The following is a 63,762-nucleotide window of genomic DNA, read 5'->3' as shown; positions in this document are numbered from 1 at the left end:
CCCAAACATCCAAGCGAAATCAAGGGGAATCGTGAGGGGAACAGGCAGCTCACGGTCATCGGGCCAGTGGGCGATGCGCCCTGACCTGGACGGCGGCGGGCGCGTGATCCATGGAGTTGTCCGACCGAGGACCTTGGCGACCACGGCGAGGTCATCTCCGACAACGAATTCGACAGGCCTCATGGCGGCGGAGGGGCATGGGCCGTGGGCGGTGGAACGGTGGTGGTGATGGTCGGCGGCGCCGCAGATGGAGGAGAAGGAACTGGAAGCGTGGGCCTGCCTGGGCCTGGTGGTGTTGTTGGGCTTTGAGTTGAGAACTTTCTAGAGGCGGCCCAAGGCTAATTTTATGTTGTCTAAATCTAGCTCTAACACGCGTTGTAGCGCCTAATAATCTGCATAAGATTCAAGCTGAAGTGGTGAACAATATCTAGTCTTCTGTAAAACATATTTTTATTGTCTCTAGTATTTGTTTTAGCGCACTTTATGACCATAAACGGGCAGACAATAGAGACGTGACAACTGCTAGAGTCGAGGACTACGTGGTTTTTACGTCAAATCGAGATAGCATTTCATTTCCCGTATTCGTCGATAATCCAAAATCTATATAAGTTTAACCATTTTTTATTAGTGTCGGACTTAGGATTTTGCCGAAGGATATGCCACACCAAAACTTTTACATACAATTCGGTAAACTCCATTTAATAATTCGATAAATAATTATAAAATTTGCTCTGCAATTAGGCATACAGGTAGGGATGAAAACGGTACGGATATTTTTCGACCGTATTCGAAACCGAATCCGTTTAGAGGGGTTGAGATCTGTCCATATCCGAGTCCGGATATCCAACATCCGATACCGCATCCGTATCCAAATACTCAAATCGCATATTTATGATGTCGATATCCAATCGTATCCTATCCGATATAATTGACACTATCCGTATTCGAATCCGAATCCGGACAGAAATATGAAAACAAATGTAATATCAGTGATATCCGTCCGTATCCGATCCGTTTTCATCCCTACATACAGGTACTAAATACCATATAAAGTCTGAAATTCAATAATTCAATTCAAAATTTGCACAAATTGCAATATAAATAGTACAAACACTATTTTAATGAATAGTTTAAAAGATACATAAAAGACTCTTACAAAACTACTTTGTCCAGCGTATGCTTACAACATTATTCAGCAAGCACGTCCTGCTCCACGACTAGAACCATCCAAAGTTGTTAATATCCTGATCTATATCCTAAATTCTTATGATACCATAACACTACTGGTCGAATATCAATCCTACGATTTATCCCGAATTGGACATACTATCCTACTTCCTCAGTTTCAAATTATAAATCGCTTTGATTTTTTTGGTATTTCAATTTTGCTATGTATGTAGACATATATTATATCTAGATTTTTTTAAGCACAACCTTGGCACGGCCTTCCTGGTGTATAGCAAAATAAATATACTAAAAAAGTCAAAGCGATTAAAACGGAGGGAGTACGTAAAATTCCATGGTATCTGAAAAGATCAAGATGCCCAGGAGGGGGTGAATTTGGCTAATTCTAAATTTCTTTGCAATAATTAAACCCTACGGTTAGCCCACTTCACCCATTGTGCCTAGAAAGTGTTTCTAATGTTCTACCGCACAAAAAGTCTTACAACCTAAGTTTCAATCCTACTCTAGCATGGCAATTCTATGAATGTAAAGACAAGAATTGAATTGCTCAAAGTAAATGCTCAAAGTAAAGAGAGAAGGAGGAACACGGCGATGTTTTGCCGAGGTATCGGAGAGTCGCCACTCCCCACTAGTCCTCGTTGAAGCACCCGCGCAAGGGTGTAGCTCTCCTTTGATTCGCGCAAGGATCAAGTGCTCTCTACGGGTTGATTCTTTGACACTCCGTCGCGGTGAATCACCCACAACCGCTCACAACTTGAGTTGGGTCATCCACAAGCTCCGCTAAATGATCACCAAGCTCCCAATCACCACCAAGCCATCTAGGTGATGGCGATCACCAAGAGTAACAAGCACGAACTCTCACTTGACCACGACAAGCCTAATGAGAAGGGTGGATGCATACTTTGCTACTCTTGCTTTCACTAATGAGGAATCTCTCTTGGATTTTCAAATTTCAATCACCTCACTAGGACCTTGCTCTTCTTGGCACTCTCAAGGGTGTTTCTCAGCTGTTGGAATGAGCAAAAGTAATCCCTTGAGTGAATAGAGGAAGTATTTATAAGCCTAATGAGAAGTGAATAGGGGAACAGGCAGCTCACGGTCATCGGGCCCGTGGGCGATGCGCCCTGACCTGGATGGCGGTGGGCGCGTGATCCATGGAGTTGTCCGACCGAGGACCTTGGCGACCACGGCGAGGTCATCTCCGACGGCGAATTCGACAGGCCTCATGGCGGCGGAGGGCGTGGGCCGTGGGCGGTGGAACAGTGGTGGTGATGGTCGGCGGCGCCGCAGATGGAGGAGAAGGAACTGGAAGCGTGGGCCTGCCTGGGCCTGGTGGTGTTGTTGGGCTTTGAGTTGAGAACTTTCTAGAGGCGGCCCAAGGCTAATTTTATGTTGTCCAAATCTAGCTCTCACACGCGTTGTAGCGCCTAATAATCTGCATACTCCATCCTCCCTTCTCTACAACAATAGATCCATAGAGACGAGTGATGACAAAAGTTCCCCAACACACGAACCCACAAATTATACTCTTCGCTGCAGGATAAACACCATTAACTGATGAAGTGATGAAGAAATTACTTGGCGGATGCTGACGATATGGGGAGCCATTCGAAACAGCATCGATTCCGAAATCCGGGTGCGGCACCACGACAAGAATTCGTTTCCCTTGAGGAGCTCCAACTGGAAGCGCGGGTGCGGCGCCAGGCAGCAGGGTGAGCACGATTGGTGCGCGGGCGGCGGCCGGCCAGGCTGACGAAAGTGTATCAGACTGTCTCCAACGGCGTGACCCAAACGCAAAATGCGTCCTACACAGTGTTTTGGGTAGCCAAAACCATCCTCCAACGGAAGACCGAAACCACATACGCATTCTGGGTGCTCGCCGTCTTTGAAGAGAGACGACGCAAACATGTAGTGGTGGGCCCGTCGGAGCCGCAGTGGCGCAACACCCTACCCCGCGCTGTGGCCCACCTCGGCCACGCCATCCTCCTCACCTCCGCCATCTCCCTCTTCTGCACGGGATCGAGCGCGGGCGCGTTGACCTGCTCTGGGCGACAGCCCTGCCCCGGCGCAGCGGCCAGCCTCCACCTCGGCGCGGCGGCCCACCACCACCTCCGCGCGTTGCCCTGCTCTGGTGCGGTCAGGAGGAGGCGGGGGTGCGCGGATCTGGGCCCCGCCACCGCTCACCCTGGCCGGCGAGGCGAGCTGGCCCCAGAGCGGCTGCCCAGCCCTGGCGCGTCGAGCCCGCCCCGGTGTGGCGTCCTGCCTCCCCGCCACCGCGAGCCTCCTCGGCGCGATAGGGAGGCGCGGGATCTGCGGCCGACGACGAGCGAGGAAGAGAGAGAGAGGGCAAGGGGAGATCGGGAGGAAGAGGGAGGGAAGGGAAGAGAAGTGACGAGGGGAGAGAGAGGAGAGGAGATATTTTTATCGGTGTACAGTGATTTAGGTCGTCCGTTGGAGAAGATAAATTTTGGGTGCGGATCTTTTTACTGTACAGCACCCAAATAAGAGAAATGGGTGTTGTGTTTAGGTTGTATTATTGGAGACAGTCTGTACAACAGAACTGCAACGGTCCAAATCGTGAACAAGATCCACAGCCGAAATCCGTATTCGGGATCAGGAGACGTATCTAGCTCCATATCTTTCCACGTTCTCCCCGGGAAGGCGGTTTCTCAACGTCTCCGCTAGAGGGGCGCCATTTCCAATCAGAGTCACATTCAGACTGACAGAGATGCTCCCCCGCCATCGCCATGTCCGCCGCCTCCTCCTCCATCCCAAACCCCTACCTCTCTCCACCAGCGCAGCCACCACGGCCTCCTCACCTCCCGACCCCGCTCCCTCCTCCTCCGACACCACCATCCCCACCGCTCCCGTCCCCGGCCTCGACCCGGCCTTGCTCGCCCCGGACGACGCCATCGCGTTGCTTCCGTCCGTCGCGGACACCGAGGGCTCCGCGGCGGCGCTGGCGCTCTTCCGCCGCCTGTCCGCCCGCCCGGACCTCTGCCACCTGATGCGGCTCTACGCGACGGCCGCCACCTTATTCGTCGCGCGGGGGAACCTGCCGATGGCGCACGAGGCGGCGCGCGCGATGGTGGCCGCGTTCGCGGAGCGCGGGCGCCTGCGGGAGGCCGCGGACATGCTGCTCGAGCTGCGGAGCCACGGGCTCCCGCTCGCCGTCGAGACGGCCAACTGGGTGCTCCGCGTCGGGCTGCGGCGCCACCACCCGGGCGGCTGCTTCGCGCACGCGCGCCAGGCGTTCGACGGAATGGGCGTGCGCCCCGACGCACGCAGCTTCCGGGCGCTCGTCCTCGGGTGCTGCCGGGAGGGTCGGTTCGAGGAGGCCGACGCCCTGCTGGCGGCGATGTGGCGGGAGGGGTTCTCCCTGGACAGCGCCACGTGCACGGTCGTCGTGCGCGCGTTCTGCCGGCAGGGACGGTTCAGGGACGTGCCTGGGCTGTTCGGGAGGATGGCGGAGATGGGCACGCTGCCGAACGTGGTGAACTACACCGCGTGGATCTATGGTCTGTGCAAAAGAGGCTATGTCAAGCAGGCGTTCCATGTGCTGGAGGAGATGGTGGGGAAGGGGTTGAAGCCGAACGTGTACACACATACGTCGCTCATCGATGGGTTGTGTAAGATTGGGTGGACGGAGCGGGCGTTCCGGCTGTTCTTGAAGCTTGTTAAGAGTAGCTCGTACAAGCCGAACGTGCACACGTACACTGTGATGATTGGAGGGTACTGCAAAGAGGGGAATATTGCTCGAGCTGAGATGCTGTTGGGGAGGATGGTTGAGCAGGGACTGGCCCCAAACACAAACACATACACTACGCTGATCGATGGGCACTGCAGAGGAGGCAGCTTCGACCGTGCCTTTGAGCTGATGAATAAGATGAAACTGGAAGGCTTCCTGCCCAATATTTACACATATAATTCCATTATTGGGGAATTTTGCAAGAAGGGAAGGATTCAAGAGGCTTACAAGGTGCTCCGGATGGCCACTAGTCAGGGGCTGCATCCTGATAAGGTGACATACACTATGCTGATAACTGAACATTGCAAACAGGGCCACATAACTTATGCTCTTGATTTGTTCAACCAGATGGCAGGAAACAGTTGCCATCCTGATATAGACACATATACCACCATCATTGCTATGTATTGTCAGCAGAGGCAAATGGAACAAAGTCAGCAGCTCTTTGACAAATGTCTTTCGGTAGGGTTAGTGCCAACCAAGCAAACTTATACCTCGATGATTGCAGGATACTGTAGAGTTGGCAAATCGACCTCGGCTCTCAAGGTCTTTGAGAGGATGGTTCAACATGGATGCCTTCCTGACTCTATAACTTATGGGGCACTAATAAGTGGGTTATGCAAGGAATCAAGACTAGAGGAAGCAAGGGCGTTATTTGAGACCATGCTTGATAAACATTTATTGCCATGCGATGTGACTTGTGTCACTTTAGCTTATGAATATTGCAGGAGGGATAAGACAACCATTGTTGTATCATTCTTGGATAGACTGGACAAACGGCAACAGGCTCATACAGCAGATGCACTAGTGAGAAAGCTCAGTACTGTTGGCAATTTGGATGCTGCTAGTCTTTTCCTTAAAAATGTTCTCGACAAGCATTATGCTGTTGACCATGCAACTTATACAAGCATCATCAATTCATGCTATGAAAGCAATAGATATGCTCTAGCTTCTGAAATATCTGAAAAGATCTCAAAGCGGATTTCTGGCTTTAAGAAAAAGGATGTTGCAGTTATTGCTTGATTTGCAAGAGCAATCCGAATTTCTCCCACTCATGCAGCATAGAAATTTGACAGTAGCGTTCGATGTTCCTGTTTAGCACAGCTTCTATGCCTATCAATGGCTGTAAATGGTATGCCTTTCTTATTTGGTGCCATGAACTATAATATAAAGTTTTTTCAGTATTACTTTGTCTATTTTTTTTTTGCTCTTGCATTCTCGATGATCTTATAAAATACCCATGTCAAGGTTAAGATGACCAGATATTGATTAATGGATTGGATAAGAGCTGCTTGAGGATTTGTATGGGGTCTGCTTTTGCATAAACCATGTGAATAGAAAGAAAGTAAGTTGTTCATATGGGCACATAAATTGTGATATCCTCAGGATCATAGTAGTATTTCAGTTGAGCCTTATTTTAATTTGTTTGATGCAACTCTTGTGAATCTTTATGTTTCTACAGGGTAACAGGTCTTTCTTAAATACTCTGAAGATATCGATGTTATATGACCTGCATCCTGTATGATGGAGTTAAGGTTAGTTTACCCACGGTACCTTGTTCTGAAATATGTATTTGATATTACAATAATTGAAACTTTGTACATGCAGATGCTTCTTATCTATGTTCTACTCCCTTGATCCTATAAAAGATGCAATTCTAGGTGTGGTTAAGTCGACCTGTCTTAACTTTGACAAGTTTATAGAAAATAATACCGACATTGATGACTTCAAATAGGTATACTATGAAAATATATTCAATGATGAATTGAATGATACATATTTAATATGTTAAATATTAGTATCTTTGTATATAAATGTGGTCAAACTTAAGAAGGTTTGACTGGGCACTATTCTAGAATTGCATCCTTTCTGGGATGGCGGTAGTACTTTCTAACTTAACTGTTGTTATTTGAACCTCGTTGATGGTGTCTGTCTTTAATAGTTCTAACTCCTAACTTCTAAGTTGATTCTTCATCCCTAGTTAGATAAATCTCTGTGATTGCTGGTATTTCAGTGAACCGTTGCTGTCTACACAAATACAGTCATTTTTTATTGTGGGATTTCTCCACATTTGTTAATTCTTAATTGAAGTTGTCTTAGGTTTTAGCTCTTTTTATGGGTCCTTACTGAATATGTTTGATTCTAAGCTCCACATGATTATTTTCTGAAACCTCCATATGATCATCATTTGTTTGTTGAATTTTATACTTACATACTTAGTCCAAGGAAAGTTACTGTATGGTGTCAATCTGGATAAGGTTCCATTCCATTGGTCCTTCCATACTTACCAGTGATGGGTCTATTCCATTGTTATAAGATAACTGCTATACAGCACACTGTGAGTAAAAGTTCTTTATATTATTGCTGAAGTTTTTGGCTTTTTAAGCTAAATTTTGTTTTTTTTCAAGGCTTTTAAGTTTTACACACACACAACAGAGAATTTCAGAGTTATGCACTAATACAGAATGCAATTCAAATGTAGAACAGTCTATAGTCTTAATATATACATGGTCTGAGCTAGGTGTGGTCCTATCGTTGTATTCACAGCATACAGATGGAGTTACTTGTGCAAAGCTATTACATCAGGACCTTATAGACTGTTCCTAATAGTCAACATTTGTAGTGCGTACTCCTGAAGTTTCCTTGTGGACTTTCTACTTAAGGAACAAGTGAAAATCATGTCACTTTCTTATGACAGCTCATCTGCCAGTTGAGAGCTCAATGGCTTCCTGGATGTTTGGAGACTCAGACTCTTCACTGTATTTGAATAGTTTGCCCTGTTGCCTTATCTCATACTGTTGTCATCGTTTGAGCTCAGCCAGCTGCCATTCCTCCCACAGCTCTGCTGGGACAATCTCTCCTTCCGGCATCTGCACGACCTCTGACATTGTAGGGCGTTGATTAGGTTCCATGTGGGTGCAGAGAAGTGCTATCTGGGTAACCTTCTCCAGCTCTTCAAGGTTGTAGACGCCACCTAGATTGCGATCTACTAGGTCGAGTAGTCGCCCTTCTTCCATCCATAGCTTGACCTTCACATTCGCAGTCATTTGAATCAACTCGTGAATTTAAATATTGTTTCCTTAAGAGGGGACAACTATGTGAACATGTGAACCAATGTTTGACCAGAAAATGTAAGATGATTGCATGGTTATACCTAGTTGCTACTGATACTAGATTTCAGATTACTACGGTTTGCAATATTTTGCTTAGACCTCAGCATGCGTCTCAGTTTTTCTTAACCTCTCAGTAACACTATGCACCTGATATGTACTGATTTACTCGTACCAATAGGATCATGTAATTATCTTACCTGATCAATGAGCATGATCTGGAGTAAAATGGGGGCAGTAATAAATTCTGGAGTAAATGGCCATTAATTCATCATCCACTACAGTGCCAACCACTAGGTATTTATAGGACATACCCGGGGGCTTGGTGAAATTACACCTTGCCTTTGCCGGTACGTCCAGGCACCTCCCTATGAGGACACGAGGGCACAACGGACATTCCCCGTGCTCCCCCCAACTACTCTCTTGACGCCATTGGGGATTCCGTTCCCGGGGACCACTGCTTTTCATCATCTGTCTCATGGCGACGAAGCTGGCTCCGCAGCGGCCGCCCTTCCCCCGAATGGCCTCCCGGGCGATGTTCAACCTGCAAAGACATAGGTTTACCTTTGCTCAGGGAGTTAGCGAGGCGTCCTCGCCCATGGCATCCATGGTCGAGCAAGTTAGCAAGGGTTCCGCCGGGGGCAGCGTCCAGGCCACGACGGGTGGTTTAGGACCGAGAAGGCAGCTGCAAAGAGGAACATTGCAGCACACTGTCCGACGCCGCCCTGACCGAGACCGTCGGACAAAGGTCCATGGTCTGGTAAGACTTGAACGCGTCGCGGCTTAGGTTTAGCTGTCGGACGACCCCAGGGCCCGACGCCCTTCTCGGTCCCATGCTCACGCAGGAGCATCTCTAGCTCGATGCCAACGTTCAACAGCATCGAGATGCCAGTCTTCACCCTGCCCCCAATCTCTGCCAGGTCACTCCGGACCCCGTCAATCCGTGGGGACTGAGGCACCTCCTCCTCCTCCTATCAACTGGCGGTGGCGCGAGGAAGGAGGTAACGCCCCAGAACCGGCTGGTGAGGGACTCGGTCAGCTCCGAGATATCGCCCTTAACGCCGCAGACTGACGACCCAAAGTTGATTGGAGCGGGATCGCGGGAGGAGATGGAGCGTGATTGGAGGGATGGATCGCGACCAGGCGGGCGCCGGGGAAGCGAGCGATGCGGGGGGCGAGCGCTCGCTTGGGATCGCACGCGGCAGACCGACGACCCGAAGGCAATTGTCGCACCAAAAAATGCTTACTCTTTAGTCTTTTTAGTTGTGAGAAAAGAGAGATTTTTTTTTGAAGTTTGAGATGCACACATTTGAAACCAAGGTCCAAGGAACCGAGGGGCCGTCGTGATCCATATGCACCGCGGCCGCTTGGTACAAGTGGCCATGGGCCATGAATTTGACCTGTAACTGTAAGATGGCTGGGGGGGGGGGGGGGGGGGGACAGGTTGAGGGCTCGGTTCTCGGATGAGGGTAAGGACAGGGCAGTGTTCCAAGGGCGTCCCCCAACATCTAGTCATCACCAAGAACATTCAGCCACCAATTGGCTCGAGGGCACCACTTGTGTGAGATTTGGTGTTTTGGAGGGTTGTTTGGGACAACAGTCATTTTACATGAATTTTGTTTGCCTCCCATTCACTCCCCCTTTGGATCGACTTGCTCAGTCCTTCAATAAGTTCATAGCAACAAAATAAGTTCATAGCAACAAAAACAAGATACCAGTGATGGTAGAAAGCAGAAATTTTTTTCCTTGAAGCAAAATTGATTTTTGAGCCCAATGGAGTTATATGCCCTAGAAGCAAAGGCATAGCTAATACACTTGAGATGTGTCGGTATATTGGGCCCTAGGTACCCTCGCCACCAGGAGATAAAGCCCTACAGGGTGGTCTGAGCCTACTAAGGAAGAGGCCAAGCCGAATAGGGTGCATCAACTAGTTGGAGAGGAAGATATCGACTAGATAGCCATGGAAGCCAAGTAATTTACGTTGATCTGATAGAATTTCCTTGTAACAAACTAGGAAATTATAGATTGATAGCTTCAGCATTCATTGCTAGGAACCCTAGACTAACACATCAACATTCTTGTAAACCCCGAGCATATGATATACAAGGAGCATTCCGCATTGAACGTTGGGTACCTCATACCGAAGTCAGTATACATTTGTGTCTCGTGTGTTATATCCTTCTGATTCATGTGCACAGATTGCTAATCTACTAGTCGGATGACAAACTCTACGACAAGATAATCACCATGATGAGTCAATTTTGGTTCATAACGTGTTTATTTAGTACACAAGCTTTAGTAAAAACAGGGGGTATATGTTGACAACCAAAATTGTCAGAAGAGGCTAATCCCAAGATGTATAGCCGAAACTGACTTAGCTAATTTCCTCAACCGGCTAAGCTTCTTTTGGTAACTTATAAGAATGCATAAGTTTAGCCTGTTTCCCAAACCGGCAAAGTCGGTTCTGTAAACATCTCTAATTTGTGAAAATGAACTGCACCCTTGTGTTCCTCTCATCAAGATGATCGAAAAACATATATAGAACATCCAATTTGGTGCTCGGATGAAGAAATTATGCGCTCAGGAAGATTTCACCCTCACAAACCAGTTAAGCCGGTTTTGCCGGCCAGTATGAGATTGCGTTGTATTTTGATGCTTTTTGGAAGGGATCTCGACTCCTCGTGGGATAAGACCACCCCTCCTTATAAATATAAGGGGATCATGGCCAATTGAGGAGGCCAACACATAATCGAAAAAAACAATCTAATTTCTCCAGCAAACATTGAATCAGTTGGCATCTTTCCGGTGAAGATTTCCAGTAACATGATACCGAAGCTGAATACATCACTCTTCCTTGAGGCTTTACCCATGGAGCCATATTCTGGTGACCAGCAATAGTATCACCGTAGGTTAGCCACAACAGCATCATTACACATTATCAATAATAATTAACAGTGTAACTGTGCAAGTGAAATTAGTGCGATGCCTGGTGCCATGTATCCTATTGTTCCAGGCATGCTTGCTGAAATCATGGAGCTCTCCTCACCTAGGAGCAGTTTTGCAATGTCATTTCTTCGTCAAATAGCACATTGCTAGGCTTCAAGTCACAGTGTAGGACTACCTCATAGTGCTCATGGTGCAGATACTCCATTGCCATCGACACATCTAGCATGATGTCTAATCTCTTAAGGAACCCAAGGTGTGGCGTGCCTTCACTGTGCAGGTGTGCCTGCAAGCTACCATTAGCCACTCAAGTACCAGTGCTCTAAAGTCTAGGTTGGAACAGGTGTTAATAATTCTTATCAAGTTGCGGTGCCGAGCCATGCGCAATACTTGGCATTCAGCATCGAAACTCCTCACAGCCTGCTGAAGCTGCATATTCAGAACTTTTATTGCAACACCCAAATTGTCACCAGTTGGGCCATGTAAACTTTACCAAAGCTTCCAGATCCCACCAAATTTTCCTCACTGAAATTACCAGTAGCACGCACAATATCATGGTAGGAGATTATATCATGGCCAATAGCATCAACCATCCTGGCAGAACCCATTACCTCCCTCTGCTTTGATTTTTTCTTTGTGATCATCAGGTATAAGCAAATAGCTATAAGACATAGTGCCACAGTTGCAGTTGCAGGGAGTATGAACTTTAGGATGTGTGAAAGAGCTGAGTAAGAATTTCCTGGACAAGGTGAAAATCCTAAACGAGAATCACCACACAGCCCAGAGTTGCCCATCAAAGACTGCAGAGTAATGTTTGTGAAAACACCACCCTCTGGTATCTGACCTTGCAGATTATTGTATGAGAGGTTAAGGTTTTTGAGGTAGGTAAGATTTGCTAAGTACCTTGGAATGTCACCAGACAAATGGTTCCAGGACAGGTCAAGTGTGTCTATACTTGATAGCATCTTAAAAGAGTCAGGAATTGAGCCATTGAACATGTTATATGACAGATTCAAGTAGGTCATTTGAAGAGGTCCTGATGAATTGGGAAGGCTAGCAAACAAGTGATTAGAAGAGATATCCATTAAGTCAATGTCTACCAAATTGCTAATATCAGATGGCAACACACCAGTTAAGTAGTTGTGGGATAGGTTAAGTTCGATAAGTTGGTTGAATTGGAATATGATTGGTGGTATAGTTGAAGATAATTGGTTACTAGACACATAAAAGTACTCTAACCCGCTAAGGTTGCCAATGCCGTCTGGAATAGAACCAGAAAGCTTATTTTGGTCAAGAAAAAATCGTTCTAGGTTCCCTAGCATTGCAATTTGTGTTGGGATTGGTCCAGTGATCTTGTTAATGCCAAGGTCAAGGAACTGGAGATTCCCCAGTGTTGTAATTGATTCTGGGATTATCCCACTAAGCTGGTTATGTGAAAGATATATGGAGTTGAGACCACTAAGATTGGATATAGTAGCAGGAAGGCTTCCTGTTAACTTGTTTTCATATGCTATGAGAATCGTTAGTTGTATAGAGAGGTTACCGATGTAGTATGGAAGATTGCTAGTGAAATAACAATTAGATATGTCAATGAACTGGAGTTGTTTACAGTTAGAAAGAGTGGTGAAAAAGTCAAGCTCACCTTCAAGGAGGTTCCATCCAAGACTGAGAATGTTAAGAGATCTGATGTTGCCAATTGTTAACGGTACTGTTCCGCTTAATAGATTATCATGGAATACTAAAAAAGATAATTTTGATAAGTTGCCAACTGAAGCAGGGATAAAACCAGTCAATTGATTTCTTGATAGATGTATCCTTGAGAGCTCTTTCATTTCCCCCAACTCTGATGGAATCTCTACAGTTAGATTACAATATGCCAATTCCATTTCGATCAGTGTGGTAAGGTTGCAGAGCACAGGTGGAATCGTCCCAATAAGAGGATTAGAAGCCAATGAAAGAATGGCAAGGTTTGGCAACTTGGCCAACCATGGTGGCACAACATCTACAAAGGAATTATAAGAGAGAGAAAGTTGTTGGAGGTAGGGGGATGTTATGAGTCCATATGGGATTGGACCAGTGAAATTATTGTCATAGAGGGACAGGAATCGCAACAGGGGGAGACTAAAGCTTTTATTGCTAGGAATTGATCCAGTAAGATTGTTGCCACCAAGATCTAAATCTTGTATTCTGGACATGTTGAAGATGGATGGTGCTACTGGTCCTGATAACTGGTTTCGGCTCAATACAAGGTATTCAAGCATGCGCAATGAGCCAATAACACTGGGTATCGGTCCTGATAGACTGTTGTTCCCAAAGTTTATGTAAATTAAGCGGGTAGTGTTGTTAAACATGTTCTTTGGCACTGGACCAATTAACAGATTGTGCAGCAAATCTATCAGCCTAAGATTAGACAAATTTCCCAGCTCTGGTGGGATATGCCCAGAAAGCTTGTTGTACCTTAAACTAAGAACTTCGAGTCCAGTGAGATTTCCTATAGTAGATGGCACAGTGCTTGAAAGGCTATTATGGCCAAGAGAAAGAACTTTTAGACGTTGCAATCTACCGAGATCACCTGGGATGGAACCGGTGAGGCTTGTGTTTGTAAGGTTAAGGACAGAAACAAAAGAGAGATTACCAAGATGAGGAGAAATCTCTCCTTTAAGGGGAAGGTTGGGCAGTGCCAAGGCAGCGACACGCTGCCGACGCCGACTGCATGAGACACCAATCCAGTGGCAGAACGAGGAGTCTGAAGTCCAATTGCTGCCAAGGATACCGAGAGGATCTGCTACCTGCGCTTTGAAAGCAAGCAGAGCAGCAGAGTCACTGGCATAGCTATGGCCCGACGAGGAACCTGCTGCAGGTTCCGCTGGTAATAAGGCAGCCAGTAGAAGGATAGGAATGCAAGGAAACGCCATCTTTTAGTTCTGTATATTAAGAGCAGAGGATATTATACATATATATATAGAACACAGATAATAAAGTAAAAGAAAAGTTCTAAAATATCCAAAAGATGTTGACGTATCTTAGCTAATGGTCTAACTGTCAAATCAATTGTGCTTCAAAGTCAAGGAACTTCTGGCCATGTTTGAAGTCAGGTTACTTCAACGATTGCAACGTAACGGATGAATGAGGTTGAAGATCTTGACTTGGCCCTTGTTTAGTTCCACCCCAATTTCCAAAAATTTGCTACAGTACTTGTCACATCGAATGTTTGCGGTCCGTGCATAGAGCATTAAATGTAGACGAAAAGAAAAACTAATTCCACAGTTTGGTGAGAAATTGCGAGACGAACGTTTTGAGCCTAATTAGTCCATGTTTGAACACTATTTGCCAAATAAAAATGAATATGCTACAGTAGCCCCAAAATCCAAATTCCTATAATTAAACGCAGCCTTGGTGTCTTGGACAATTTTCTGTACCTTAGTGTGGAAATAGAATAGAACGGTTGCTGTTTCTGAATAGCTTGTGGAATTTTGAGGCACAGGAGATGTGTCAGGCTTAAGCACGCCAAAATTTACAGCTGTGCAAATGCGACTCGAATTGAAGGTTACCGAGCAAGTGGATTGCAGAGAGCTCCGTTAGGACAATATCTGCCAACCTATTGTAATAAGTCAGCTGTCATCAATGCGACAATATAGAAGACTAGAATTTTAATTTTAGTATTACTAATTCTCCACGATAAATGCGCTAGAAAAAAATAAATCCTATAAATTCTTAAAACATCTGGCAATTTCATTTAGGGGCTATTTGACTTGGAATTTTGATATTCCACGACTTTCTAAAGTTCACATATAAGATGGAAATTGATTTTGTAGATCACCATGCTATGTTTTCTAATCTCCAACTTATAGCACGTTCTTCAACTCGTTTTCTTATAGTAGAAATATAACATATAAGTATCTCTCTTGTATGGCTAACAATAATAATATACAAATATATTCTATATAAAACTATATTAGCTCAATTAATTTATGTCTAAATTATAATTATTAGAATAAATTCAATTCTAAGGATTCAAACAGGCCCTTAGTAGAATCTAATTGTCATTGTCAATAATAGCTATGAATCTATTCTGCTTAAAAAGTATACACCTTTACCATTATAAAAAATACATCGTAACCACTGCTTTAAAAAAAACTAGCTTAACCATCGTCAAAGCACCGAAGGTGCAGGCACGCCTTCGCCCCTGCCAGAGCCCCATGCAGCCGAGCGGGAGCTCACTGGACTAGCCAAGCCAGTGGCTACCTTCTCCCAATCTCTCTTGGGCCCCCAGGGCCAATTTGCTTCGTCATTGCTAGGCCTCTACTCTACCCCACTTAGAGCATCTCCAACAGATGTGGTAAAATAAATAGCCAAAGTACATAGTTTAGCTCTTTTGTAAAATATAGAAGCCCTCAAAAAAGAAGAGTTTTTCAATAGACTTGCTATTTCTCATCTTGTATATTAAAAAATTGCCACGTCACCAACTACCATGGACCTATTCCACCTGCCGATTGAATTTTTCTACGATCTATTCCTTTGGAGTCATCCGCAGCAACGCCCTGGTAGCGGCTGTGCTCCTTCGCGTCAATAGAAAATCGTCGTGTTCTGGGCTCCTGGCGGCGACATTGCGCGTGCGTCACCAGCACAAGACGTTGATCCTGGTGGCGACGGGCTGCTGCTACCCTATACGTGTTCAGGTAGGTCATCGTGTATCCTTGATATGATTTTTCTTTAGGTCACGTTATCAAATCAGTAGATCGACACACATCTTCTTTCTTTAATCCTAGTTAGGTGTTCAAGCAGATTCCTAGGACCCTCCTAATCAAAGGTTCATAATGGAATTTGAAGATGTAGTTCACGAGCTGATGGATTCTTCGTCGTCATCGTCGGGCGACCGTTGAAATCAGACGTCTCATGTTGAACACAGGATGACACGTGGCCGTCATCGGGCGACCGGACGCTGAGCCCTGCGTCTGGTCAGTAGGACCGGAGCGTCCGGTCACCCGATCAGTGCCTAGTGAAGGGGTACAACGGCTCTATTTCGTGGGGGGCTTCTATTTAAGCCCCATGGCCGGCTCAAGCTCATCATCTTGCCCATTTTTCATTAACATAGCAAACTTGTGAGCTTAGCAAAAGCTCTCCCACTCATCTCCATCATTGATCCATCATCTTTGTGAGATTAGGAGATGATCCAAGTGCATTGCTTGAGTGATTGCATCTAGAGGCACTTGGTATTCCTGTTGCGCAGCGGATTTCGCTTGTTACTCTTGGTGGTTGCCACCACCTAGACGGCTTGGTGCAGTGGTGGAGGATCGGTACGAGTTGGTGATTGTTCATGGCCATCTTCGATGATTGTGAGGGGAGTTGTACCTTCTCCGGCAGAGTGCCGAAAGGTAACTCTAGTAAATTGCTCGTGTTATTGAGTTACCTCACTTATGGGTAGGTTCTTGCGGTGTCCAATTGTGTGGATGAGGTTTGTGCAACATCTCTTAGCCGCCGAACCACCAAGTGTTGGTCGACACAACGGGGACGTAGCGTGTTGGCAAGCACGTGTGAAAGGATCTAACAATGCCTAGAGGGGGGTGAATAAGCGTATCTAAAAATTTACTGCAAATGCTAAGTTCAAATCTGTCAGCCACTGTCGGAAGTCCCGACGTTTGGGTCGGAACTCCCGACGTTGTCAGAAGTTCCGACGCAAACGTCAGCAGTTCCGACGCCTACGTGAACTACAAAAGCAGTGCCAAATTTAACTTTGCGGATAAAAAAAACTTACAACCTCACTTCCTAGTGGTTTGGTGAAAGATGTTGGGTCACTCCCTTGACGCCGTAATGCCTCCAAACCTTAGATCGAGTCCAAACCCTAAAATGGAGATTTTGGAGACAAGGAGACAAACACATACAAGTAATCTCAAGCAATCACAACAACAACAAGCACGCGGGACATAAGGATTTATCCTGAGGTTCGGCAACCCCACAAAGGAGCTCCTACGTCCTCGTTGTTGAGGTGACCACTAAGGTCGGAGTCTTTTCCACCTCCTTGCCTCTCTCAAAGCGACCACAAAGGTCACTTGAGCTTTCCACTAAGAAATCGAAGGGTGATACAAACTTCCCAAGGCTCTTCCACAAGATGGAAGCTCTAGGGCAACGCCTAGCCAGCTAGGGGCAAAGCCCCAAGAGTAATAGACGCAAAATCAACCGGCTTGACGAAGAAATCAAGTGCTCAAGCTTTCCAAAGTGATGCTCTCACTTAATCCACTCTCCTTTCACTCAAAACCTAAGGGAATCGAAGATTAGAGCAGGGGAGGAAGGAGAGGGGTGCTTGTGTTGCTTGGGAGTTGTTCAGCACGAAGTGAGTCAACTGTGAAAATGAGTCCATAATGGTTAGAAGTGAAGAGAGGAGTATTTATACTCCAAGTGAAAATCCAACCGTTCAGATCTACGTCGGAAGTCCCGACGCAGATCCCGGGAGTTCCGACTACAACAGAAAACACTGTTCACAACGAGTTAGAAGTCCACGGGTGAAAGTTAGTGTCGGAACTCCCGGCAAACGTCGGGACTTCCGACGATCGGAACTTCCGACGATCGTCAGGACTTCCGACGAGCACAGTTAATCAAACAGCCAGCACTGCTGAGGCCGGGACTCCCGGCTTAGGTCAGGTCAGTGTCGGAACTCCCGGCGAACGTCGGGACTTCCGACGGTCGAAACTCCCAGCGAACATCGGGACTTCCGACGTGCACAGACAGCGAGCAGTCAGAAGCGCAGGTGCCGGGACCCCTGGCTTAGGTCGGGACTTCCGACTGTCGGGAGTTCCGACTTACGTCGGGACTTCCGACACCGAAAGTCACAGAAAATTATTCTATGTGCTCGTGAAGTGCTAGAGTGACACACTTTTGATTTTATTTAAATGTTTGAGCACTCTATCTTCCTCAGACCAACTAAACTTGCATCCCTCTTTATAGTGTGGCGGATCCTAAACTCAAAAACAAAATTAAAACCTTTGGAGATCGTTTTGAATTCGTCCGCCTTTACAACTTCAAGAATTGAGGGATACCATTTCATCTTTATCAACTCTTTGAATCTTTCATGGGACTAATAGCTGCAACATATCTTATTAAGATCACATTAGTCCCTAATTTGGATGTCATCAATACACCAAAACCCACATAGGGGGCAAATGTACTTTCAATCTCCCCCTTTTTGGTAATTGATGACAACCAACTTAGGCTTTTATAGGAATGAAAGAATTTAAAGCTTTTTGAACCCCAAAATTTATGGAGAGCTCCCCCTTGATGTATGCATAAATTTGAATTTCAATTGGACTCATGTATACATGCTTTGCATACACCAAGACAAAAGCTCCCCCTAAATTTTGTAATCCGTGGGGTGCAACAAGTATGTGTGAACAAATAAGTATCGGTGAAAAGAGATGCAATATGACATGTTATTTCACACAACAAGTAAAAAGAAGTATGATGGCCAAGATTTCACAGTAGAAACTTGAAGTAACATATGGCCATACAAAAAAACATTCATCATGACAAGTAGAGATAAGCACAAGCAAATACGATAGATTAAAACATAACTCATCCTACAATCATCCATCGCACACATATAAATAGATAGTTGTTCATCACACGATTGCCACCACACGACATAGTTCATACACGCTAGAGGTTTTAAAGTTCCAAAACATAAAGACCAACTAACTTATTACAATAAATCAAAGCCTAACACTCCCCCTTTGTCAACAAGTGCCAAAAGGGGTAGGCCGCATGAGAAACCAACTACTCATCATCGGAGTCATCATCATCGCCTTGGTCACTTTCCTCACCATCGTCGTCTTCTTCATCATCTTCTTCCTCTTGATATTCCTCATCGTCTTCAGTTGCTTTCCCTTTGCCATGTGGGCGAGAAGAAGCATCATCGTCGTATGCCGCACAAGCCTCATCATATAAAGCCAACGGATCACGAGGAGGCACAAATGGCGGCGGAGGAGAAGATACAATTCCTGCTTGCTGTTCCAATCGATATAGCCTCTCTTGCATGTCGTGCTCACGCTGAGCACTAGCACAACACTGTCCAAACATGTAGGTCAGTAGAAACTTGAACTTGCTGGGCTTCTTTCCGGAGGAGGACGAAGAGAGGGGCTCATCACTGGATGAGCGAGCAGCAGCAGCAGCAGTGGTGGCAGCACCACGGCGAGAGCGAGAAGCCGATGGACCTTTCCCTTTAGCTTGGGCTGCCCCAGCTTGTTCTTTGAGTTCTCTAGCGGCAACGATAGAGGTTTTGTTGGATATCTTGAGGATCTTATGCTCAGAGTCATAGGGAAAACGGATGCCAGACACATGCTCTATGATATGCATGATGTACGGTGCATAGGGCAGGTGCTTCACCGGATCCTCAGAAGCATCATGAATCTTATACCAGATATAGCGGCTGATGGAGAACTTCTCAAACTCATCTCCAAAACGCTGAAGCACCTTCTGTGAATCATCACGAAGAAAGGTGGAGTCACCTACCTTCGGATACAATATCTGTCTCAGGATGTTGTTCAGAACATAATAATATGGCTTCAGAAATGTGGTCTGTCCATCAGCTCTGTGGCCCTCAAGATACATGTGTTGATATTCCTCCAAAGCAAGATCCTCATACTCAGTCAACTCATTGGCATTCCGGTCGCTGTGACCTAAACCTAGAAGGCGAGAGAAATTGACGAAGTCCACCTTATAGTGCTTGCCTTCAGTGGTCCAGTGAATAATGTCCACAGCACCGGTCTGGTCTCTCTCATGATGATAAGAAGCATAAAACTGACAAATGAGCTCGTTGTTCCAATTCTTCCAAAACTGTAGCAGGTAGTACAGCCCCATTGATTTTATATCCCGAACCATCTGCTCTAGCTCGGGTTCCTTGTACTTGCCAAGAGAATATGCATCAATGCACTTCATCTGAAGGACCGGTGGCTCCTTCTTCTTCAAAAACTTCCGATAAAGAATGGAATCATAGAAATCATAATGGAAGGGGTGCCAGAAACGATACTCAAGGCGAAGATCTTTCTCATCCTCTGCATACAGGTTCCTTGCTCTGTTGTACCGGATGTCCTTGACTCGGTGACGATAATCCACTGGAAGGGGAGGCGTCCATCCACCAGCCGGATTCGGAGCCATGGAGGGCTCCCACATGACCGGCGACACATCGGTGAATGGAACAAGCTGAAATGTCCCCGGCGGACCACGAGTCGGGGTGTGAAGCGGTGGAACAGCAATGGTGCGTCCAGCACGATCCAGCGCTTCCTCTTCTTCATCAACCATCGGCTCAGCCCCAACAGGAGCAGGAGCAGGAGGAGGGGCAGCAGGAGGAGGAGGAGCGGCAGCCGATGTCCCCTGGTCACCACGGCCACGGCCACGGGAAACACCAGCACCACCACGCGAGTAAGACGCCTTGGTGCGGCCAGGCGGCTTGGGAACAGCGGCACAATCTTGAGTCTTCTTTGAACACTTTTCCCGATGGCGCGAGGGACTACTACCACCTTCCATGACTGCGTAGAACACAAAATGGAACTAAGAAACAATACAAGGAGAGGTGAACGAACATCGAGAAGTGAAGAAACAGGAATGGAGTGGTCACCATAGGGTCGGTAGTCCCGGCCAAAGTCGAGACTTCCGATAGCCGGGAGTTCCGGCGTTCGTCGGGACTTCCGACGGTCGGAACCCCCGACGGTCACCGGGACTTCCGGCGCACATGGTGACCATCCCATTCATGGGGCTTCAAATCACGACACACATCCAAACAAGGGAGATAGAGGAGTAGAGAGGAAGAAAGAATAGAGGCAAAACAAAAGGTACATTGGATTTAGGGTTAGAACACCATGGTAGTACCTTAAAACGAGAACGGAGGAGATGAAAAGAAACGAATCGTAGTCATCGACGAACAAATCCACGGGCACAATCACCTCCACCAATGGAATCTCCTCCACCAACGACAAGAACACCCCAATCAAAAGAAAACGAGGGCACGGGCGGTGGAAGGGAGGGAGGGAGGGAGGGAGGGCGGTCGGCACTACTGGCAAGACCTCCGGCGGCGGTGGAGGAAGGAAGGAGGCTGGAGGATGAGGTAGGGCGGCGGAGGGAGGGGAGGGCGCGATGGGGCAGAGGCGGCGACGGCGTTGAGAGGAGGGAGGAAAACCAAACTGTAGTAAAAAAATAGGACGGGGCCGGTTAAAAGGGAGTTGGGTAACGGATCGGCGCAGTCAGATCTGCGTCGGAACTCCCGGCGTACGTTGGGACTTCCGGCGGTCGGGACTTCCGGCGCGAGCCGGGACTCCCGGCCGTCGGGACTTCCGACGAATGTCGGGACTTCCGACGCAGGGAAACAGAAAAACACCTTAACCTGCACTCGCTCTGCCATGTGGGGCAACAATATGATGGACACACATATTTTCACAGGTGACTAGATTTCATTCATCCAATACAAAACAATAGTCACTCATGAAAATTACAAAGTAGTTTTTGAAAGTGGCACACAATGTTTTCACAATCCTTTTCTCCTAACTAGATCAAACAAAATTTGTGTGCAAGGGATCAAGCCACGTTACGAGAATCAATGATATTTAGTTCACTCCTCAAAGCACAAAATCTTGACTCATCTAGGGGCTTTGTGAAGATATCGGCTAATTGTTTTTTGGTGCTCACATGATGAATGGCGATATCTCCTTTGGCTTCGTGGTCTCTCAAAAAATGATGCCGGATGTCTATGTGCTTTGTTCGAGAGTGGTTTACGGGGTTGTTTGCCAACTTAATGGCACTCTCGTTGTCACACAAAAGTGGAATCTTGGTTAACTCACACCCAAAGTCCTTTAGTGTTTGCTTCATCCAAAGTAGTTGGGCACAGCAAGCGCTGGCCGCCACATACTCGGCTTCGGCGGTGGACAAAGCAACGGAATTTTGCTTCTTAGAGCTCCAAGACACCAAGGAACGACCAATAAATTGGCAAGTTCTGGTAGTACTCTTTCGAGTTACTTTGCAACCGGCATAATCCGAATCGGAATAGCCAAGTAACTCAAAAGTGGAGCCCTTATGATACCACAAGCCAAGATTAGGAGTGTGCACTAAATACCGAAAAATTCTCTTAACGGCCAGCAAATGACATTCTTTCGGATTAGCTTGAAATCTTGCACACATGCACACGCTAAGCATAATATCGGGCCTAGATGCACAAAGGTAAAGGAGTGATCCAATCATGGAGCGATATACCTTTTGATCGATGTCCTTTCCTCCTTGATCAAGATCAAGATGTCCATTGGTTGGCATAGGTGTCTTGATGGGCTTGGCCTTGTCCAAGTTAAACTTGTTCAACATGTCATTGGTGTACTTGGTTTGACTTATGAACGTGCCATCCTTGAGTTGCTTGATTTGAAATCCAAGAAAGAACTTCAACTCACCCATCATGGACATCTCAAACCTATTTGTCATAATCCTACTAAATTTCTCACAAAAAGCCACATTAGTACTACCAAATATTATGTCATCGACATATATTTGGCAAACAAAGATATCATTATTGACTTTGCGAGTAAACAAAGTAGCATCGGCCTTTCCTATCTCAAAACCTTGTTTGAGTAGGAAATCCTTTAAACAATCATACCAAGCTCTAGGGGCTTGTTTGAGCCCATAGAGCGCCTTGTCGAGCTTGTAGACGTGGTTTGGATACTTGGGGTCTTCAAAGCCCGGTGGTTGCTCCACATACACCAACTCGGATAGGGGGCCATTGAGAAATGCACTCTTCACGTCCATTTGATATAACTTGAAATCATGATGGGCGGCATAGGCAAGTAGAATACGAATTGATTCTAGCCTAGCCACCGGTGCATAGGTCTCCCCAAAATCCAAACCTTCAATTTGAGTGAATCCTTGAGCCACCAACCTTGCCTTGTTCCTTGTTACCACGCCATGCTCATCTTGCTTGTTGCAGAAAACCCACTTGGTTCCAATCACATTTTGCTTGGGTCTTTCCATCAAGGACTAGACTTCATTCTGAGTGAAGTTATTTAACTCCTCTTGCATGGCTATCATCCAATCCGGATCATCAAGTGCCTCTTCCACCCTACGAGGTTCCAAAGGAGAAACAAACGAGTAATATTCACAAAAACTTGCTAAACGGGAACGTGTAGTTACCCCTCGTCGAATGCTCCCCAATATGTTATCAACGGGATGATCCCGTTGAATGGATTGATGCACTCTAGGATGTGGCACTTGAGTTGATCTTTGGATAGGGCCATCATCACCATCATCATCACAGTCATGATTGATTGGAAGATCACAATCATGAGCTTGCAGAGGGTTGACTTCACTTCTTTCTTCATTGTTGAGTTGTGGTTGAGCTCGCTCATTGTTGACACCATCTTCATGAGATTGACCTTGTGCTTCATTTGATCTCCCATCTTGATTGTTTCTTGTTGCGGAGGCTTCACCATGTTCATTTGATGAAACACGATGAATGGTTGGATCAAGATCATTACGCACAACATGGTCTTCATCTTCGTCTTCAACGGGCTTCACTTCACCAATAGCAAGCTTCTTGATTGCTTCATGTGGGGCTTCCTCATTACCTACATTCTTAACATTGACTTGCTCCTTTTGAGAGCCATCGGTTTCATCAAAAGCCACGTCTACCGCAATTTCAATCAAACCGGTGGTTTTATTGAAAACACGATATCCATGTTCGTTAGTACCATAACCAAGCATGAAACCTTCATCAACCTTTGGTGCAAACTTAGAACTTTTGGATTTCTTGTTAAGTATGAAACACTTGGATCCAAAAACTCTAAAGTAGTGCACCTTAGGCTTTTTACCGGTTAGAAGTTCGTAGGCGGTCTTCTCTCTTATCTTGTGAAGATATAAGCGGTTGATGGCATAACATGCCGTGTTGACCGCTTCCGCCCAATAATTAGTTGGGGTCTTGTACTCATCCAACATTGCTCTTGCGGCTTCTATGAGCGTTCGGTTCTTCCTCTCCACAACACCATTTTGTTGTGGAGTGTATGGAACCGAAAACTCATGCTTGACTCCTTCTACATCAAAAAACTCTTCAATGTTGGTGTTCTTGAACTCCGTCCCGTTGTCACTTCTAACTCTCTTGATTTTGACATCAAACTCATTTTGGGCTCTTTTAGCAAACTTCTTGAAGATTCCTTGGACTTCGCTCTTTTCACGCAAAAAGAATACCCAAGTGAAACGAGAATAATCATCAACAATTACAAAGCCATATTTGTTACCACCAATGCTTATATAAGCGACGGGTCCAAATATGTCCATGTGAAGCAACTCCAATGGCCTTTCGGTTGTCACAACATTCTTGACGGGATGTTTAGCTCCAACTTGTTTTCCCGCTTGGCATGCGCTACAAATTCTATCTTTCTCAAAAGACACATTTGTTAGTCCAAGGATGTGTTCGCCTTTTTGAAGTTTGGCCAAGTTCCTCATCCCAACATGGGCAAGTCGGCGATGCCATAACCAACTCATGCTAGATTTTGCCATTAAACAAGTCTCGGGATTTACTCTATTTGATGTGAAATCAACTAGATAGAGTTTCCCCTTTAAATGACCCGTAAATGCAATAGAGGAATCCTCCCTTCTATAGACTTCCACACCCTTATCCGTAAAGAGACAATTGTAACCCATCTCACAAAGTTGTGAAACCGACAACAAATTGTATCTCAATGAATTCACAAGTAAGACATTGGAAATGGAATTATCATTTGATATTGCAATTTTACCCAAACCGAGTACTTCACCTTTTCCATTGTCACCAAACATAATATTTCCACTTTGATCATGACTTGGTTGAAATGATGTGAACATGTCCTTCTCTCCGGTCATATGATTGGTGCATCCACTATCCAACACCCAACTTGTTCCACCAGAGGAATATTCCTACAAAAACAAATTATGCTTTTGTTTTAGGTACCTAAAAAGATTTGGGTCCTAAGGGGTTAGTCACATAAAACTTGAGCACCCAAACACTCCTCATAATTTCCTTTCTCTTTTGGGCACCAACATACTTAACCACAATCTTGCCATCCTTGCCCCAACAACACATATAGTCACTAGCATAGCACCGTGGAAGTGGTGCTTGTGGCTTGAGGACATCGGATTGCTTTGTCTTGATTGTCTTGGTATTTGTAGGTTGAATCTTTGGAATGTATACCTTGTTGTTGGCCTTGCATATAAGCTCATCAAGAGCAACGCCCTTGTTGAACTTCACACAAGGCACACCATTTATTATATTCCTTCCATTTGCCTTTCCATCATACCTATTGTAGCCAATGCCTTCCTTGATTGATGGGTGCCTTGATAACTTGTATATAGTCTTGTTAGATTGCTCTTGACACTTACACCCATTCTTCAATATCATCTCCAACCTATGAATCTCCTTGTTTTTCTTCTCTAACTCAACAAGGTTAGTTGCATATGCATTTACATCAATTTTATAGCATCTTTTACAACCATCACTAGTGGAGACATTAGAGACTTCGGTTGCCTTAGGAGAAGTTGAAGTGCTAGCCCAAAGAGTACTATAGTTTAGCTCAAGATTTTGATATTTTTCTTTCAAGCTTGTGAGGCTTTCTTGAGTTATACTCTTTTCATTCTTAAGGCTAGCTATTTGATCATTAACCGAGAAATGTTCCTTAGTCAATTTCCCAATTGAGTCATTGGCTAAAGACAATTCAACGGTTAACTTCTCAACCTTCATCTTTTCCTCGGCGATAGATGCTTCAAGTGTAAGGTTTTTCTCTCTCTCTTGAGTAATTATATCTCCTTGCAACTCTAAGCATCTATCCCTCTTCTCTAATTTCTTCATTAGCATTTTTATTTTAGTGAATGTCTTTTTACCAAATTTCTTTATCATGGTTGCTTCAATTTCTTCTATGTTATCATCACAACTATCATACTCATCACTAGAGGAAACGGATGTAGTATGTACCTTCTCTCCTTTTGCCATGAGACAAGTTGGAGTGTAGTAGTCGTTGTCGATGAGGTTGGAGAAGAGCCTCGGTGGTGAAGATAGGTTGGCGAAGAGCTTTGGTGGTGAAGTTGAGTAGGGGAAGATCATGGTCGGTGAAGAAGAGTAGTGGATGGCGATGTTTGCGGCTCCCTTCTTCTTCTCATCATCACTTGAGTTACTATCACTTGACTCCCATTCTTCCCCAATATGAGCTTCACCTCTCTTCTTGCCTTTGTTCTTCTTATCTTCATCCTTGTCATGCTTGTGCTTCTTTTTCTCATTAGGACAATCAGCTATGAAGTGACCAACTTGACCACATCCATAGCAAAATCTCTTTTTGAACCTTCTCTTACCATCACCATAGGTCTTGCGATTGCTTTTCTTCTTCATAAACTTTCTAAGATTTCTAATCACAAATGCAACCTCTGCATCGGAATCTTCTTCTCCACTTGAGGAATCATCCTTCACTTTCTTCTTTTTTTGACTTGAAACTTGACCTTCATGTTGTTGAGTTGCTTTAAGGGCGACACTCTTGTTGAATCCCATTGCATTAGGATTTTGATTGTGAGCATTGATTGCATCTTCATCTAGACACTCATGATGCTTGAGCTTTGAAAGAACTTCTTGAGGTGTCATCTCATCATAACCGGGCCTTTCCATGATCACGGATGCTAGCATGTTGTTCTTGGCTCTATAGGTTCTCAACATCTTTCTAGCAACTTTGTTGTCATCCCATTCGTTGCTACCAAGAGCTATTATGCGGTTGACCAATGCCATGAGCCTATCAAACATGGATTGTGTTGTTTCATTTTGCAAGAATACAAATCTTTCCAATTCACCATGAAGTAACTCTATGTTGCATTTCCTCACACTTATATCTCCTTCAAATGATACTTTCAAAGTATCCCAAATTTGCTTTGCACTTTCCATTCCATTTACTTTTTTAAACTCATCCGAAGCTAAGCTTGACACAAGCAATGCTACGGCTTATGCATTTTGATGAAGGTTGTGCACTTCTTCCAGAGTTATCTCTCTATCTTCATCGGTAGGAATCATCACACCAACATCCACAACTTCCCAAAGTCTTGCGGCTATTAGATGCATCTTCATCTTGTAAGACCAATCGGTGTATCTTGTTCCATCAAAGTGAGGTGGCTTGTCAATATTGACGGACGGAGTATGGAGTGTTGAACTTTTCATGATTTGTCCATAGTCAAAACTCATGTGTGAATATATTCCTTTTCCATGAGCATGCTCACCGGCTCCAATATCACTAGCGGCATCTTTGTTTGCTTCATTCTTGTCACTAATATCATTCTTGCCACTTATTGCATCATCAACCTTCTTGCTCAATTCTTCCTTCAACTTGCTCATCTCATCTTGCATCTTTTTCATTTCATCTTGATAGAGCTTGACTTGAGTACTCATCAACTCTTCAGCTATTTTCTTGGCCATTTCGACGGCAACGGCTTGCATCTTGTCGGTCTCCGACATTGTTTCTTCTCACGTGGTGAAACGCAAAGAGAAGACCTTGCTTTGATACCAATTGAAAGGATCTAACAATGCCTAGAGGGGGGTGAATAGGTGTATCTAAAAATTTACTGCAAATGCTAAGTTCAAATCTGTCAGCCACTGTCAGAAGTCCCGACGTTTGGGTCGGAACTCCCGACGTTGTCAGAAGTTCCGACGTAAACGTCAGCAGTTCCGACGCCTACGTGAACTACAAAAGCAGTGCCAAATTTAACTTTACGGATAAAAAAACTTACAACCTCACTTCCTAGTGGTTTGGTGAAGATGTTGGGTCACTCCCTTGACGCCGTAATGCCTCCAAACTGTAGATCGAGTCCAAACCCTAAAATGGAGATTTTGGAGACAAGGAGACAAACACATACAAGTAATCTCAAGTAATCACAACAACAACAAGCACGCGGGACACAAGGATTTATCCCGAGGTTCGGTAACCCCACAAAGGAGCTCCTACGTCCTCGTTGTTGAGGTGACCACTAAGGTCGGAGTCTTTTCCACCTCCTTGCCTCTCTCAAAGCGACCACAAAGGTCACTTGAGCTTTTCACTAAGAAATCGAAGGGTGATACAAACTTCCCAAGGCTCTTCCACAAGATGGAAGCTCTAGGGCAACGCCTAGCCAGCTAGGGGCAAAGCCCCAAGAGTAATAGACGCAAAATCAACCGGCTTGACGAAGAAATCAAGTGCTCAAGCTTTCCAAAGTGATGCTCTCACTTAATCCACTCTCCTTTCACTCAAAACCTAAGGGAATCAAAGATTAGAGCAGGGGAGGAAGGAGAGGGGTGCTTGTGTTGCTTGGGAGCTGTTCAGCACGAAGTGAGTCAACTGTGAAAATGAGTCCGTAACGGTTAGAAGTGAAGAGAGGAGTATTTATACTCCAAGTGAAAATCCAACCGTTCAGATCTACGTCGGAAGTCCCGACACAGATCCTGGGAGTTCCGACTACAACAGAAAACACTGTTCATAACGAGTCAGAAGTCCACGGGTGAAAGTCAGTGTCGGAACTCCCGGCAAACGTTGGGACTTCCGACGATCGGAACTCCCGACGATCGTCGGGACTTTCGATGAGCACAGTTAATCAAACAGCCAGCACTGCTGAGGCCGAGACTCCCGGCTTGGGTCAGGTCAGTGTCGGAACTCTCGGCGAACGTCAGGACTTCCGACGGTCGGAACTCCCGGCGAACGTCGGGACTTCCGACGTGCACGGACAGCGAGCAGTCAGAAGCACAGGTGCCGGGACCCCTGGCTTAGGTCGAGACTTCCGACATCGAAAGTCACAGAAAATTATTCTATGTGATCGTGAAGTGTTAGAGTGACACACTTTTGATTTTATTTAAATACTTGAGCACTCTATCTTCCTCAGACCAACTAAACTTGCATCCCTCTTTATAGTGTGGTGGATCCTAAACTCAAAAACAAAATTAAAACCTTTGGAGATCGTTTTGAATTCGTCCGCCTTTACAACTTCAAGAATTGAGGGATACCATTTCATCTTTATCAACTCTTTGAATCTTTCATGGGACTAATAGCTGCAACATATCTTATTAAGATCACATTAGTCTCTAATTTGGATGTCATCAATACACCAAAACCCACATAGGGGGCAAATGCACTTTCAACGTGAACCTCGGGAGAAAATCGGTTGTCTCTTGTCATTTGCATTCTCCCGGTGATTGGCGTAATCTTCATCTTGTGATTGGTTCATTTCTCAACACGGCGGTATAATCACCCTACTAACTTATTTATATTCTTGCAAACTAGTTGTGGCAAGCTCTTTAGTGTAATTAGAATTGAGAGCTTGCTTTGTTATTTTAAGTTCGTCTAGTGGAGCTCTTTAGAGTAGCAAGATTGAGAGCTCTTAGTGAGTAGTAACTTTGCAAGTTGTGTGCTTAGTAATCATTACAACTAGAATTGTTGAATAGGTGGTTTGCAACCCTTGTAGAGCTAGAGCAAGTTTGTATTTCGCTATTTGTCATACTAATCAAATTGCTCTAGTTGATTTGTAAATTTTTAAATAGGCTATTCACCCCCTCTCTAGCCATATTACCTTTCAAGTGGTATCAGAGTCGTGGTCACCATTTGATTGAAGGCTTAACAATCTCGGTTTTAAATTATAGCTCAAGTTGTGTTCAACCATGTGGGGGGTAAACCACCGTTCTTTGATGGCACATCCTATGGTTATTGAAAGAGAAAGATGAGAATGTATCTTGGTTCAATAAATGATCAAGTATGGGATGTGACTGAGAATGACTATGCTATCATTGATCCCGATGATCCCACCAACCAAGACAAGATCAACAAGCAATATAACACAATGGCTCTCAACACTATATACATTACTATTGATTCCAAGGTGTTTGAGAAAATCAAAGATTGTGAAAGAGCAAATGAGGTGTGGAGGAGATTAGAGGAAACATATGAGGGCACACTGGCGATAAAGAGTGCCAAGTTGTACATCCTTAAGGACAAGTTGACAAGTTTCAAGATGAAGGATGATGAGAGCATTTCGGAGATGTTCCATCGATTGCAAGTCATTGTCAACGACTAGGTATTGGGAGAGAAGATCAAGGATGATGATGTCTCTCATCGATTCTTGATGTGCTTACCTCCAAGATTTGAGATGTTGAGATTGCTCATTATAAGAGGAGGATTGAAGGACATTATCCCCAACCAAGTACTAGGTGATGTCATGATACAAGAGACATACCGTGTGGAAAAGGAGGGGGTGACAAGGAGGACAAGAAGGAAGAAGAGTGTAGCATTTAAGGCTAGCTCATCATCATTCAAGAACAAGGGCAAGTTTAAGAAAGAATCAAGTGATGATGATGATCTTAGTGACATTGATGATAAAGCCATGGCTCTATTTGTGCGCAAGATAGGTAAATTCATAAAGAAGAAGGGCTATGGTGCAAGAAAGAGAAGAGATTATACCAAGAGCAAAGAGTATGTGAGAAGATGCTATAATTGCAAGAGCCCTGATCATGTTATAGCAAATTGAACCTACAATAGTGATAATGATGAAGATGAGAAGAAGAAGCACAAGAAAGATAAAAATGAGAAGAAGGAGAAGAGAATGACCTTCTAAAAGAAAAAAGAAGGGTGGAGGCTATGTAGTCACTTAGGATAGTGATGGTTCTTCAGATGGTGATAGCTCTAGTGATGATGACAAGAAATCTATTAAGAGAGCACTAGCAAGCATCACCATCAACAAGAAGCTCTCCATCTTCGACACTCCATCGACATGCCTCATGGCAAAGCCTACCAAGGTAAAGTATAATGTGAGTGATGATGATGAATGTGAAAGTGACTCTTGTAGGAATGATAATGATGAGGATGAGGAGTACACCAAGGAGGAGCTCTTGGACATGTGTGAGCAAGTGCACGCTTACAATGAGATGAAGAGAAAGGAGTGCAAAGAATTGCACAAGAAAGTAAAATTTCTTGAGCAATCCTTTGATGAGCTCAATGCTACTCATGAGAGGCTAATGGAAGCCCATGAGAAGCTTGACAAAGCTCACTCTAAGCTTGAAAAGACTCACTCATCTCTCATTGAGCAAGTCAAAGTGGAGGAAGCCAAGAAGGAACAAGTGATCATATTATGTGATGTGGGACTAACATGTGATCTTATTGCTGAATCTATTTTTATTACTCCCACTAACACTTCTTGTAGTACTACCACTTCTACTTCACCTTTGAATGATGGTCTCACTTGTGAAACCTCACTAATGGTGGAAAATAAGACCCTCAAGAAGGAGGTGAATGAGCTCACTCGTGCCTTAGGCAATGTCTATGGTGGAGATGCTCGCTTGCTAAAGTGCTTGGGTAGCCAAAGATTTTCTCTCAACAAAGAGGGATTAAGCTATACCCCCAAGAAAGGCAAGGCGGCCTTTGTCACTCCCAAAACTAGCTTTGTGGAGGGCAATGGTCGGTTTTGCAATAGATGCAAGCAAGTTGGGCATATAGAGCAAAATTGCAAGACTAACAAGAACAAGCTACCTAATGTATCCTCAATAAATTTGATTCTTGCTACATGCTTTATAAGGGTGCCAACGGTGTGAATGCTAAGTTTATTGGTACACCAATTATGGGCCCAAAGAAGAAGGTTATTTGGGTACTAAAGACCTTGGTAACTAATCTTCAAGGACCCAAACAAGTTTGGGTACCTAAAAAGAATTAATCTTCTTTTATAGGTTAATTATAAATCCAGAGGAAGGCATTGTGTGCTTGATAGTGGGTGCACACAACACATAACCGGTGATCCAAGAATATTCAATTCAATCAATGAAAACAAGATCAATGGGTTTGATAGTATCACATTTGGTGACAATGGCAAAGGCAAGGTCAAAGGGCTTGATAAGATTGCAATATCTAATAATTTGAGCATTTCCAATGTGCTACTAGTAGAGAGCTTACACTTCAACCTATTATCGGTAGCTCAATTATGTGATCTTGGTTTCAAGTGCATATTTGGTGTGGATGATGTAGAGATCATAAGTGTAGATGGCTCTAACTTGATATTCAAAGGATTTAGATATGATAATCTATACTTAGTTGATTTCAATGCTAGAGAAGCTCAATTGTCAACATGTTTGATCACTAAGTCTAGCATGGGTTAGTTATGACATAGAAGGCTTGGCCATGTTGAAATGAAACAATTAAACAAGTTAATCAAGCATGACTTAGTTAGAGGCTTGAAAGATGTCACATTTGAGAAGGATAAACTATGTAGTGCATGTCAAGCCGAAAAGCAAGTTGGTAACACACATCCTAAGAAGAGTATGATGAGCACATCTAAGGCATTTGAGTTGATGCACATAGATTTGTTTGGACCAACCATATACACTAGCATTGGTGGAAACAAATATGGATTTGTAATTGTGGATGATTTCACTAGATATAATGGGTCTTCTTTCTTGTTGACAAGAGTGATGTGTTTGCAATATTCAAATCTTTTGTCAAGGGCATTCACAATGAGTTTGAAACAACAATCAAGAAAGTTAGAAGTGACAATAGAAGTGAGTTCAAGAACACTAGAATTGATGAGTTATGTGATGAATTTGAAATTAGACATCAATTCTCGGCCAAGTATACTCCTCAATCAAATGGGCTAGTTGAAAGGAAGAATAGAATCTTAATTGATATGGCAAGATCAATGTTGAGTGAGTACAATATGAGTAATTCATTTTGGGCCAAAGTAATCAACACGACTTGCTATTATAGCAATCGACTCTATTGTCACCCCATGATGGAGAAGACACCTTATGAGCTTTTGAATGGAAGAAAGCCTAACATAGCATACTTTTGGGGGTTTTGTTGTAAATGCTACATATTGAAGAAAGGCACTAGATTGAGCAGGTTTGAAAAGAAATGTGATGAAGGTTTCTTGCTCGGTTACTCCACTACTAGCAAGGCTTATAGAGTTTGGAATTTGGCTAGTGGTACTCTTGAAGAAGTTCATGATGTAGAGTTTGATGAAACAAATGGTTCCTAAAAGGAAGATAAGAATCTAGATGATGTGAAAAGCACTCAATTGGTCAAGGCAATGAAAAACATGGATATTGGTGAGTTAAGGCCTAGAGAGGTGATTGATGTTGAAGATGACAAGAATCAAGTGCTCTCTGACTCAAATGTGCATACTAGTGGTTCTCATGATCAAATCCAAGCAAGCACTAGTTATGGTAATGTGCAAGATCAACAAGTGGCTAGTTCATCATCTCAACCAAGTGATCTATCAAATGCAAGCAATCAAGTAAGTGCTTCAACTAACTAATGTTGCAAGAGATCATCCCTTGAACACTATCATTGGTGATATTTCAAGAGGTGTACAAACAAGATTAAGATTGGCTTTATTTTATGAGCATTTCTCATTTGTGTCATCTATTGAACCTAAGAAGATAGATGAAGCTTTGAAGGATATTGATTGGGTTAATGCTATGCATGAAGAGCTAAATAACTTCACAAGAAACCAAGTATGGAAGTTAGTTGAGAGGCCTAAGGATCATAATATGATTGGAACCAAGTGGGTCTTTTAGAACAAGCAAGATCAAGATAGGATAGTAATAAGGAACAAAGCAAGATTAGTGGCTCAAGGTTACACTCAAGTTGAAGGTCTTGACTTTAGAGAAACATATGCTCCGGTTGCAAGATTGGAAGCAATTAGGATCTTGTTAGCCTATGCTTGTGCCCACAACATCAAGTTGTACCAAATGGATGTGAAGAGTGTATTTCTCAATGGGTACATCAATGAGTTTGTATATGTTGAGCAACCTCCTAGTTTTGAAGATGAGAAGAAACCCAACCATATTTATAAGTTGAGAAATGCTTTGTATGGATTGAAACAAGCATCAAGAGCATGGTATGAGAGATTGAGGGATTTCCTACTCTCTAAGGGATTCAAGATGGGAAAGGTTGACACCACTCTCTTCACCAAGAAGCTTGGAAATGACTTATTTGTAATGCAAATCTATGTTGATGATATCATATTTGGGTCAACAAATCAAGATTTTTGTGAGGAGTTTGGCAAGATGATGGCAAGTGAGTTTGAGATGTCTATGATTAGAGAGCTAAGTTACTTCATTGGTCTTCAAATCAAGCAAATGAAGAATGGCACATTTGTGAGTGAAGGCAAGTATATCAAGGACATGCTTAAGAAGTTTGGAATGGATGAGAGTAAAGCTATAAGTACACCAATGGGGACAAGTGGAAGTTTGGATAGTGATGCTAGTGGCAACATGGTGGATCAAAAGATGTATTGGTCTATGATTGGAAGCCTACTCTATGTGACCGCATCAAGACCGGATGTGATGTTTATTGTATGCATATGTGCTAGATTTTAAGCCTCACCAAGAGAAAGTCATTTGAAGGCAACTAAAAGAATATTGAGGTACTTGAAGCATACACAACATGTTGGATTATGATATCCCAAAGGAGCAAGATTTGAGTTGATTAGATATTCGGACTCTGATTATGCGGGATGCAAAATTGAGAGAAAGAGTACATCGGGCATATGTCAACTATTAGGAAGATTACTTGTATCTTGGTCATCAAAGAAGCAAAATTGTATAGCACTTTCAACTGCCGAAGCGGAGTACATTTTGGCCAGTAGTTGTTGTGCTCAATTACTTTGGATAAAGGCTACTTTGAGTGATTTTGGAATTAGGATCAAGCAAGTGCCATTGCTATGTGACAATGAGAGTGCCATCAAACTCACAAACAACCCGGTTCAACACTCAAGAACAAAGCATATAGATGTCCGTCATCACTTCATAAGAGATCACCAACAAAAAGGGGGACATTTGCATAGAGAGTGTAGGCACCGAAGATCAACTTGTCGACATATTCACCAAGCCACTTGATAAGAAGAGGTTTTGCAAGCTAAGGAATGAATTGAACATACTTGACTTCACCAATATATGTTGATGCACCCCCAATTTATATGACATGCCTCTCCTTTGAGCAATTCAAGGTAAAAGTTGATTGGCATGGCATACATCCTTGCTAAGGACATATTTAGTGCATCTAGACATATTTCACATTTGAATAGGCTCATTTATAAAAACAAATGAATTTGATACTTGTATGGTACCACTATTGCTTGTATGCTTAAAATGATCTAGTGGTAGCATATGATATGTTTATGAGCTTGTAAACCTAGTGTTTGATCTAGAAAATAAGCTATAAGTGTTTAACTCAATATGGTACAAGATAACTCTTATTTGGAGGTGTGAAGAAGCTTGTTCTTGGATCAAACCAAGTTAAATATCTTTTGCAAGTGATCTAGATTGAACCAAATTGAAAAATGATCCTCATTTCACATGGTTTCACCCCAACATATCTATAATTTGAACCTATCTATACTTTAAGCCTTTGTGGTCATTGATGACAAAGGGAGAGGGAAACAAAGATAAGTGATAGGGGAAGAAATAGTGTAGAGAGATAAGATATGATAAAGGAAGGGGATCAATTAATTTTGAGCATACAAATAGGGGGAGCAAGCTCATGAACTTGTATGGTGCATTTGAATGTGCATTTCATATGTTTGCGTGCATGACACAAGTTTTAAATTTCAATATTCATGCTTGTGTGGTGTATGCTAGTTGTAGGTTTGAATGATAAAATGAAAGGATATCTAATGATTTCATTTCCAAGTATTTACTAGTGGTATCTAGCTAAAGTAACTAGACTTATGTTCATCATATGAAAACTAGACCCTTACTTGTAATATTGATCTCATGGGGTATTATAGTTTCTATGTATGTCTAGTTACTAATGGTGCTAAGGATGGTATAATGGTGCACTTCGATTGGTATCACGCTTTAAAGGTCCGTCTCTTATACCTTAGCATCATTTGATAGAAATTGTCTCCTATATTTCCTATCTAAGCATATGTGCAAAGCTTCAATCCAAACTCTTAGCACATATATAGGGGGAGCAATTGCTACCATATGGAGTTCATAAAACTTGTTCATATCCTTTACACATGGTAAATATGTTTGGGCAAGCAACATGGATTCAAATGAACTTTAATTCATATCTTTGTATAAGGGTTGTCATCAATTACCAAAAGGGGAAGATTGAAAGCTCTAGTTTGGTTTTGGTTAATTGATGAAACCCTAAGTGCTAACCTAATTTATCAAAATGATCATGAGATAGGTAGCACTATTCTAAGTGATGAAGCAATGACGAAGATCATGACAATGGAGATGGCATCGTTATGATCAAAAGCTTGAGCTTGGAAAGAAGTAAGAGAAAAATAAAAGGCTCAAGGCAAAGGTATAAAATGTAGGAGCTATTTTATTTTAGTGATAAAGACACTTAGTGAGTGTGATCATATTTAGAATAGATAGCCATACTATTAAGAGGAGTGAAACTCGTATTGAAATGCGGTTATCAAAGTGCCACTAGATGCTCTATTTCATTGCACATGCATTTAGGATCTAGTGGAGTGCTAACACCCTTGAAAATGTTTGTGAAAATATACTAACACATGTGCACAAGGTGATACACTTGGTGGTTGGCACATTTGAGCAAGGGTGAAGAAGTTAGAGGCGAAAAGGAGTTAGTCTCGCTGGTCACAAGGTGACCGGACGCTGGTCTCTGAGGAACCGGCGTATCCGGTCAGTTGTAACAGCGAAGACGCTGGCATCGGTCAATCGTCCAGACGCTAGGTCATGGATTGACCAGACGCTGAGGTCCAGGGTCTGGTCCTATTGACGTAGCTGCACAGAAGTCAGGGTAACTGACCGAACGCTGGCTGTGTCCGGTCAAGTGCCACCGGACGCGTCCGGTCGAAGAAAACCGGTTTTGGAACCTTACTGTAAACGACCATCCGGTCACTTATGGCAGAGCGTCCGGTCATTTCACAACCGTTGAAATCAGACGTCTCCTGTTGAACATAGGATGACACATGGCCGTCATCGGGCGACCGGACGCTGAGCCCTGCGTCCGGTCACCCCGATCAGTGCCTAGTGAAGAGGTACAACGGCTCTATTTCATGGGGGCTTCTATTTAAGCCCCATGGCTGGCTCAAGCTCATCCTCTTGCCCATTTTTCATTAACATAGCAAACTTATGAGCTTAGCAAAAGCCCTCCCACTTATCTCCATCATTGATCCATCATCTTTGTGATATTGGGAGAGGATCCAAGTGCATTGCTTGAGTAATTGAATCTAGAGGCACTTGGTATTCGTGTTGCGCTGTGGATTTTGCTTGTTACTCTTGGTGGTTGCCACCACCTAGACGGCTTGGTGCAGCGGTGGAGGATCGGCACGAGTTGGTGATTGTTCGTGGTCATCTCCGGTGATTGTGAGGGGAGTTGTACCTTCCCCGGCGGAGTGCCGAAAGGAACTCTAGTAAATTGCTCGTGTCATTGAGTTACCTCACTTGTGGATAGGTTCTTGCGGTGTCGAATTATGTAGACGAGGTTTGTGCAACACCTCTTAGCTGCCGAACCACCAAGTGTTGGTCGACACAACAGGGACGTAGCGTGTTGGCAAGCACGTGAACCTCGGGAGAAAATCGGTTATCTCTTGTCATTTGCATTCTCTCGTGATTGGCGTAATCTTCATCTTGTGATTGGTTCATTCCTCAACACGGCGGTATAATCACCCTACTCACTCATTTATATTCTTGTAAACTAGTTGTGGCAAGCTCTTTAGTGTAATTAGAATTAAGAGCTTGCTTTGTTATTTTAAGTTCGTCTAGTGAAGCTCTTTAGAGTAGCAAGATTGAGAGCTCTTAGTGAGTAGTAACTTTGCAAGTTGTGTGCTTAGTAATCATTGCAACTATAATTGTTGAATAGGTGGCTTGCAACCCTTGTAGAGCTAGAACAAGTTTGCATTTCGCTATTTGTCATACTAATCAAATTGCTCTAGTTGATTTGTAGGTTTTTAAATAGGCTATTTACCCCCCCTCTAGCCATATTAGGACCTTTCAGAATCGTGATAGGCAGTCGGGACACTGCAGATTGTATGGAGATTATTTCTCAGATAATCCTACGTATGGACCGAGTTATTTCAGGCGCAGGTTAATTCTCTCAAATTTTATTGACTTATGTTTAGTGTATGCATTGAGGTCTGAATAATTTTTTTTAATCTGACGTCATAGGTTTCGAATGCGGCATCATGTGTTTGTCCGCATAATGAATGCCGTTGAGAAGTATGATGACTATTTCGTGCAGAAGAGGAATACAGCTAGAACCCTAGGACTATCTTGTTTGTAGAAGGTGGTGGCGGCATTCCGGATGTTAGCTTATGGAGTAGCAGCTAATGCTATGGATGACTATATCCGTATTGGGGAGAGTACTGCTCTAGAAAGTCTTAGAAAGTTTGTCAGAGCTGTTGTTCAGGTATTTTGACATGAATACTTGAGGTTGCCCAATGAGGATGATACTGCCAGATTACTTGCGATTGGTGAGAGTAGAGGTTTTCCTGGCATGCTTGGTTCCATTGATTGTATGCATTGGACCTAGAAGAATTGTCCTTATGCATGGCAAGGTATGTATAGGAGACATAAAAAGGAGCCTACAATTATTCTTGAAGCTGTTACTTCTAAAGATCTTTGGATTTGGCATGCTTTCTTTGGGATGCCAGGTTCGCACAATGATATAAATGTTCTTCACAGATCTCCTATATTTGCAAGGCTTGCTGAAGGTCAAGGGCCACAGGTAAATTATAGCATCAATGGGAATGATTATACTATGGGTTACTATCTAGCAGATGGTATATATCCATCTTGGGCCACATTCGTAAAGACCATACCCGAGCCATGGGGTAATAAGAACAAATATTTTGCAAAAGCACAAGAAGCTTGTAGGAAGGATGCCGAACGAGCATTTGGGGTTCTACAAGCTCGCTTTGCCATTGTTCGAGCGCCAGCACGTGTGTGGGATGAGGATACAATTCAACTTGTCATGACGGCTTGTATCATTATGCATAATATGATTGTTGAAGATGAGGGAGTTGACGAAAAAGATTTCAGATATGATGATGTGGGAGAAAAGGTGACTGTATCACACGATGCTACACCTGAGTTCGATGCATTTATGCAGAATTACAAGAAGATCAAGGACAAGGAGACACACACAACTTCAAGCTGACCTTATCGAGCACTTGTGGCATAATTTTCCAGATTTATATACAAATATTACTGTTGAATAATTTCATTTACTATCACAACATCAAGGCATTATGTATTAGTTTCTAGACCTATGTTCTTTGTTTGATTTACTAGATACTGTAATAGTTGAAGGCATATTTTTTTGTGACAAGCTTGCCTTTCATTTATATTGAAAGCCTGAATGTTTTGCTTGAAAGCCTGCAACACTAGTTGCAAACATTGCTTTGATGCAAGGAATGGTTCTTTTCCCTGTTGCATGTACAATGGCTCTCAGATGCAAGTACTTGTACTGCAGAGCAGAAGGGCAAACTTAGTCCTCCAAAAATAGTTTGCTATCAGTTTCAGACCAACATGTCTTTTGTTGACAGTTTAGCAGTGGAAGCACTCACCATAGCCTGACAGGACTCATTTGTTAAAAACATAACAGAAAACCCCAGATGCAAAGGTACAAAACACTAGGCAGGTTGCAATACATAATACAGTAGCTGACTAAATTAATCTGCTATGAAGAGGACCTGAGGGCAGTGTCCAACCTGCACTTCTATGTATTGTCGAACAGGCTATAATAGGTTCCAGAGAGCAAGTGCAGTGTCACGAGCCCAAATATATTTGTGATGGTACAAACGTCAAAAGCAGCTCCTTTACAGAATAATATAGATAACAAGGTTCATGCAAGAACATTAATCAATCTGATATGCTGTGAACTAAAATGTTTTAGAAAATTAAACATGTCTCACACTATGCTCAAATCTAAAAAAAATTGAAATCATGGTTCTACTAATTTCCAAGCCGTCTTGCAAGTATTTTCTTCTGTTGATCATCGTAGAACCGTTGTTGTCTGGTTGACATGGTGCTCATATCAATATTTATAATTCTTTCTTCTTCTCGATCCCGCTCAAAATCAAATTTTTCTTTGTCAAGTTTTATTCTTTCTTCCTGCAAGGCAAGGGCTTTTTGGCACATCTCTTGTTTCTTCAACTCCCTCTCCTCTTTCTTCAACTCTCTCTCCTTTTTCTTTAACTCCTCAGCATCCACCTCTTTCTTCTTTGCCAATAAATAATTCAAAGCTTCAATGCTTGAACGCTGCTTTAATTTCAGCTTTTCCTTCTTAGTCCCTGTAGGCCTCGGCACTGTGGTTATTGTGGTTTCAGTCTCAGCTACAGTACCAGTGACAGGGTCTGGTGCATCAATAGCAGGAGTTGAATCAGTAGTGGTCTTTTGTTTTTTGCTTAATGGTTTCTGAGGTCCAGTTGGCTGGCGCCTATTCGTCCACTTCGAATGGTCTTTCAATATTTTCCAGCAATGTATGTACTGGAAAGTCCTGTGTAATGGGTCGTCATTCTTATACATAGTTAATGCATTTGCTTGCTGCAATGGGAAACAAAGATGACACATGAGATTCAGCTAAAACATATAGGAAATTAGCATGTGAAGGTAGGTCATCTAACCTTGTCATTAACAGATGCACCACTCTGATTTTGGGCCTCTACCTTCGAAACACAACCAGCAAATATGTTGTAGTCATGTAGTATACTAGACCACCGACTCATTAGAGAACTTTGTGTGCGATCAGATTCAAAATCCTTTTTAAATGAAAGTAATCATGTATTCTTTTCTAATAGGTATCTTTTGATTGATTGGCTCCTCTCACAGGATCCAAACTCACATTCCGCACTCTGAATTTGGTAATGTAATAATGAATTTCTAAGAACTCTGGATGTATGAAATATACTAAGTATTGTAACTCGTTCTCATTATTGGATCATTGGGGGAAAATGTGGACTATTCGGGCTCTCCCTTGGGGTGTGCCCGACGGACTGCTCTCAATAGCTCGCTTTTGGGGGTGCTTAGTGTCTAGTGAAAGATAAGCGCCTCCGTAAGTGTGTTATTTTGGGCGGTTCTATCACACGGCTCTAGCTCCTCATGTGGAGTTGAATTTGTTTTGGAAAATATTTAGCAAAAACAGCTCCGGTGATAGTTTTGTAATAATTTATATTATATTTGTGAGAAGAAGCTGAAAGAAGCCCTATTTCTTCGGCTCCAACTCCTCCATGTAAAAACGGCTACAACTCCTTCAGGCTCTTTGCTAGAAGCCGTTTTTTAATCGTCGTTTGCCAGGGCTCCTTGCAAGAAGCCGCGAAAACCTAGACCCAGAGCCCTACCGAACACGGTCCTAGTGTCTCACGGATAGGTTATGTTCATCCGTGAGAAAGCGATTCCCACGGCGTGCTGTGAGACCAGGCTACAGGTTGGAGATAGACGGAGCGGCCAGCCGGCCATTGCTGCAGATATATCAGTGATGCAGACTCGCGGAGTAAACAAAATTCTTATATTTATCTTTTTTTTGGGCCAGTACGAAAAACATTTGACCCATGATATTCTTTCGTGAAGCCTGTTGATATGTTCACTAGTGGCCGGTGAGACTAGCTACAGTGTGATGAAAAATCGATGCTGAGCGCGTGTTTTTTTGAATTTGGAAATTTAGGTTACTGTGGCACTTCGTTTTTATTTGGTAATTAGTGTTCAATCATGGACTAATTAGGCTCAAAACGTTCGTCTCGTAATTTCCAACCAAACTGTGCAATTAATTTTTTTATCTACATTTAATGCTCTATACACGAATAACAAGATTCGATGTGATGGATACTATAGCACTTTTTAAGAATTTGGATCGGAACTAAACTGTGCATGAAACGTCATGACATTGCAGAGAATGATGCTCTACTTGAAGAAAGCTAGGCACCTAGTCAAGTGCATGCATCGATGATGACTTGAAGTAGGGAGTAGCAGGTACAGGTAGGAGAAAAACGGATGGAACGGGAGGAAATTAAAGAGGTCCCATGTGCACTAGTCGTGTCGATTTGAACGCTGTGCCGGTTCATAGTTCCACGCATCTTGTCATGTGGCTAGTCTTCGAGATGAAAGAAAATATCCGTGGAAAATAGTACTTGTATAGGACTGGACCAGTACAACCAGCAGTGCAGCTTCTTTCAGTCCTCCACGGCTTGTCCAAATGTCTTCCTGTTTTCTTTGACCAAAAACTCGTGTTGACAAGACACTACTGCATTATTAATTAGTACTACTCTGATTAATTAGGTACTCATATATATGCTCCATTCCGATCATCTGGATCAGCACCACAGAGACAGAGCTCGTCACGAACCCTCGCTCGTTGAGCAGGCGAGCGACATATATGGCCATGGGCCATGGCGGCCTTCCAGCTTCACAATAGGCCTCCTCCATCTGCTATGCCATGTCGTCAATCCACCGTCCTGCTCCTCTTCTGCTTTCTGCTGTCTTGTTCCCACCCCATATCCTGCACTTGCTTCGGCTCCCAACAGGATCCCGACAGCAACCTTACCGTGAGCGGCGCCTTCGACCAACTGCCGGGCTACCTGTTCCTCACCAACATGAGTACCTGCAGAACAAACTGGGAGAGGGTGGATTGCCGTGGCCTAGGCTCCTACATGACGAACAACTATCCGGCTTTCGACCTGTTCCAGAAAGGTTGGTTCTTCGTCCGGCAACATATTGTTCTTGTCCAACACAAGTACGATGATAGACCTGATGAAGCGTCCTTCAGCGTCGTCTTCACCATGAGCATCTACCAGCCAAACAACGAGATGAAGGCAGCAAATGGCGCCAGTCTGGTGTTCGCCGTTGAGCCTTTGTTCCTCCCATTCGACTCGTGGGGCATTTTCACCCCACCCAATTGGCAGGTACTTGGCCCCTCCAGCTCCTCCAACCCCTCGTCATCCACCGATAGTGCTGGCGGCGTCCTCACCGCTGAGATCGGTACAGCCCGAGATAACGGGACGTTGCTGTATCTTGGCGACATAATCTGGGTACAAATTGGCATAGATCCGCCACCGCCAGTCAACTCTTCTGTGGCAGCGGCAAGCAAGTACAGCGTGTGGATCGACTATGATCATGTCAGCCACCGCATGTCAGTCTATGTCGACGCCGGTGAAGACACGCCAAAGCCTGCAAACGCGATAGCCAGCAAGAACCTCACCATCAGAGCGGAATACGAATTGCTAGGCCTTTTCTCCTCCATGGGGCAGCTCCTACAGGTTCACTCATGGAACTCCACGGTCGACGGGCTCCCCGATTTCCAGGACCCAACTGGCGTACAACACAAGACCATCATACTGTCCTCCGTCCTTGGATCGGTGGCTGCGACGACCATCACGACTGCCCTTGTGTTCTTGTACCTCAACTCCAAGTACAGGAGGTGGAAGAAAGAACAGGATGAGCTGACCAAGATCATGCAGGGTATCCCCGGGGTGCCAGCCCACGTTGACTTCACTGGCCACGAGGAACTTCCATGAGACGACCAAGCTTGGCAAGGGAGGGTTCGGAGCTGTGTACCGATGCAAGCTTCCTCCTGCTGTGGCTTCTTCTAGGAGTAGTAGGCCGGGGCGGCGAGGAGCCATGGACGCGGCAGTCAAGAAGTTCACGCGTGAAGTTGAGGACCACCGCTGTAGTGACTTCATCGCTGAGGTCAGCATCATCAACCGTCTGCGACACAAGAACATTGTCCCACTTATTGGTGAGTACAATAATTGCCCATGTTCTGTTTCTTTTGAACACCTTAGTACAATATAAAAAGAGCATAGTACTTAATTAGTAGTATTATTATGTACTGTATTCTTGAATGGGGGGAGAGTACTTAGATAGTGCACAAAATTTTCAGGCTGGTCCTACAACAAAGGTGAGGCACTCCTCATCTACGAGTACATGACCAACGGCAGCCTGGACCAGCATCTCTTCCAGAACGGCAGCGTGCAGCAGCAGCAAGAAGACGGAGACACGTCTCTCCGGCAATGGCACACCCGCTACGGCATCGCCAGAGACATCGCCACAGGCCTGCACTACGTCCACCACGAGCATGAGCCCATGGTGCTGCACCGCGACATCAAGGCCAGCAACATCATGCTCGACTCCGACTTCCGTGCCCGGCTCGGCGACTTCGGCATCGCCTGCACGGTCGCTGTCAACAGGAGCTCCGTCACGGGCATCGCCGGCACGTGGGGCTACATAGCGCCGGACTACGCGATGAGCTACAAGGCCACGCGCCAGACTGACATCTATGCGTTCGGGGTGCTGATCCTCGAGATTGTTACAGGAAAGAAGAACGGGGACATGGTGGACATCCCACCTGAGGACGACGAACACATCACGGACTGGATCTGGCGTCTCCACGGGGAGGGGAGGCTGCTCGATGCCGTCGATGGCAGTGTACTTGTTGCCGCCGGTGGTGGTGGTGATCAGCAGGACGACAGGGTCGCTGACGAGGCCAGACGTCTGCTGCTTCTTGGACTGGCGTGCACCGACCCTAACCCGTTGGATCGTCCCAGCATGGCTGAAGTGCTGCAGGTCATCACCAAGGTTATGCCGCCACCGGACGTGCCACCTAAGAAGCCAGCCTTCGTGTGGCCGCCGCGAGACTGGCGTTCACGCAACTCTGTCTACAACACGGCCTTGAGTGACTGGGACCGGGACCTGGACGGGAGCTTGGCAAGCACGGCGGAGCTGGCGCAGGTCAGCATGGAGCAGCCGTCGACAACCGTCGCTGGAGGACACGCCTCCGTTCGTAGCAGATCGACGCAGACTTGCATGGGAGAGGGGGGAGACTACACGGAGGCACAGAGCAGACGCAGCCCATGAAGGATGAGCCGAATCTTCCTCTCTGCTCTTGGCCTCGCTCATAACCGGGACGGAGTGCAGCATGTGTATGCACTATGCACCATGCACCATGCATAGTCTGATCCTAATCCTACCATATACATATTTCATATTTGTAGGTACAGTAATAAATATATTTGTATCCTTAGCTATCTTTGGGAAGAACTAGCTCGAACTCTCGTGCAATTGCGTGGACTAGGAACTCTGATAATCGTCTAGGCTGGTATATAAACCCTGCTCTGCTCTGTTAAACAGAGCTACATACAGCTCACCTCTGTGCTGTGCTTTTGTCTCTAATGGTTCGAAAATATAAATGGCCACATACAGCTTTTTTCAAGAAATTCTCTAGGTAGAACTTGTGCCAAATTGCATGATTCTGCACCCCCTTGCTACTAGTGAGAGAAGATTCGAGGAATGAGATGAGGAAACAAGAATAGGTGGAATTGGCTTTTGACCAGCTTCTTTGCAATAAACAGATTGTACGTGCTCAATCATAACAAACAGGATCTCAAAAGATGTGCACAATCACAGCCTATACCAGAGCAGACCAAAGCTGCTTGGGCTTTTGGCAGGCTAGCCATTGATGACTCTAGGGGCGTGCGCGTGCCTCAGCACGGCGGCGGCAGCAGCAGCCGCCGCCATGGAGCCGTGCGCCGTGCGTGGCAGACGGCAGCAGGCCGCATTACAGGGGTTACTAATCCCCTGTGAGGTACTGCTGCATCTACCAAAGAATAGAAATCTCTCTTAGGAGTTAAACGCTGTAAAAATGTACTAATATTTATGATGCACAGTAAATATCACTAGATTAATCAAGTAACATGTTTCTACAATAAACCTAATTGAAAATATAAATGGCTACTTTTTATAAATCTAGTCATACTTTGAATTGTTTGACTCTTTAGAAAATGTGATCTTCATTCTTTTTAGGACGGAGGTACTGACATACGTAGCAACATAAGGATGCACATATATAATTAGCCCATAAAAGTTTTGTTTTGTTTTTCAGAGGAGAGCTCATCCACCGTAGTTAAGTTACGAAGGCAAAGGGCACGAGGAGCGATATGCTGCTCATACCTTGATGGTGAGCTTGGCCCTCCCTTTTTACTTTCACTAGAGAATTCCCGCCGAGGGCAACCTCACTGTCGAAGCTGAGTTCAGCATTTTGGCAAACATACTCATTTCCCCTCCACCTTCTGTGGGCACTGACCACCCTGAGCTTACCTGAACTCAGTGCATCATGAGCTAGGGAGGGGTTCAACATGCGTCGAGGCCTTGTCCACCATGCACCCGTGCGGTAGACTATTGACTCGGCAGAGAACAATCGCCACCCATGTTGCCACATGGCATGGCGCCCTGCCTGTGTTCAGACTAGGACAGCCCAAGAACTGACCCTGTGGCCAATATCCGGCTTAGTTTCGGCCCAGTCAATTTGACTATTGAGTGTTGACCAATCAGCATCAATTTTCCTCAACAAAAAAAAAAAAACAATCGTTGATCATGCCCCATCTGTCAGTGCATGTGTGACCGAGAGCACATGGCGCTCCTTGGCTCCACCACATGTAGCTCTCTAAAAAATCAGCCCCTTACTAACATTCTGAGAATAGGAAAATGGCTTTTACTCTCTGAAAATTTAATTCAAATAAAATCCAAAAAAAATATTCTTCTTGTACGAATTTTTTTCCCTAAAATGAGCTCTACTTGTTGGAGATGTGTATGAATGCATTTGGGTCTTTCAATGTTAAGCCATTCATTTTATGTGTTTTATAGTGGTTCGTTTAGTCCGATTATGGCCTCCTTTGGCTGGGCTTTCCAACTTCCCTTTTGTTTTTGCAAAAGCCAAAAGCCAGCTAAAGGGGTGAAAAGCAACCGTTGCTTTAGACCAAAAGCTGTTTTTTGCTCTAGTACAAAATTCAAAGCAGCTTCCCCTACTTTCAGCTGCTTTTTGGAAGAAAAAAAAAACTCACCTGCCACTGTTAACGAGATACCGGTTCGTTTTTTTTTTTTCTATTCCCGTCCGCATCACGATGAAATGAGGGCCGCAGCGGCGTATCTCCAAGCAACCGCTCCACTCTGGCCGTCGCGCCCCTGGCCGGTATACTCTACAATGCGAATCTCCATCGCCGGCCGCCACGGAGCTCCATCGCCGGCTCAGCGCTCCTCTGTTGGGCACCACACGAATCTCCATCGCCGGACAACGTGAATCTCCATCGCTAGCGCGGGAGCTTCCTTGTGGATCTGGGTGAGCGAACGCGGCCTCCTTGCCGAAGTGCCACCGTGGGTGAGCCCGGACTCTCCTTGCCGGAGCTGGGGAAGATGAGGTGAAGCAGGCGGCCTCTCCACTCCTCCGTGGCCATCGGGAGCTTCCCTCCTCCATGGCCGGCTGCAAGAGGAGGTTCTATTGCAACTGGTATCACAATTGGTAGTGATATGTGGACGTTGTTGCCATGAAACTGTTGTGTTGTGTTAGTTGTACACTCTGTTGCAAGAGGAAGGTATTATGGCCACGGTTGAAAAGGTGGTTGCAAGTACATGTAAATACTGCAACAAATTGTGCTGCCTTGTGTTAATAGTGAGTTTGCATTGCGCTAACAGGTTTTGTTGCCACCATTCTGAAGGTGGTTGCAAGGAGTTGTGAATATTATGGCTACAATGTCACTGCGTTGCCTTAATCTTGGCCCGCATTGCGAAAGAGTTTCCTGTATTGCATCTATTAGAAATGTGATTCGTTGCATCCATGTAAGGTTCTATTGCCACCAATTTCAGATGTGGAGGCTATATTAAAGTATATCTCGTTGCAAGTATTAGTTGTATTGCCACATAAATTTATTCGTGGGCCTTGCATAGTCCTACACAGGCCAAAGGCAAAGGGGTTAGGCTAAACAGCCGACCACCGGGTAGGCCCATCGTGTCATGTAGGGCTTTACTATGGTACCCCAAATAACCGTGGACCATACATATTTTGTATACATTTGTTTAGTTTGTTGCCTTTTCTTTTTTCTAAACATTTTAATTAATTAATAATTACTTAGTTATTGCAAGCACTTCAAAATGAAGGGCTAAGATTTTTTTGAGATCTTACCTCCCATGAGGTAAAGAGGGTACCTTAGCAAGGCCCTGTCATGTAAGAGCAACTCCAAGAGACTCTCTATATCCTTTCTAAATGCTAGGAATAGAGATTTTGGTTAAAAACTATCCTCCAATATCTTCTCTAAATGGTTATCCAAATATAGCCATATTCTATTCCGAATTTTTCGCTGGTCAAAAATAGAAGATGAGAATGACTCTCTAGAGTACAAACGAGATATAGAAGAACTGTTGAAGAGTGGAATGATATATAAAGCGATTTTTATGCGAATGACTCTCCAAGTGATGATTTAGAAAGTGGGATTTAGAAAGGGGAAATGGCTTTCCTCAGCTGCTTTTAGGCTTGCAGTTCTCTTTGTCTCAGTGATCTCAAGCAATCAGGTGATAATTGCTTCAGTTTGCCTCTCTAATACAAAAGCTCCAATCAGATGCCATGGACGGCTCTGAAACTGGTGTTCTCGTCCAAGATATCAAACGGGTGGTTCGAGACTCTTCTATTACTTTTTCTCCCATCCATGTCTGTAGATGCACATGTACTTGCTAGGTCGGCCGATCAGCTCTCGACTCGGTTTGGTTTCACGAAGCAACAGATCTTATCTGGACTCCTCTGTGTAACGATCGGTTCAATTAATTAAATGCTACCTTTTACTCTAAAAAAAAAGTGAGATCCCATACATGGCCTCAAGCCCTAAACTTGAGACGACGTTATGTTACTGTTAATAAGCTCGCTAGCAGGGTGAAGATTTTTTTAAAATAAAAGGTTTACACTGCTGTTGTCGTACAAAGAGTTTGGCTAAAAGACTGTCTCGAATTGATTGCAACGATTACTTTGAAATAGGTGTTACTCTGTTCGCTTGTTGGTTTCAGCTAGCCCAAACCAGCCAGCCAACAATGTTTTTCTCTCACAATAAACCAGCACCAGCCAGCCCAGAAACCAACCAGCGAACAGGCCTAACGAAATCAGTTTTCAAGCCCAGATAATTGTTCAGGAGTCTGAAAAGAAGAAATCAGTTTCAGTAAGCAAAGCATGTTCTGAGATAGCTGTTTCAAGCCATAAACCAATGAGCTATGTCAAGCCTAACGAATAGATTATGTTTTCAAGCCATAAATGTATGTTTCAGTTAGCATGATTCTGAAAACAGCGTATTAGAATGGTTCATTAATCTGAAAAATAACTTCATTGCAGAGGAGCATCTAGCTGATGGTATTTCACAACATGGTTCAGTTATCTTGGAAAAAATACACGAAAGACCAGCTGCTAGTTGATGGTTTACCAGCATATTAGCATGGTTTAGACACATGAATGGAAGTTAGCCAGCAGGCTTCTGAAGCTACTAAGGAAAAAAGTGACTAACATCAGAAGTTCAGTAAGCATGCATGGGAAGAAAACCACAATAGTAGCTGATGAGTACTATGCGTCATGAACGTTGAAACAGCTCTTGTTACTGTAATCCTTGCAATTGACTGAGTATTGCATCACTGTGTTTGAATAACAGCCCATCCATGCACGTGCCCTCTGTGTGAAGTGTAAATAGTACTGTTGATTTGCATTTGCGTTGGCAAACCTATGTCATATGGTGTATGAATGAGTGAGACTCAGCAAAAGTTTTCTCCTACAAATACTTGTGCAAAACAAATGGTGCTAATGCTTTTGTTTTCAGTTTTAGATTTGACTTGTTGGAGCATTTTTTGTAATGTTATTACGTTTCTGTGAGCTTTATTTATGGGCTTGTGATTATAAATTGTGCAATCCTACTGGTGCTAGCTCTCATTGAAGGAAAACATAAATCACAAGTGGGAAACAAATTGGGAGCTGGTGCAAGGCTGCTAAATTTTTAAGAGTTTTCCCAGGCCCCCATATGAAATCCGTTGCAGTGCAGCAGAAGACAGGAAGAGCAGGAGCTGACCTGGAGCCCCCTCTCGCGGCGGAGCTGGAGCGGGAGACCGGACAGGGAAACAGGCGGAGATAGGAGGTCCGGGCGGGCCGGCGGCTACGGACGAGAGTATCAGCAGCAGGCTCCATCCTCCCTTCTCTACAACGACAATAGATCCATAGAGACTGAGAGGTGAACTGATGATGACAAAAGTTCCCCAACTCAGGAACCCACGAATTATACTCTTCGCTGCAGGATCAACACCATTAACCGATGAATTAGTGAAGAAATTACTTGGCGGATGCTGACGATACGGGGAGCTATTTGAAGCAGCATCGATTCCGAAATCGGGGTGCGGCACACGACAAGAATTCGTTGCCCTTGAGGAGCTAGAACTGGAAGCGCGGGTGCGGCGCCAGGAAGCAGGGTGAGCACGATTGGTGCGCGGCGGCCGGCGAGGCTGACGAAAGCGTTCAGTACGGGCGTGTTTGGTTACCTGGTCTAGGCTCTCCATGATATAATTTGAGCTTATTTGGTTTCTATTTGCCCTGGTAGCCAGGCTTCCACAAAGCTATTTCGTACGAATTGAGTGGCTTGCTGGAAACGTCCGAATCGGACGTTCGCGGAGCCAGGCTTGGCCAGTCCCGCTGCCGCATCCGCTCACCTCCTCTTCCGTCGCCCTCTGCGCCACGGACGGAGCTACGTGGGGCGGTCCTGGCCCCCTCGCCTGTATTTTGCATGTCGCTGTATGCATGTAATTAATTCCTGTCTCATCATACTTCTGTTGCTGATGAGTAGACCATAGGTCTATACCACTATCGGTAAATACTGTAGCAGTGTATAGCTTTGAATTGCCCCCCTACACTTTCATGCAAGCTCCGCCACTGCTCTGCGCCACCAACGCCGGCCACCCCGAGAGCGCCGCAGCCGCCGCACCAACCACCGCGTGAGACTGCCGGCCACATCTCCTCCCACAGCCGCCGCGTGCTCCCTCTCTCTCCCAGATCCACCTGCTCCTTCTCTCTCCCTGAGATCTGGTGGCCATGGCCGGATTCGCGCCACCATGGGAGCTCCGCCGCCATGGATGCAACCTGGGAGCTCCGCTGCGCCACTCCTCCACACAAGCTCCACCTTCACGCGACACGCACGAGCACGCCGGCCTTCACGAGCAGGGTGGCCTTCATGCGACCATGGATGAGAAGCACGAGCACGCCGGCAAGCACGAGCAGCAGACGAGCAACGGCCGCGACAAGCTCCAGCGCCAGCAGACGAGCAGCACGAGGAACGTGAGCACGCCAGCGCGAGCTCCACCTTCTTCTCCAGCTCGCTGCCTCCAAATCGAGCTGTGCAGCAGTGGTGTCCGTCGGCGAGGGGACAGAGGAGTGTCGAGCCGGTGGAGGACGACGAGCTGCAGCCATGGGGATGGCGAGGCTCCACTCTGCTCACAGCCACGCGCGCCGCTGCCGGATACCACGCGAGCGCCGCCGACCCCTGCGCGAGCTCCCCCAGGTCCCTGCGTGCGCGCTGCCGAGGACGCCGACGAGCGACGACGGCCCAGCGCGAGCTCCACCTTCTGCCATGGCGGATTCGCATGGCGGACTCGAGCTCTTCCCTGTGCCTGCTGCCATGGTCGGGGTAAACTAACCAGTCGAGGGAGAGGTGATTCTATGCAAACTACAATCAAACACATCGATTCTTAGCTAGGCTTAGCCGGTACAAGGAATCAAACATGTGCTACTTGTATGGGCTAAAGCTGCCTGTCTTCGTTTTGCTAACAAGGCTTAGGCCTGGTTCAGTTTCCAAAAATTTTCACCCTAAATTATCATATCGAATTTTACGGCACATGCACGAGTATTAAATATAGATGAAAAAAAACTAATTGCACATTTGGTTAGAAATCACGAGACAAATGTTTTAAGACTAATTAGTCCATGATTAGCCATAAGTGTTACACTAACTAACATGCGCTAATGATGAATTAATTAGTCTTAATAAATTTGTCTCGCAGTTTTCAAGCGAGCTATGTAATTAGTTTTTTATTAGTATCCAAAAACTCCTTTCAACATCACAAAACATCCGATGTAACATTCAAAAATTTTCATTTCGCGAACTAAACACAGCCTTAGCCACAAAACCAACCAAACGCACCCTATCAGTACAACAGAACTGTAACGGTCCAAACCATCCACTGCCGAAACCCGTATTTGGGATTAAAAGACGTATTCCAAGTCCACGTACTTCAACGTCCTCCCCGGGAAGGCGGTTTCTCGACGTCTCCGCTTCGTCAGGTGAAGCTAGAGGGAGAAGGGCGCCATCTCCATTCAGACTGACAGAGATGCTCCCACGCCATCGCCATGTCCGCCGCCTCCTTCTCCTCGCCAAGCCCCGGCCTCTCTCCACCAGCGCCACCACGGCCTCCTCACCTCCCGACTCCGCTCCCTCCTCCTCCCCCGCCTTCCCCGTCGCTCCCTGCCCCGACCCGTCCGCTCTCTCCCCCGACGACGCCATCGCGCTGCTCCCGTCCGTCGCGGACGCCGAGGGCTCCGCGGCAGCGCTGGCGCTCTTCCGCCGGCTGGCCGCCCGCCCGGACCTCCGCCACCTCATGCGGCTCTACGCCACGGCCGCCACCTTATTCGTCGCGCGGGGGAACCTGCCGATGGCGCACGTGGCGGCGCGCGCGATGGTGGCCGCATTCGCGGAGCGCGGGCGCCTGCGGGAGGCCGCGGACATGCTGCTCGAGCTGCGGAGCCACGGGCTCCCGCTCGCCGTCGAGACGGCCAACTGGGTGCTCCGCGTCGGGCTGCGGAGCCACCACCCGGGCTGCTGCTTCGCGCACGCGCGCCAGGCGTTCGACGGAATGGGCGTGCGCCCCGACGCACGCAGCTTCCGGGCGCTCGTCCTTGGGTGCTGCCGGGAAGGGCGGTTCGAGGAGGCCGACGCCCTGCTGGCGGCGATGTGGCGGGAGGGGTTCTCCCTGGACAGGGCCACGTGCACGGTGGTCGTGCACGCGTTCTGTCGGCAGGGACGGTTCAGGGACGTGCCTGGGCTGTTTGGGAGGATGGCGGAGATGGGCACGCCGCCGAACGTGGTGAATTACACCGCGTGGATCGATGGTCTGTGCAAACGAGGCTATGTCAAGCAGGCGTTCCATGTGCTGGAGGAGATGGTTGCGAAAGGGTTGAAGCCGAATGTGTACATGCATACGTCGCTCATCGATGGGCTGTGTAAGATTGGGTGGATGGAGCGGGCATTCCGGCTGTTCTTGAAGCTTGTTAAGAGTAGCTCGTACAAGCCGAACGTGCAAACGTACACTGTGATGATTGGTGGGTACTGCAAAGAGGGGAAGATTGCTCGAGCTGAGATGCTGTTGGGTAGGATGGTTGAGCAGGGACTCGCCCCGAACACAAACACATACACTACACTGATCGATGGGCACTGCAGAGGGGGCAGCTTCGATCGTGCCTTTGAGCTGATGAACAAGATGAAGCTGGAAGGTTTCCTGCCCAACATTTACACATATAATGCCATTATTGGGGGATTTTGCAAGAAGGGAAAGATTCAAAAGGCTTACAAGGTGCTGCGAATGGCCACTAGTCGGGCTGCATCCTGATAAGGTGACATACACTATGCTGATAACTGAACATTGCAAACAGGGCCACATAGCTTATGCTCTGGATTTGTTCAACCAGATGGCAGAGAACAGTTGCCATCCTGATATAGACACATATACCACCATCATTGCTATGTATTGTCAGCAGAGGCAAATGGAACAAAGTCAGCAGCTCTTTGACAAATGTCTTTCTGTAGGATTAGTGCCAACTAAGCAAACTTATACCTCGATGATTGCAGGATACTGTAGAGTTGGCAAATCGACCTCAGCTCTCAAGGTCTTTGAGAGGATGGTTCAACATGGATGCCTTCCTGACTCTATAACATAGTTGTTAAGGCGTTGCTATACCGACGCCATATCGTCGCCATATCGCCGTGGCGTTTTTCTGGCTCTCGCCACGGCGACGCCACGGCTCCGGCGTGTATGGCGTCCGCCATAGCGCCGTGGCGTCCCCGTGGCGCCGATTTGGCGTCCTGTGGCGCCTTTGTGCACTATGGCGGGCGCAATAGACGGTGAGGGTGAGGGTGAGGCCGTGAGGGTACCTGTATAGGCCGAGTGGCCGATTGGAGCCCTCCGAGACCGAGCCCGAGACACAACCGCAAGCAGCTCTCCGAGCCGCCGCCGCCGTCGGCCGCCGGGACGGTCGCCCTCTGCCCGCCCCCGTGCTCGCGACCAGCTAGCCGTCGCCGTGGAAGGACATCGCGAGCCCGCCGTCGGTGGAGGGTTCCTGCGCTGCGCCGCCGTGGCCGCCCCTGCGCGCCACGGATCCGCGCTGCTCGGGGAGGGAGAAGAGGCAGCTAAGCCAGATCTGGCCTCGCCGCCGCCGGATCCGGCCTCCACACGCGCGGATGCCACCGGTCAGAGAGGGAGAAGAGGGAGCTGGCTCCAGTCGGAGGGGCGCGGTCAGGTGGGAGAGAGGGAGGGTGCGGGGGAGGGAGAGGGGCGCGGTCCTGTGCGCCGTCGCTGGGGGAGAGGGGGAGTCGCTCGGGGAGAGGGGGAGAGGGAGTCGTGCTCGGGCGCAGTCGCTCGGAGGAGAGGGAGTCGCGCTTGGGCGCCGTCGCTCTGGAGAGTGGAGTGAGGAGAGGAGAGAGAGTGGAGTCTCTAGGGTTTCTGATTTCGTTTATATATTGGTGATGGTAGTGGGCTGGTGTGGGCTAGCGGGTTGGGACTGATTTACCGAGGCGGTTGAGTTAGGATGCATGGGACGACTTTTGAGAGATGAAAGATTTGGAAGTTTGAGAGATGAGAGAGTTCTATGTCTTTTGTGCTACATTTACATTGCTATTTTGATTTGCTAATATTGTAGACTATACCTTTTAAGCTACATTTGCATTACCATTTGTCAATATAATTTTCTAATATCCTAGACTATAATGTATGTATTCGCCACGCCGATGTGTGTATGGCGTCGCCACGCCGCGCGCCATAGACGCTGTAAAGGTGTGAAGGTGGTGGGTCGCCGCGCCTCGCCACGCCGCCGTAAAAACTATGCTCTATAACTTATGGGGCACTAATAAGTGGGTTATGCAAGGAATCGAGACTAGAGGAAGCAAGGGCATTATTTGAGACCGTGCTTGATAAGCTTTTGGTGCCATGCGATGTAACTTGTGTCATTTTAGCTTATGAATACTGCAAGAGGGATAAGACAACCATTGCTGTATCATTCTTGGATAGACAGGACAAACGGCAACAGGCTCATACAGCAGATGCACTAATTAGAAAGCTCAGGGGTAATTTGGATGCTGCTAGTCTTTTCCTTAAAAATGTTGTGGACAAGCATTATGCTGTTGACCAGAAGGGCAGGCCTGGTGCAAGCGGTAGAGTCTTACCGCCTGTGACCGGAAGGTCCCGGGTTCGAGTCGCGGTCTCCTCGCATTGCACAGGCGAGGGTAAGGCTTGCCACTGACACCCTTCCCCAGACACAGCACAGAGCGGGAGCTCTATGCACTGGGTACACCCTCATGCAACTTATACAAGCTTCATCAATTCATGCTATGAAAGCAATAGATATGCTCTAGCTTCTGAAATATCTGAAAAGATCTCAAAGCGGATTTCTGGCTTTAAGAAAAAGGATGTTGCAGTTATTGCTTGATTTGCAAGAGCAATCCGAATTTCTCCCACTCATGCAGCATAGAAATTTGACAGTAGCGCTCGATGTTCCTGTTTAGCACAGCTTCTATGCCTATCAATGGCTGTAAATGGTATGCCTTTCTTATTTGGTGCCATGAACTATAATATAAAGTTTTTTCAGTATTACTTTGTCTATTATTTTGCTCTTGCATTCTCGATGATCTTATAAAATACCATGTCAAGGTTAAGATGACCAGATATTGATCAATGGATTGGATAAGAGCTGCTTGAGGATTTGTATGGGGTCTGCTTTTGCATAAACCATGTGAATAGAAAGAAAGCAAGTTGTTCATATGGGCACATAAATTGTGATATCCTCAGGATCATAGTAGTATTTCAGTTGAGCCTTATTTTAATTTGTTTGATGCAACTCTTGTGAATCTTTATGTTTCTACAGGGTAACAGGTCTTTCTTAAATACTCTGAAGATATCAATGTTATATGACCTGCATCCTGTATGATGGAGTTAAGGTTAGTTTACCCACGGTACCTTGTTCTGAAATATGTATTTGATATTACAATAATTGAAACTTTGCACACACAGATGCTTCTTATCTGTGTTCTACTCCCTCGGTCCCAGAAAAGATGCAATTCTAGGTCTGGTTAAGTCGAGGGCCTATCTTAACTTTGACAAGTTCATAGAAAATAGTATGAACATTGGTGATTTCAAAAGGGTATGTACTATGAAAATATATTCAATGATGAATTTAATGATACTATCTTTGTATTTAAATTTAGTCAAACTTAAGAAGGTTTGACTGGACACTATTCTAGAATTGCATCCTTTCTGGGATGGAGGTAGTACTTTCTGACTTAACTGTTGTTATTTGAACCTCGTTGATGGTGTCAGTCTTTAGTAGTCCTAACTCCTAAGTCGATTCTTCATCCCAAGTTAGACAAATCCCTGTGATTGCTGGTATTTCAGCGAACCGTTGCTGTCTACACAAATACAGTGATTATTGATTGTGGGATTTCTCCATTTGCTAATTCTTAATTGAAGATGTCTTATGTTTTAGCTCTTTTTATGGGTCCTTATTGAATATGTTTGATTCTAAGCTCCACATGTTTATTTTCTGAAACCTCCATATGATCATCATTTGTTTCTTGTATTTTATACTTACATACTAACTTAGTCGAAAGGAAAGTTACTGTATGATGTCAATCTGGACAAGGTTCCATTCCACTGGTCCTGCCATACTTACTACTGATGGCTCTATTCCATTGTTATAAGATAACTGCAATACAGCACGCTGTGAGTAAAGTTCTCGTTATATGATTGCTGAAGTTGTTGGCTTTTTAAGCTAAATTTTGAATTCAAGGCTTTAAGTTTTACACACACACAACATAGAATTTGAGAGTTATCGGCTAATACAGAATGCAATTAAAATAGTAGAACAGTCTATAGTCTTAATATACACATGTTCTGAGGTCTGAGCTAGGTGTGGTCCTATCGTTGTATTAACAGCATATGGATGGAGTTACTTGTGCAAGCTATTACATAAGGACCTTACAGACTATTCCTAATCGTCAATATTTGTATTGCGTAATCCTGAAATTTCCTTATAGCCTTTCTACTTAAGGAACAAGTGAAAATCATGTCACTTTCTTATGACAGCTCATCTGCCAGTTGACAACTCAATGGCTTCCTGGATGTTTAGAGACTCTTCACTGAAGTTGAATAGTTTGCCCTGTTGCCTCATCTCATGCTGTTGTCGTCGTTGGAGCTCAGCCAGCTGCCATTCCTCCCACCGCTCTGCTGGGACAATCTCTCCTTCCAGCATCTGCACCACCTCAGACATTGTAGGCCGTTGATCAGGGTCCATGTGAGTGCAGAGGAGTGCTATCTGGGTAACCTTCTCCAGCTCTTCAAGGTTGTAGAAGCCACCTAGATTGCGATCCACTAGGTCAAGTAGTCGCCCTTCTTCCATCCATAGCTTGACCTTCACATTCGCAGTCATTTGAATCAACTCGTGATTTTAAGTATTGTTTCCTTAGAGGGGACAACTATGTGAACCAATGTTTGACCAGAAACTGTAAGATGATTGCATGGTTATACCTAGTTGCTACTGATAGTAGATTTCAGATTACTACGGTTTGCAAAATTTCTGTTTAGGCCTCAACATTCTTCTCAGTTTTTCTTGACCTCTCAGTAACACTATGCACCTGATATGTACCGATTTACTTGTACCAATAGGATCATGTAGTTATCTTACCTGATCAATGAGCATGATCTCGCCTGCTTCTTCTATGCGGTCAGGATGGAATGCAATTGCACGATCTCCTGTCACAATCTCTAACAGCATGACACCATATCCAAAGATATCTGTCTTCACTGATGGCCTTCCCGTCTTTATGTACTCAGGAGCTATGTGGCCCATAGTCCCACGAAGCACTGTTGTTACTGTATTCCTCCCTATGTTCATCATCTTCGCCAACCCAAAATCTCCTACCACTGCTTCAAAGTTCCCATCAAGCAGGACATTTGCAGCCTTGACGTCACGGTGGATGATCTTGGGATTGCAGTGCTCATGAAGGTATTCCAAACCACAGGCAGCACCAAGAGCAATTCGCATTCTTGTAGACCAATCTAACTGCTGGTTCGTTTAGTTTTATATCTGCAATGCAATCATTATTAAAATATTTGAGAAGATGAAGGATATAGGGAAAATTACTATGTTACCTAAGTTGTTTGAAACTTTTATATAATGCTGGATAAAAGTTAGAGAAAATTCAACTATGTATCCTTTTTTAATGTTGCATAGTTTCAGCATCAAGCATTTACAACGTTCACTCGTAGTCTTTGGCAATATGTTACCTCATTGACACAACTATATGCTTCAATGGATGATTCTGAGCGAAGGACAACTATATAATGAGGAAGTGATGATCATAGCTTAGTTGTACCTCTTAAACGGGAAGCAACACTAAGATTCTCCATGAAAGGGTAGACCAAGAGCCTCTCTGTTGTTGTTGTACAAAATCCTATCAACCTTAATATGTTCTTGTGCACAGCAATGCTTATGAATTCAACTTCTCTGAGGAAAGCCATTTCCCCTTCATGACTGTCCACATTCAGTAGCCGTTTCACTGCAATCTTTATACTGTTTGGACCTGGAAGTACTCCTTTATACACCTTACCAAAACCACCCCTGCCAAGAACATTCTGTTCACTGAAATTGTTGGTTGCAATCTGAAGCTCCCGCCATGAGAACCTCTTTATTTGCCCAAACTCAAGCATATGATCATTCTGACCTGGAATTGTTGAACATGTTTGTCTTTTATCAGATAAAAGAAGTTAGATATTTTCTTTAAGAATGCTTAATTTATTGAGCCATTTCAATCTGTGGAAATATGTTTTCCTCATTGAAAGTTACCACTATGGTAATTATTTAACAAACATAGTGACAGACCTGACACGTCAATGAAGATGTCAGGCTGGTAACGCATTCTTTGCCACCATAGCAAAACTAGAACTACTGTTACAAAAAGAGTGACTGCTCCAGCAATGCTTCCAATAACCACCTTTAGCTTGGAATTTTTTGACCCACCTGAATGTATTAGCAAGCATTCATTCTGAGAAAAATGCCCTCAGTTTCCCTCCAAATTTAGTCTCAATTTGTCACTATGGTTTACCAGTTTTTCTAGTAATTACCTGTCCTTGTGCTGCCTCCTTCACATGGAAATAAATTTTGGCCACAATTCAAGTGGTTGCCTGTAAAGCTGGGAAGCAAAAATCATCTACTAAGGATACTATAAAGTAGCACACATGAAATGATGAATTTTGTTTCTGTAATCTGCTTTCCTACAGTTATATGACATACTTGTAATGAGCCGCCTGAAGTAGATGTTGTGGGATTTCGCCGCTAATATTATTTTGTGCTAGATTACTGCAAAATAAATTGATTTATTTTACATGATAATTGAACAACTATTCACTTTCTTGAATGAACTAATATAATGGCACTAGCAAGTATGACAGCGGTTAAATTTGACAGGTTTTACTTGTACATCTTGTTGCCATGAAGAAAAAAAAAACTTACATGTTATTCAATGATGGAAGATTTGAGAAAGAGCTTGGGATATTCCCGCTTAAATAATTGTGGCTTAGATCCCTGTACAAGTTATCAGTTATCACTCAGGGTTTCTTTATCAGTCATGATAATATGGGGTCATGGCTGACTTACAGATTTTGGAGTTTAGAAAGTTGTCCAAGGGAGTCCGGTATCGATCCATTTAAATTATTTCTTCCAAGTTTTAGAATTGTCAAACTTGATAGGTTTCCAAACTCCAGAGGAATCCCTCCAGTTATCTTGTTGTTATCCAGTATCCTGAAACCATAGTATGTAGCAAGCAGCAAGTTTATCCATCTTGTATGGGGACCTAATTTTATGTATGATTGGACTTATTTTCATGGGCACCAATTGTTGGACACTCAAAAGAATACATGGGCAACTTACAGCTGCTGTAAAGTTGTTAGCTTTGCAATGCTGGGTGATAAGGTTCCTGTGAACCCAGACGAGCTCAAAGTTCTGCAAACTCATAATGAGAAACTAAGCAATTAGTTATATGAACACAAGTACACAGCACTACAAGCTTATAATAGTAAAATTAGGAAAGAATAGAGCATGAAACAATTCCATTCAAATGAAAACTCTTCTCCTTTACAAATGGTTGGGATTAATCACTTTAGACATAGTCAACTGTTAGAATTGGATATTTCCTTATGTTCGATGACCATAATGTGAATTTTCTACCTCTGGCAGTAATAGAGTTCAAAGTCTAGAAAGCTGAGATGAATAGGCTGAACTTACATTGTTGTAACTTTGTTGTTATCTTGACAATTAACATATTCCCAGTAGCAGGGGCTCATTTGATTATTCTTCCAATCACTAAGGACACCACGGTTATCGCCAAGTTGCATCTTCATTTCAACCAGTGCTTCGACTGCAGACAAAAACAGTCTTATTTCTGGGGTCCCAAGGTAGACTCAAGTTCTCAAAAAGTGAAATACTTCTTATTGAATCTATTCAGTGCCTGACATGCAATCTGGAATCTGTAGCACTTAAATACACAGGGCATGGCAGACAATATTTCGCCAATTGGAGATATATATATTTCAACCAAAGAAAATGAGCAGTGCTCAATAGAAGTGCTTTTATGCCCCTCTTTTTGAGAATATTACAAGGGCACTAATTAGTGGGGTCAAGCAGGTGGTCTGACCATTCCATTGGTATGCATTATTATCTATTGCGCAGATTTTTTCTAGAGTTTCTAATTCAAACATTTGACTGGTGACAGACAGGGAGCCAAATGTCTAAGATCCACTTATGTGGTCAGTAGAGATAACCTAGTCCATAGCAAATAATTTGTATGCCTCTGATGAAAGCTTGTCACTCAAAATCAAACAACAACAAAGCCTTTAAGTCCTAAACAAGTTGGGGTAGGCTAGAGTTGAAACCCAGCAGAAGCAATCAAGGTTCAGGCACGTGAATAGCTTGTCACTCAGAATCAAAGTTTCAGTTTAAATATATAAATTGCTTATCTAATGCCAGCTAATCAAGAACATCTTATTTGGCGAAAATGTTAAATGCCATAGCCATACCTTGGGAGTCGACAGCGAGAGAACATCTTATTTGGCATCCCAACAGAAGTAACATAAAAGCTAATAACTTCATGGCTTCTGAATTGATCATCATGTTTTTGTTTCAGGAACAGATGCACTGCTGAATGTACTCTGATTCGGTTTACTTTAGTCAAAAAAGAAGCCCTTGTGAAGTGAAATCATTGCTGGACTGCTGCATCAATGAAACAAAGCGCGTAAGTGGAGAGCAAACAGAGAAGAATGGAAGACAGGAATACTCAGAAGAAATCTGGCATGGCTCACAACTGGATTTCTGGAAGCAAGATGGAATGGTATAACATGCCATGAATCTACATCAGCACAAAGTTTAGTTTGTTAAGGATTATATCTACAGTGGTTAAAGTTTAGTTCTGACTTCTTGTATGGAAAACAAAGTGTATCGTATTTGAGGGTGGAAAAAGATTTGTATGTGTGAAATGAGTCTGTGTGTGGTAACTGAACTTCAGTAGCTCAATAGTATTCTTCTTTAAAAAAAAAAGGAAAAACAATTAGCTCAATAGTATTCACCAGTTCCCAGAGTTACCTCTGATGCATTTCTCAGAAAGAAAAGTTCATCTGGCATAGACATTTACATGTAAGTCCAGAATACGGAGCCAGTGAGATTATCTGTATCTAATGAGGCCTAATGACCCTACATGCCTTGTCAGTTACTACAACCAGCCCCTATATTCTCATACATGAAAGCCCCCCTTTTTTATTTTGTAATGACTTAGTGGGATGTACAGCAAAGCAGAATCGCTTCCAGTTGTGCCAGCATCAAGATTCGTTGAGCAGTAAGCATGTTTTTGTCTCTCCTTTTTTGGCGCTTACATAGCAACTTCTCAAAAGTCACTTCCTTGCCCCTACTCTGTTTCAAGAACTTGGGATCATGACATGCAGGTGAACTTTCTCACTCATTTCCTGTCCATTTTGCTATGCAGGTGGAAACTTCCAGTGGCCAGAGGTAGTGTTTTCATGTTGGGTTGTGTTTGGGCGGAAACAAAGCTTTACTATCCTTCCATTGGTTTCGCCACAAAAGGCAAGCAAGAAGCAGAGGCGGCTATAAGCCCTGAAGCAGGGGAAACCGCTCTAATGGAGAGGAAGCAATCCAGTCAAGCAAACAGATACTCGAAGAAGAAGACGACGACGACGACCAAGAAGTCAAACAGGCAATACTTGTATGTGAGCAACTCAGCATGCAGCAAGGAAGACCGGCAAGAACTAGCAATCCAGTGAAGCAAAGAGATACTCAAAGAAGAAGACGACGAGCATGCAGGAAGGAAGACCGGCAAGAACTTACAAGAGAAGGGGGGAGAGGCATCAGGCCTGGTGCACCCAGCTTCTTAGAACTTTCTCTGAGCGACTGAACCTCAGGAGTTATAACGAACACTCAGTTGTTTGGAGGCTTGGAAAGAGGATAGTGGAGAGAAGCTTCTGCTCGGGGCTGAGACTGAGTGAGGAGACAATTGGATGGTCAAATTTATGGGAGCGCTCCCTGAACGTCGAAGCAAGGAGGAGGTAATTCTGACCATCGCCCTGTTCGCTTGTATAAGCCGTACTTTTTTAGTCAACGAACAGTATTTTTCTCTCACAATAAATCAGCCAGCGGTACTTTCACTCATGGCTTATCAGCCTAGCGAAAAGACACATCTCATTGAATATCGCGCGCGAACGGCTCGGATTGGCTACCGTACAGATTCTCCACTCGTAAGCCAGGGCTGTCAATACCGGCTCATGTACCCGTATCAGCACGGAGATCTTTATCCTACTAAATTATCCCACTAGTAGATCTTCTAATCTCATAATAACATGGTCCTACAGTCATTTGGGCATAAGATTTTTGTTAGGAGTAGTAGAGCAAGTTGAATATGAGTAGAAAATAAGAGGGAAGGTGAGCATAGGGAGCTGAATAAACAGGATTGGGGTCTGAGCCTAAAAATTGTTTAAGACGACTCTGCTTGCCCTCCCCATTGACTAGCTAATGGACAGGGAAATTCACCCAAACCACCCTGACTTTTCCATATATTTTTCTGCAGCATCCAGGTCCCACGCAATTATTACGAGACTGTACTCTGAAGAATATCGACGTGGATTCGACCATGGCAGAAGTTTTTGTTTAACACAAATCAGAATAAGTGGAGCAAGTGAACTGAGCTGCGTCGTAGGTAGTCCGTATGTTTCTTGAACAAAACTAAGGAGACTGTCAGTCTAACTGTGACACTGTACCTACTGATTTTGCCCCTGCTGAGCCATTTATTATTCCCTGATACTGAAACGACGATACGTGGATGACAAATTACAGGTCGTCAGTCTTCTGCTCTCTGTGTGTTTGTGTTTTACTCAGCCAAAATGTACCTTTCATGATGACATGGGCCCATGACACTAAAGAGTGGATATGGATATGTCTGTTAGTTCCACTCGATTAGTGTGAGTAATGCGTGTTATCATCCCTTTTTAGATTAATTGCGCCATGTTGTTATCAGTACAGTTATTAGTAAATTAAAGTTTAACTAATTCTAGAGTAAATTTATCCGGCACTAACTGCTGTCTGTATTATTCTACTGCAAATTGGCAAATACCCTATGGTTGCAACGTTCCATGCTGTAAATACAATATGTATGTATAAAAATAGCGCTTTTGACCGTTGA

At 44.7% G+C, this 63,762-nt stretch overlaps 2 protein-coding genes, 2 long non-coding RNA genes and 5 pseudogenes across 5 annotated transcripts; 5 read left to right on the top strand and 4 right to left on the bottom strand.

The window, feature by feature from the left end:
* Positions 1–3,893: 3,893 nt before the first annotated feature.
* LOC136487031 (pentatricopeptide repeat-containing protein At4g19890-like) lies at positions 3,894–10,438 on the top strand. 2 transcript variants are annotated; one of them, XM_066484155.1, is made up of 5 exons: positions 3,894–6,065; positions 6,182–6,278; positions 6,396–6,468; positions 6,542–6,594; positions 10,242–10,438. In XM_066484155.1, exon 1 carries the CDS (start codon positions 3,914–3,916, stop codon positions 5,954–5,956), a length of 2,043 nt encoding a protein of 680 aa, XP_066340252.1. In that variant the 5' UTR covers positions 3,894–3,913; the 3' UTR covers positions 5,957–6,065; positions 6,182–6,278; positions 6,396–6,468; positions 6,542–6,594; positions 10,242–10,438. The 2 variants fall into 2 exon arrangements, with proteins under 2 accessions (XP_066340252.1, XP_066340251.1); XM_066484154.1 differs by lacking the exon at positions 10,242–10,438 and having other exon boundaries at positions 6,542–7,291.
* Positions 7,299–13,889, bottom strand: LOC136489371 (probable LRR receptor-like serine/threonine-protein kinase At3g47570; annotated as a pseudogene).
* Positions 13,890–33,045: 19,156 nt separating this feature from the next.
* Positions 33,046–39,150, top strand: LOC136489370 (protein ALP1-like; annotated as a pseudogene).
* Positions 39,151–39,886: 736 nt separating this feature from the next.
* Positions 39,887–41,389, bottom strand: LOC136489369 (uncharacterized). Its single transcript, XM_066486028.1, is given in 4 exon segments — positions 39,887–40,477; positions 40,558–40,697; positions 40,700–40,785; positions 41,295–41,389. Coding segments are annotated over 4 exon segments (912 nt in total).
* A 582-nt stretch (positions 41,390–41,971) lies between these two features.
* Positions 41,972–45,166, top strand: LOC136487030 (probable L-type lectin-domain containing receptor kinase S.5; annotated as a pseudogene).
* Positions 45,167–48,972: 3,806 nt separating this feature from the next.
* LOC136487036 (uncharacterized) lies at positions 48,973–50,390 on the bottom strand. Its single transcript, XR_010767118.1, has 3 exons — positions 50,050–50,390; positions 49,789–49,914; positions 48,973–49,446 (listed from the first exon to the last, which is right to left on the bottom strand). It is a non-coding gene; the product is annotated as an uncharacterized lncRNA (long non-coding RNA).
* A 1,305-nt stretch (positions 50,391–51,695) lies between these two features.
* Positions 51,696–56,678, top strand: LOC136487034 (pentatricopeptide repeat-containing protein At4g19890-like; annotated as a pseudogene).
* A 189-nt stretch (positions 56,679–56,867) lies between these two features.
* LOC136487033 (LRR receptor kinase SERK2-like) lies at positions 56,868–62,591 on the bottom strand (annotated as a pseudogene).
* LOC136487035 (uncharacterized) lies at positions 60,377–62,398 on the top strand. Its single transcript, XR_010767117.1, has 3 exons — positions 60,377–60,475; positions 60,554–60,724; positions 61,204–62,398. It is a non-coding gene; the product is annotated as an uncharacterized lncRNA (long non-coding RNA).
* Positions 62,592–63,762: the final 1,171 nt, after the last annotated feature.

The sequence above is a fragment of the Miscanthus floridulus genome, chromosome 10 (genome assembly GCF_019320115.1).
Source record: "Miscanthus floridulus cultivar M001 chromosome 10, ASM1932011v1, whole genome shotgun sequence".
Classification (NCBI taxonomy): domain Eukaryota; kingdom Viridiplantae; phylum Streptophyta; class Magnoliopsida; order Poales; family Poaceae; genus Miscanthus; species Miscanthus floridulus.
This window is presented reverse-complemented; position numbering and strand designations above follow the sequence as displayed.

Coding starts and splice junctions, on each gene's coding strand:
- LOC136487031 (XM_066484155.1), top strand. CDS start 3,914: ATGCTCCCCCGCCATCGCCATGTCCGCCGCCTCCTCCTCCATCCCAAA.